The 72,089-nt window shown below is 47.0% G+C and overlaps 1 long non-coding RNA gene across 1 annotated transcript; it reads left to right on the top strand.

Moving 5' to 3' along the window:
* Positions 1-40,548: 40,548 nt before the first annotated feature.
* LOC141257976 (uncharacterized) lies at positions 40,549-45,055 on the top strand. The gene is made up of 3 exons (XR_012318155.1): positions 40,549-40,754; positions 42,368-42,504; positions 43,711-45,055. It is a non-coding gene; the product is annotated as an uncharacterized lncRNA (long non-coding RNA).
* The last annotated feature ends 27,034 nt before the right edge of the window (positions 45,056-72,089 follow it).

Below are 72,089 nucleotides of genomic sequence, written 5' to 3' on the forward strand. Positions count from 1 at the left end.
ATTTGCAACCTGGTGGAGTTTAGTATAGATGGACTAATAGAACTTTTTTACTTCACTAGGTGCAGTAAGAAATTTTGTATTCTATACACAGGTGGTGTAGCTTGCAACACAGATAGGCTACTCCACTGACTAACACACACTGCAAGAGGCCAAAAAGGATTTGCTTTGCTAGATTTAGCCAAATGCTGTGAAAAAAACTTTCACAGCAGTGGCACAGACCTGCCTGGCAAAAAGTGATAGGAATTTATGTAACCTAGCCCTCAAAAGGACTGCAATTACAATTAGTCTTTACTCCCAACCTATCTATTTAAGAGCACAGACCTGCCTGATAAAAGTTGTAAGAAATTTTGTAACCTAGTCCTTAAAAGGACTGCAATCACAACTATTCCCTACTCCCAAGCTATCTGTAGATTTGTGCGAAAATTGGCTTGAAATTAACACACAAAGTATAGCGCACACAGCAACAGCGGTGCCGTCTAACACGCAGCTGCAGCAGTGAGAAAATGGTGGCGATGGGGAAAATGACTGGGTCTTATAGGGCAAGGACATGTGACATACACTGCCAATGACACATGCCCTTGCTTGTGTGAAAAAAAGCAGTTCGCTCCGTGTATGCGCTGCTGATAGGCTGACAGATTGCACCTCCCCACTGTAAATGCGGGAAAGAGAAAAAAAAATGGAGATCTTCATTATTTCTGCAGAGATCCATCCCCTGCCCCACCCCCCGCCCTGCTGTACACTCAAACTGCGTATTAACATTACATTTCAGCATTACTGAGAAAAAATCCAGTTATGATTTTGGTGCACGAACAGTTATCGAACATAACCTCGAACAGCCGAATTTTTTTCAAATTGCTCGTGTTCGCCGAACGGCTCGAACACTGCCCAAAATAGCTCGAATTTGAGATTGGCGAACAGTTCGAGTCGAACACCGCTCATCTCTAATTGCTAACCAACCATGTCTGGCTGTTTGCTTTTTATGCACAACTGGCACAGTATAAATGGAGTGTAATATTTCCCTGCTGAATAAACTTTGCAGGATTAGTATCGCAGTAAAATTTGCCCACTTTGATGGACTTGTTACACTGCAGTAGCAATATAGCGATGCTATTGCTAACCAACCAAGGCTGGCTGTATGCCTTTGACGCTCAACTGGGGCAGTATAAAAGACGTATAATATTTCCCTGCTGAGAAAACTTGGCAGGATTAATATCGCAGGAAAATTTGCATACCTCAGATGGACTTGTTTCAGTGCTTGCACTACATAGAGATGCTTTTGCAACCAATCAAGGCTGGCTGTATGCTTTTGATGCACAACTGGCCCAGTATAAATGGCGCATAACATTTCCCTGTGGAAAAAACTTATAGGATTAGTATCGCAGGAAATTTTTCATACCTCAGGTGGATTTGTTTCACTGCTTGCGCTATATAGCAATGCTTTTGCCGCCAGCCAAGGCTGGCTGTATGCTTTTGGCACACATCTGACCCAGTATAAATGGCGTACAATATTTCCCTGCTGAAAACACTTTGTAGGGTTAGTATCATAGGAAAATTTGTCCACCTCAAATGGACTTGTTACACTGCAGTAGCAATATAGCAATGCTATTGCTAACCAACCAAGGCAGGCTGTATGCTTTTGAAACACAACTGGGGCAGTATAAATGGTGTTTATTTCCCTGCTGAATAAACTTTGCAGAATCAGTATGGCAGGAAAATTTGCACACCTCAGATGGACTTGTTACACTGCAGTAGCAATATAGCGATGTTATTGTAACCAACCAAGTCTGGCTGTATGCTTGTGACACACAACTGGCACAGTATAAATGGTGTATAATATTTTCCTGCTGAAAAAACTTAGCAGGATTAGTATAGCTGGAAAATTTGCCCACCTCAGATACACTGCAGTATCAATATAGCAATGCTATTGCCAGCTATCCAAGTCTGGTTGTATGTTTTGGATGCACAACCGGTGCAGTATAAATGGCGTGTAATATTTAACTGCTGAAAAATCTTCACATTACTAGGATTGCAGGAAAATTTGCCCACCTCAGATGGACTTGTTACATTGCAGTAGCAATATAGCGATGCTATTGCTAACCAACCAAGTCTTGTTGCATGCTTTTGACTCACAACTGGGGCAGGTTAAATGGTGTATAATATTTCCCTGGTGAAAAACTTTGCAGGACTAGTATCGCAAGAAAATTTGCACACCTCAGATGGACTTGTATCACTGGCTTGTGCTATATAGCGATGCTATTGCAATCAACCAAGTCTGGCTGTATGCTTTTGATGTACAACTGGCAAATTATAAATGGCATATTATATGTCCCTGCTGAAAAAACTTTGCAGGATTAGTATCGCTGGAAAATTTGCACACCTCAGATGGACTTGTTTCACTACTTGCACTATATATCGATGCTATTGCAATCAGCCAAGTCTAGCTGTATTCTTTTGACGCACAACTGGTGCAATATAAATGGAGTATAATATTTCTCTCATCAGAACAAATTTCAGTATTAAGAGCAAAAATATTATTATTATCCCTGAGAAGGGCAATTGGTAGGACTTGCAGCAAAAAGGACATGCAATTAACCCTTTTCCTGTCCTACGCTATCCCTTACGCACAATCTCTCTCTAAGTGCTGCTAACAGCAGTATTAATATTGATTATATTTAGCCCTAATAAGGTCTGTTGTTGCAGTTGAAATAAATATAAATGGTGTATAATTCCTGCCTATAAGCAACTAAAACTCTGTCCCTAGTCCAGCAACACCTCTCCCTGCTCTGCCTGTTTCTGTTGGTACACTGTGCCGAACATAATGTCCCAGGTCTTATATGTACTGGAAGACGCTATGCAGCCAGCCAATCAAAGTAATGGCACTACCAACATGGCTATGGCATAACAGTGATTGGCAAGCAATCATTGCATGTTTATCGGCTGCCTTACAAGCGTCAAACATGTGGGGCAGAGACTCGAGCTTGCGTTAGAGCAGGGTTCCCCAACTCCAGTCCTCAAGGCCCACCAACAGGTCATGTTTTCAGGATTTCCTTAGTATTGCACAGGTGATGGAATTATTGCCTGTGCAGGTGATGCAATTATCACCTGTGTAATACTAAGGAAATCCTGAAAACATGACCTGTTGGTGGGCCTTGAGGACTGGAGTTGGGGAACCCTGCGTTAGAGTATTCAAAAACACTCGCCGAGTAATGAACATCTTAAGCACCCTGATGCTCGAGCAGTGACGAGCACGCTTGCTCATCAATTGTAGCAAAGCAATATAGAAAACTTTTACATGTAAGCATATTAAGAAATGTATTATTTTAGTATTATGGAATTGAAAATTATATTTCAATGCAAAAAAACCTGCCTTCTCTCTTTTATAACTGGATATACACTGTCTGATCTTCATAAACAAGCTTTCCTATGAAATTATTTGGCAGCCTAAAATGGCTTCCAATCACCCAATGGGAAAGAGACGGATGCAGTGTAAAATTATTTTTTAGACACACTAGTTGCAAAAAGATGGCTACAGAGTAGAATTATTTTTTTGGTCCATAAATGGGAAAGAGGCGGCTGCAGATTACAGTAGAATTATTTTTTGGGCCCACAAATGGGAAAAAGATGGCTGCAGAGTGGAAACATTTTTGCCACACTACTCGTATAGACACAGCTGTAGAGTAAAATTATTTTTATAGCTCAAAAATGGGAAAAAGAGGGCTGCAGAGTATAATATTTTTTTTGGCCCACAAATGGGAAGAGACAACTGCAGAGTAAAAAAAAAATTTGGCCCACAAATGGGAAAAAAAAAATAGAAGTAGAAGTATTTTTTTGGCACACTAAAGAATAATATATTCATTTGTCAGGTGAAATTATTTTTAAAGAGGACCTTTCACCAAGTCAAAAGTGCTCTTATTTTTTCCCACTGCTCTCTGAGTATTCCAGTTATTTCTTTTACAATCTGCTATATGGTTCTAAAGTTATGGTCATTTGGTCATATGGTCATCACAGGGTAATTATGCAGAACATACTAATTGCACGTCCCCAGAGAATCCTGCAAGCCATGCTCCCTTAGTAAAGACTGCAAAAATTAGCACAAAATAAAAAGGCAGATTTTTTTAAAAAAATGCAATGTCTGAGGAGCAACAGGAATACAACAAGAGCAAAAACTAGCCACTCTTGCTCTGGTGATAGGATCCTTCCTTTAACCCCTTCACTATATTTAAGGTACAGCTACATCATATGTCACGTTCCTGCCCGCATTTTTTTCCGGCAGATGATGGCTGAATTATTATTTACATGGAACCTATCATGTGAAAAAATGCTATAAGCCTGAAAATATAGGGTTCACCTGCAGGTTAATAGCATTCTGAGACTGCCCGATGACTGCAACTAGAGCCTTGGTGCCTCGAGGAAATGAACTTTATTCTCTTTGGCAGCGTTCGGCATTCAATCATAGAGGTGGCGCCAGTGCGGGTGCAGTCACTGCTCTGTGTATAGTGAGTAGTGGCTGTAACCATGTCCCTGGCACTGACTGACAGCTCACTCAACATTGGGCCGGCTGTCAGTCAGTGACAGTTGCGTGGTCACAGTCACCGCTCTCTAAATACTAAGTGGTGACTGAAAATGTGCCGGCACGACCACTATGTCTGAACACTGTATGCTGCTGGGAGAAATAAAGTTAATTTCCTCCTTGCAGCAGGGCTCTAAGTGAGGATGCCGGACATTTTCAGAATGCTATTAACTTGCAGAGTACCCCAGATCTGCAGGTTAATATCATTTTTTCACATGACAGGATCCATTTAACATGCGCTGGCAGAGGGGTGGGTCATTCTACTAGCCCATCAGCGTGCTTGTGATGTGATCGTGGGGCGCTGATGGGTTGCCATGACAGCAGGTGGGTCTGCTGAAAACTTACATGCTAGTCATGAAGATTCTCCTGAGAAATTCAGCTTGTAATTGGTGTTCATAGGAGACTGTGATTTTCTCTATACATAACAGTGCTGTCGCACTGCCAGGTATTGTACAAGTAATTGGATTATCGTAGCTTTAAGTCCTCTAATGGGACTAACAAGTACAGTCAAAAGTTTTAAAAATAAGATAAAAGAAAAAAATTAAGTTTTTGCTCCCTTAAGAGTTTTCTCCCCTTGAAAAATAAAGCAATTAAAAAAATAAAAAATATACATATATGATACTATTGCAGTCGTAAAAGTCAAATTTATCAAAATATAAAATAAATTAATTTGATTGATAAATGGTGTAATGAGAAAAAAATCGAAACCCCAGAATTACGTTTTTTTTATCTGCAGGAACTTTTCAATAAAATGCAATGAGAGGCAATTAAAACATTGGTATAACATGGTAAAACATGGTATGAATGAAAACAGGAGCTCAGGGTGCAAAAAATAAGCCATCACAAAGCCCCATATCATGAAAATTGAAAGCGCTATGGGTCTCGGAAAGTGGCAACACAGCAAAATATATATATATTTTTTTACAAATTTCTAATTTTTTTTCACCACTTAAATAAAAAAAAACTATACATGTTTTATATCTGCGTCTTTGTACTGACCTGGGGAAACATTTTGCCAGGTTGTTTTTACCAGAGTGAAAATGGCAAATAAAAACCCCCAAAAACCATTGTAGAATTGCACTTTTTTTGAAATTTCAATTCACTTGGAATTTTTTCCCTTCTTCCCAATGCATCACATTATAAAATGAATGGTGTCATTGAAAAGTACAACTTGTTATGCAAAAAACAAGCCCTATACGTCTATGTGAAAAATAAAAAAGTTATGACTTTTAGGAAAAGGAGAGGAAAAAACGAAAACGAAAAATATCCAAGTCATGAAGGGATTAAGCCTGCTTATCCATGATGATGTGCTCCTGAAAACATTGGCAGTTGATTGACTGATCGTTCTATGTATATGTGATATAAACAGGCTATTATACGACCTCAAACAAGTAGCTGGTTGATGCAAGTATGAAGGTGTAAACCTATCCTTTCAGATTGAGTAGCTTCACAAGAGCATATTAACAATCGTTTAGAGTTTCATCCAGATTTCATCCAGTTTCAAAATGGGGTGATTTCTTTCTTTCTTACTTACTTACTTTTTCTTTTTGTGCATTCCGTCCAAAGTTCATTTTTTTTACAGCAGCTATTAATCATTTACAGTTTCTTATGTTAAAGAATTCCAGTGTATCCATAAAAATCGATGCTATACTGTGGCTCCGTATGGCATCCGATTTTCTTCTGCACCCACAGACTTGAATGGGTGAGTCTCATCCGACTTATGGAAGAAACTAGAGCATGCTGCAATTTCTTCACACGCAGATTCGGACAGCGGAAAAAATCTCTCATCTGTGCGGCCCCATTGAATAACATTGGTCCAAGTATTGTCCAGTTTCTCCACGGACAGCACTGAGACCGAAAATACCATCTTGTAAACAAGCCCTTTCTTTGGCAATCTTTATCCCTTAAAAAGTTTAACAGCTCCTATAATATGAACTACACAAAATACCCTTCGTATCAGTTCACAACCCAATCACTCAAAGACAATAAGCGATAAATTCTAGGACATTCTGTTCTTTTCAGAACTTCCCAGAAAAGTAACTTCCACATAAGAGGTCCCAGACATATTAATATTTTATATCTATTATCCTAGAATTTGCGTTTCCTAGGTAGATTCCTTTTTCCCTTCATTTCCATCTCCGAGCTTATGCTAATGCAGAAAACAGAAACAAAATGTAAATGCTACTGCAGCAACTTGAGCCTATTATCGTAAGCTGTGCAGGTTGGCGCATTTTCTACATTGCTAATCACTGAAGTGTTGTTTGTGTGCTCACCCTAAACTGTCAGGTGTCTCTGAAGTACCATTAAATAAAAACTTTGCATGCATAATTATTTTGTAGCTGGCCCAGTAGAGAATCAGTGACTAATGTGCTGTTAAGGACACATGTTGCAGATAGAAGCCCGACAGCTCAAGTACTGTCGACAGTAGGACACAATCTGTAAAGTACAAGAAAACTTAAAGGAAGTGCGAAAGCGAGAGGCCGTTAGAGTGAATAAAATATGCATGAGACACTTTGTGACCTTACACTTATGTCTAATTTGCCTTTATTCACGAAGCTTGAAATAATTTTTCTGACAAACTGAAAATTGCTTCTATTGAGGCTGCAATTACTTTTCAGGTGACAAAGTCATTTTCCAGGTAGACAGATATTGTAAAAAATTACTATACATTTTAATAGTTTTTGTTTTGAATTGAGGTTAAAAAAGACATTTTTTTCTATTAAATACATTATATAGACAAAAAAAAGTTTTGATACACCTACACATTTCACCTTCATGAGCTTTTATGACCTCCCCTTCTAAATACATAGACATTAAAGGGGTTTTCCACTACTAGGACAACCCCTTCTTAAACTAAGGCCGGTTTCACACGTCTGGATATTTCCGGTACTGGACGTTTGACATTTTTATTGCTTATTACAACATTTTTAGTTGAATTGAAGCAACCAAAAAAAAACCTTAATTTTGGCGTTCAACATTTTTCGTTTATGGTGTTTACTAGTGATGAGCAAGCACTAAAATGCTCAAGTACTCGTTGTTTGAGTTGAGCAAATTGGAATGCTCGAGTGCTTGGACCGAGTAACGAGCCCAATGTAAGTCTATGGGAAGCTTGAGCATTTTTCCGGTGGCTCCCACCGGCGGTCTGCAGAGGGCCTAAAAATTGCCCAAATTGATGGGAACAGTGCTCAAATGACATGGAATCAACACGGGGAAGACCCCTGGAAGCATTTCGGATGCCAAGATCACTGCTGTCAGCAATGTTGCCAGAGGTATTACACCACTTTCACAATAAAACATGCAAAAAGGAAACCAAAATGGATTTTCCTGGGAAAAATGTTAAGGAACATAATTTCCAGGGTAATGACTTGTATATAAGGCAAAATAAATAAATAAGAACAAAAATGCTCCCCCACACCTTGGGCTATGTTCACACTTAGCGTTTTTGATGCGTTTTTGCACTTTTGCATTTCTTTCAACCAAGACAATTGCATTCACTGGGAAATGTCATTTTAACATTTTACAACCTTATCTGGCCATGTGGTGTGTAACACATCATCAGACACATGCATTCAGTGCTCAAAAGACATGGGAACAGCATGGGGAAGATCAGTGGAAGCATCTCTGACTCCCAGGTCACTGCCTAAAAGTGTGCCCATCATAAGTGATCCTTGGCGCATGCGAAGATGCCTCCCACTATGCAGACTTGCAACCATCACGATCCACGTCCTTGTCCCAGTTCAGTTGTCCCTACACCATTCCTTGGAATACAAGCGTAAGCATGCAGCCAGCCACCCACCCACCCACAAGCTGCAACACTATACTGCCAAATTTTTGACAGCTGCTTGCACTTGAAATGTGGCCTTTTAAGCTCGTGGAGGTGGAAGCTGTCCACAACCTCATGGCTGCGGCCGGGTGTCCATAATCGGGCCCCTGCCGCGATTATTTCTCCCAGTGTCATCTCCGCTTTCCACAAGCAGGGGTCCCACAACATTACCAGTGCTCTCCCCAGTGCACTTAGGTGGGAAGTACCGTGTAACCACAAACACGTAGACAGGTGAATGTGGCCAGGGACGGTACGGTGCCAGTCCACATTAAAAATTCAGCCATAGAGTGTCCGGGAACCCACCAGAAAATCCTTGGGTGGGCCCTGACTTCTACATCAGGAGAGTTCATGATATCTACTCCAGCTGTCATTTCTCCCAGGAAGTCCTCTAATGCAGCTGGTCGCATAAGCAATGGCAGCCCGTCCAACATCAGCTTGCAATTGTCGGTGGTGCTTCGACACACAAACATCTTTCTTTGCGCCTTTAATTTCATGACGACAGAGTTGGGCAATGGCCTGATCTGCAATACGGTTTGAGAAATAACATACATAAGCACGTCCAATCCACATTAAAAAAGCAGCTATAAAGTGTCTGGGAACCTTCCCACACCCACACACTTTTCTTAGCCAGGGTTGCTTCTCTGCAGGGTTGGACGGGCCCACCAGAGAACTGGAGACTCCTCTGGTGGGCCCTGGCTTCTCCTTCAGTAGAGTTCATAGTGCCGAGGTGAGGCCATTATGATGATAGAGGCCACCATTTGCTTAGTTTTCTGTTAACTGGAATGCAAGCGCAAGTATGCAGCCAACTACCCACCCACCCACAGGCCGCAATAGTAAACTGCCAGATTACCTGGCAGCTGCTTGCACTTGAAATGTGGCCTTTTAGGGTCATGGAGGCGGAAGCTTTTCAAAACCTCATTGCGGCATCCATACTCGGCCCCCAGCCGCCACAATTTCTCCCGGAATCATCTCCGCCTTCCACAAGCAAGGGTCCCTGAACACATTAATGCTGGTACTTGTCTGTGGGAATCTGCATGCCTCCTACCAGCATGTAATATATCCAGTAAACTATGGTGCAATGCCATGGTATTAGCAATGCCCCCAGTACTAGTAGCGAAGCCATCCCCAATTTCGTTTTCTATTTGGTAGACTGAGTGGCTGCCCAAATACATTAGTTTCTCACAAAGGAGCTGAAGATAGAGTGGCGATAGGTGCAAGTTTCTCCAGCGTGTTAAATATCAGTGGGTAAACGGCAGCACATTGGCTCAGTGGTTAGCACTGAAGCCTTTCAGCGCTGGGATCCTGGGTTCAAATCCCAGCAAGGACAACATCTGCAAGGATTTTGTATGTTCTCCCATTGTTTGCGTAGGTTTCCACCTCAGTAAAAAAGGAGCCATAGAATGTCCGGGAACTTTCCCAAACACTTTTTTTTGCCAAGACTGCTTCTCGGCTGGGTTGGATGGTCCCACCAGAGAATCCTCGGGTGGGCCCTGGCTCCTATATCAGGAGAGTTCATGATAGCGCAAACTTTGCAGCAGCTATGGGGCTCTTGAGCGGAGGAGAAAGGTGAGCCCTCAGAATCAAATCCTCTGGTGGTCCCAATGTTTTTCAGTTTGAAACTGCTTCTCAGTGGGAGTTGTATTTCACCACAGCCATATTCTTTAGCTCAGTGAAAGGACTGGAATAGTATGAAACCGTATCTACTCCTGCTGTCATTTCTCTGTCACCAGGTTCTGCCCATTGTCACACACGACCATGCCTGGCTGTATGTTCGGTGGTGAGAGCCACAGATCAGGCTGCTGTATTACAGCTTTCAACAACTCTGCAGTGCTGGGCGGTTTGTCACCTAAGCATTAAGCACGTTATCTTCAACATAGCCTGTTGCCGCTTGGCCAAGGCAGTGCTGCAGTGCTTTAAGCTTGTGACTGATGTGGTCATTTCGGAGATGGAGGCCGAACTGGAGGATGAGGTGCAGAAGCTGAACAATGTGATTACATTGAGGTTACATCGGCGAGTTTGGTTTTCATACTAAACAAAGATCCTGCTGTGTTTTTCTTTTTTTATGTTATTTTTTAAGACATGCATTCACGGGGAAATGTAATATTAATATTTTACAACCTTATCTGGCCACATCACCAGACGCATCCTGTTTCATTTATGATAGAGGGACTCTGAAAGTCACAAATCCTATTTTTATAAGGTCATTAGGAGGCCCTTACTATTCTTAAAGGGTCAGCAGTTGGCCCTCGCTATTGTTAGAGAGCAATCAGCCGGCTATGCTTTGTTAATCCCATTATTAACCAGAGGGTCTCTTATACAGTTATTGCATATGAAGGGACTGCAACCTGTGCCAAAAATTTGGACGCAAATCAATACCCTTTTGAAGAGACACAGAGGAGGGTCTCAGTAAAAAAAATGTTCCCATTATAAAGTAGCAGGTTTCCTATAGTTGTTAAGCCCATGCTATGACTGCAAGGGCTGCCAAAATTTGGGAAAAACCCCACTAACAATTTAAAGACACATAGATCTGGGCCACAGTAACGACATGTTCCCATTAGAAAGGAGAGGGTCTGCTATACAGTTAAAGGTATGCAATGAATTTAACGGCTGCCAAAAATTTGGAGGAACTCCAATGCCCCTTGGAAGAGACGCAGAGGTCGGAGGGCCTCCTGAAAACACTGTTACCATTATTAAGAAGTGTGTCTCCCATATTGTTTGCCTATACAGTGAAGCAACGGCTGCCAAAAATTGGGAGGCACTGCATTATATCTGTTTAAAAGAGTCTGGTGTACGCCACATAACTATAACTGTGGTTTTGCAGTTCCACAGGTCAAATCTCTGTATTATCCTGCTTTTGGCATTTTTTGCCATAAAAAAAACAGTATTAGTGTCTCCCTGACTTGTCAGACACCAATATATCTCTTTAAATGAGTCTGGTGTAGGCCAGAAAAATATAACTGTGGTTTTGCAGTTCCACGGGTCAAATCTCTGTATTATCCTGCTTTTGGCATTTTTTGTCGTAAAAAAAACCTGTAATAATAGTGTCTCCCTGACTGGTCAGACACCAATATATCTGTTTAAAAGAGTCTGGTGTACGCCACATAACTATAACTGTGGTTTTGCAGTTCCACTGGTCAAATCTCTGTATTATCCTGCTTTTGGCATTTTTTGCCGTAAAAAAAACAGTAATAGTGTCTCTTTGACTGGTCAGACACCAATATATCTGTTTAAAAGAGTCTGGTGTAGGCCAGAAAAATATAACTGTGGTTTTGCAGTACCACCGGTCAAATCTCTGTATTATCCAGTTTTTGGCATTTTTTGCCGTAAAAAAAAACTGTAATAGTGTCTCCCTGACTGGTCAGACACCAATATATCTGTTTAAAAGAGTCTGGTGTACGCCACATAACTATAACTGTGATTTTGCAGTTCCATGGTTCAAATCTCTGTATTATCCACTTTTGGGCCTTTTTTACATAAAAAAAACTGTAATAGTGTCTCCCTGACTGTTCAGACACAAATATATCTGTTTAAAAGATTCTGGTGTAGGCCAAATAGAACTGTGGTTTTTCTCTTCCACGGTTCTAATCTCCTTTTTATTACCCTTTTTCCATTGATACTGCGAGTGTAAGCTATTTTACTTCATTTACAATGGGCAAGGCGCGTGGCAAGGGACGTGGAACTGGACGTTCTGGTGATGGTGCGTGTAGAGGACGGGGCCGTGGCCAAGGTGAAAATGTGCCACAACCAACAGCCACATCTTCTCGCTCCCACTTCTAGACCGAATTACTAGGGAAGCACACTACAACACCAGTATTGCGAACTGATCAGTGTAAACAGGTTATTAATTGGATAGCAGTTAATACTTCCAGTTACCTGGGCACCACCACCTCCGGTCTGTCTTCCACACGGTCAAGTTTTAGCAGTCGTGAGTCTCGACCACATACTCCTCCTCACCCTGATGCTCCTTCCTCCCACCATGCCGAGTGTCGTCAGTAGAGATGAGCGTTGTTCTACTCGAACTGTTCGCCAATCTCAAATTCGAGCTGTTTTGGGCGGTGTTCGAGCCGTTCGGCGAACACGAACAATTTGATAAAAATTCGGCTGTTCGAGGTTATGTTCGATAACTGTTCGTGCACCAAAATCATAACTGGATTTTTTCTCAGTAATGATGAAAATTAATGTTAATACGCAGTTTGAGTGTACAGCGGGGTGGGGGGAGGGGCAGGGGATGGATCTCTGCAGGAACAATGAAGATCTCCATTTTTTTTTCTCTTTCCCGCATTTGCAGTGGGGAGGTGCAATCTGTCAGCCTATCAGCAGCGCACACACGGAGCGAAGTGCTTTTTTTCACACAAGCAAGGGCATGTGTCATTGGCAGTGTATGTCACATGTCCTTGCCCTATAAGACCAAGCCATTTTCCCCGTCGCCACCATTTTCTCACTGCTGCAGCTGCGTGTTAGACGGCACCGCTGTTGCTGTGTGCGCTATACCTTGTTAATTTCAAGCCAATTTTCGCACAAATCTACAGATAGCTTGGGAGTAGGGAATAGTTGTGATTGCAGTCCATTTAAGGACTAGGTTACAGCATTTCCTACGACTTTTATCAGGGAGGTCTGTGCTCTTAAATAGATAGGTTGTGGGAGTAAAGACTAATTGTAATTGGAGTCCTTTTCAGGACTAGGTTACATCAGTTCCTATCAGTTTTTGCCAGGCAGGTCTGTGCCAGGGCTGTGCAAGTTTTTTTCACAGCATTTGGCTGAATCTAGCAAAGCTAATCCTTTTTGGCCTATTGCAGAGTGTGTTAGTCAGTGGAGTAGCCTATCTGTGCTGCAAGATATACCACCTGTGTATAGAATACCAATTTTTTTACTGCACCTAGTGAAGTAAAATCTTTTGGCCATAGCATCATTCTATTAGTCCATCTATACTGACCTCCATTAGGTTGCAAATTAAAACTAATTTTTATCTGCATCTACAGTACCTCTGAAAAAATATTTGGGCTTCTAGCTGTGTGTGGGACTTGTTGTATTAGTGCATCTATACTGACCTCCATCAGGTTGCAAACTGAATATATTTTTTTCTGCATCTACCTCTGAAAAAATATTTGGGCTTCTAGCTGTGTGTGGGTCTTGTTCTATTAATCCATCTATACTGACCTCCATCAGGTTGCAAACTGAATATAATTTTTTTCTGCATCTAGCTCTGAAAAAATATTTGGCCTTCTAGCAGTGTGTCGGACTTTCTCTATTAGTCCATCTATACTGACCTCCATCAGGTTGCAAATTAAAAATAATTTGTATCTGCATCTACAGTACCTCTGAAAAAATATTGGGCTTCTAGCTGTGTGTGGGACTTGTTGTATTAGTCCATCTATACTGACCTCCATCAGGTTGCAAATTAAAAATAATTTTTATCTGCATCTACAGTACCTCTGAAAAAATATTTGGGCTTCTAGCTGTGTGTGGGACTTGTTGTATTAGTCCATCTATACTGACCTCCATCAGGTTGCAAATTAAAAATAATTTTTATCTGCATCTACAGTACCTCTGAAAAAATATTTGGGCTTCTAGCTGTGTGTGGGACTTGTTGTATTAGTCCATCTATACTGACCTCCATCAGGTTGCAAATTAAAAATAATTTGTATCTGCATCTACAGTACCTCTGAAAAAATATTTGGGCTTCTAGCTGTGTGTGGGACTTGTTGTATTAGTCCATCTATACTGACCTCCATCAGGTTGCAAACTGAATATATTTTTTTCTGCATCTACCTCTGAAAAAATATTTGGGCTTCTAGCTGTGTGTGGGACTTGTTGTATTAGTCCATCTATACTGACCTCCATCAGGTTGCAAATTAAAAATAATTTGTATCTGCATCTACAGTACCTCTGAAAAAATATTTGGGCTTCTAGCTGTGTGTGGGACTTGTTGTATTAGTCCATCTATACTGACCTCCATCAGGTTGCAAATTAAAAATAATTTTTATCTGCATCTACAGTACCTCTGAAAAAATATTTGGGCTTCTAGCTGTGTGTGGGACTTGTTGTATTAGTCCATCTATACTGACCTCCATCAGGTTGCAAACTGAATATATTTTTTTCTGCATCTACCTCTGAAAAAATATTGGGCTTTTAGCTGTGTGTGGGTCTTGTTCTATTAATCCATCTATACTGACCTCCATCAGGTTGCAAACTGAATATAATTTTTTTCTGCATCTAGCTCTGAAAAAATATTTGGCCTTCTAGCAGTGTGTCGGACTTTCTCTATTAGTCCATCTATACTGACCTCCATCAGGTTGCAAATTAAAAATAATTTTTATCTGCATCTACAGTACCTCTGAAAAAATATTTGGGCTTCTAGCTGTGTGTGGGACTTGTTGTATTAGTCCATCTATACTGACCTCCATCAGGTTGCAAACTGAATATATTTTTTTCTGCATCTACCTCTGAAAAAATATTGGGCTTCTAGCTGTGTGTGGGTCTTGTTCTATTAATCCATCTATACAGACCTCCATCAGGTTGCAAACTGAATATAATTTTTTTCTGCATCTACCTCTGAAAAAATATTTGGCCTTGTAGCAGTGTGTCGGACTTTCTCTATTAGTCCATCTATACTGACCTCCATCAGGTTGCAAACTGAATATATTTTTTTCTGCATCTAACCCAGCCAAAAGTTTTGGCCTAGTACCACAGTTTGGCCACTCAGCTCTGCTCGGTTACCATCCATTGTTTTTTTGTGCAAACAACTCCAGAGTTGTGAATTAGTTAACCACCAAAATGAGTGGAAAAAGGCCTGCTCCTGGTGGAAAGGGGAATAGGCGTGTTGGGAAGGGGAAAAAAGGTCGTGTCCGTGGGGTAGGTGTTAAAGCAACAGTAACATCTGCAGAAGAAAGACCATCTTCCAGCCAAACTAAAATGTCTACTTCTTTTAGCGGGCAATGTGATAAGATCCCTTTCTTACGGCCACGCCAATCGCTACAAATTCCAGATGAGGCACAAAAACAGCAGGTGCTTCAACGGATATCAAGTGCTCCCTTAAGTGGGCTCTCCTCCACATCAACTTCAACATCACAAATACTCCAGTCCTCAAAGGTGTCACCCAAATCGCACTTGCTTCCTCACAGCTCCCAAATCTCCAGCTGCCCGTCTGAGTATGAGGTAGAACAGATGGTTGAGTCTGCAGAGCTGTTTACTCATACTATAGCCTGGGAATCAGAGGTCGACTCCAGCGCTTCTGTGAATCCAGACGAGGAAATGATCTGCACTGATGCCCAGAATCTTTATGAGTCGGATCCAGGACCAGACGCAGAAGGTTCTGACCATAATGTAGACCCTCATTCCCAAACTGTAACTCCTGTTGGTGGAGACAATGAGGAAGACGATGATAAGACTCAAATACCTGATTGGAGCGACAACTTTAGTTTTTTTGTCAGGGCAGGAACAGGTTGGCTCTGAGGACGACGGGTGTGATAACACACAGGGTGATGATGATGAGGTTGGAGATCCCACTTACTGTCAACCCACAGTCAGCCAAGAGAAGAGGTCAGCGGAGGAGGTGGAGGAAGATGCTAGTGACGACGAGGTCAGGTTGCGCCTTCCTGGACAGAGACGTAGTACTGGAAGCACGTCAACAACTGAATCCTCAAACACAACTCTGCCTCTCACCACAAGTCATGGTGGCTCTTCAGGTCGCATGGGTGCTAAGCCTTGCATAGCCTGGTCATTTTTTCAGATCGATAAAGATGACCCAACTCGTGTTATCTGTAACATTTGTCAGCAAAAGCTAAGTAGAGGCCAAAAAATACATAGTTTGAGTACTTCATGCATGAACCGGCACATGGACATGAAGCATAAGTTGCAGTGGGAAGCTCAGTGTGCTACAATGCGGCCTAGCCGGCCGGGCCAACCACCGTCTGCCATATCTTGTGCATCCGCGGCCTCTTCATCCTCTGTGACTGGGGGGACAGCAGTCACACCTGTTTTGGGGCGCAGACCTGCCACCTCTTTACCCGCAACAGCCAGCGTGATTGGCAGGTCATCATTTTCTTTGGAGGTGGTAACAGCAGCTGGTGTTGAGCGCTGTCCGACATCGATAGCACCACCTTTGGATCAAGGCAACCTAACATGTCCGCCTGCATCTTCCTCACAGACCGGCAGTTTGCCGGGGACACCCTTATCAACCCCGTCTAAGCACAATAGCCAGCCCTCGGTCCCTCAGATGTGGACAAGTAAAAGACCATTTCCTCCTAGCCATGAGAAAGCTAAGAGGTTGAATTTCACCATCTGCAAGCTCTTGGCTACAGAAATGCTGCCTTTCCGCCTGGTGGACACAGAGGATTTTCGAGACCTTATGTCCGTCGCAGTGCCCCAGTACCAGATGCCCAATCGGCACTACTTCTCAAAGAAAGGTGTGCCTGCGCTCCACCAGCATGTCGCACACAACATCACCGCTTCTTTGAGAAACTCTGTGTGTGACAGGGTGCATTTCACCACAGACACTTGGACGAGTAGGCATGGACAGGGGCGTTACATGTCGCTGACTGGGCACTGGGTAACTATGGTGACAGCAGGACAAGGGGCTGCTGTCCAAGTCTTGCCGTCCCCACGAGTTGTGCGTCAATCCTCTTTATGTCAAAGTTCCTCCACTGCTTCTGCCTCCTCAACCTCCTCTCGGTCTTCCACCTGCACCCAAAGCCTGTCTGGTCATGCCACAAGCTTTCTAACTGCGCAGAAGGGATCCTGCACACCTCCTTACTATGCTGGCAGTGGGGCTCAACGTCATCAGGCGGTTTTTACTTTGAAATGTCTGGGAAATGTGAGTCACACAGCTGAGGAGTTGTGGTCAGCTCTGGAGAACCAATTTCATGAATGGTTGTCTCCACTGGACCTGAAACCAGGGAAGGCCGTGTGCGACAATGCTGCAAACCTGGGTGCGACCCTTCGCCGGGGCAATGTCACACACGTGCCTTGTATGGCTCACGTGTTGAACCTGGTTGTCCAGCAATTTTTAGCCCACTATCCCAGACTAGATGGCCTTCTGCAGAGGGCACGGTCGCTGTGTGCTCACTTCCGCCATTCGCATCCCGCAGCTCAGCGACTTACATCTCTACAGAAGTCGTTGGGCCTGCCACTTCACCGGCTAAAATGCGATGTGCCTACCCGGTGGAATTCAACTCTGCACATGTTGCAGCGACTGTGGCAGCACCGACAAGCCCTGGTGCAATACGTTCTGACGTATAGCCTGGGCCAACGAGATTCAGAGGTGGGGCAAATCACGCTGGAGGAGTGTTCTCAGATCAGGGACCTATGCACCCTTCTGCACAGTTTTGAAATGGCGACGAAGATGTTTAGTGCTGACGATGCCATTATCAGCATGACTATTCCGGTGATTTACATGCTGGAGCACATGTTAAACAGAATTCGGAGTCAGGTGGTGGCACAAGAGGAGGTGGAGGAAGTAGAGGAGGAGGAGTTGTATGCGGAAGGGCTAACATCTGCAAGGTCCAGACGGTCGGCAGCACCAAGGCGGAAGGCATGTGAGGGTGGGGGAGATGGTTTTACCAGGGCGCATGGTAGCAGCCAAACTAGTGAGGAAGGTGCAGGAGCCCAGGAAGAAGTGGAGGACGAACTGATGGAAGACTCATCAGATGAGGGAGACCTTGATCACATTTCTGTTGTGCGAGGTTGGGGGGAGAGGACAGAGGAAGGAAGCATGATTGTTACCTCGCCACCAACACAACAGGGACTTGGTGCTCCTGGATGCGCAACACACATGAGTGCCTTCTTGCTGCACTACCTGCAACATGACCCTCGAATTGTGAGAATTAGAAATAATCCTGACTACTGGGTTGCCACACTGTTAGATCCCCGGTACAAAAGTAAATTTGCAGAAATTATTCCTGCCATAGAAAGGGATGCACGCATGCAGGAGTATCAGCAGAGACTGTTGCAGAATCTTACATGTGCTTTTCCACAAAATACCAGTGGTGCACATAGTGAATCTCACAGTTCCAACTTGCCAACCGTGGGACCGTCAAGTGTTCAGCACTCAAACCGTAACAGAACCACAGTATCTGGTGGTAACATCAATTTTGCGGAATCATTTCACCACTTTTTTAGCCCATCCTTTGCAAGGCCACAGGAGACAAGAAGTCTGACACATAGTCAACGCCTAGAGACGATGGTACAGTAGTATCTCCAAGTAAACATTGAAGCCACGACTGTGTCACTGGACCCTTGCTCTTTTTGGGCTTCCAATCTGGATAAATGGCCGGAGCTAGCCACTTACGCCTTGGAGATCTTGTCATGCCCCGCAGCCAGCGTTCTGTCTGAACGTGTGTTCAGCGCTGCTGGTGGTGTGCTGACAGATAAGCGCACGCGACTCTCCACTGATAATGTAGACAGACTCACGTTCATAAAGATGAACAAATCATGGATCCGAAACAACGTTTCTACCCCTGTGTCATCCTGGGGAGAGTAAAAGCTTGATGATTGTTTAAAATCACCCTACCAACCGTTTTAAGCTTTCAAATTACTAATCATGTTTATCTGTATCTTGACTGGAAAATAATTTGGGCTTTGTAGCAGTGTGCAGCACTGATCCTATTAGGCCATCTATAATAAGCTCCACCAGATTTAAAATTAAAAATAATTTTTAGCTGCATCTAGCCCGGAAAATAATTTTGGGGCTCCGAGATGCGCAAGACACATAAGTGCCTTCTTGCTGCACTAGATGCAGCATGACCCTCATATTGTCAGAATTCGAAGTAATCATGACTACTGGGTTGCCACACTCTTAGATCCCCCAAACTTTTCGATCAACCTTTTCATTTTAATAAAGACCAAAAAAATGGTCATTTTTGAAATTATAAGCATTAGCAGGTTGTTAGAAACTGAAATCAAACAGTTTTCAACTCAAAACTTTATTCTAGGTGATGTTACATTTTCACATAGGACCCCTTGTTCGAAAGGAGCTTCTGAACTCTCTCGTCCATTGAATTTGTCAGGTTTTGGATGGTTTCTGCTTCAATTGTTTTGCATGAGGACAGAATACCCTCCCAGAGCTGTTGCTTAGATGTGAACTGCCTCCCGCCATCATAGACACTCCTTTTAATGATGCTCCAAAGGTTCTGAATGGGGTAGAGGTCAGGGGAGCATGGGGGTCACACCATAAGTTTGTCCCCTTTTATGCCCATATCAGCCAGAGATGCAGATGTTTTATGTGCAGCATGAGATGGTGCATTATCATGCAGAAAAATGATCTTGCTGTGAAATACACGGTTCTTCTTCTTGAACCATGGCAGGAAGTGCTGTTTGAGAAAATCCACATACATTATGGAGTTCATCTTTAGCGCCTTCAGGGATCCTAAAGGGGCCGACAATCTCTCTCCCCATGATTCCAGCCCAAAACATTACTCCACCTCCTCCTTGTTGGCGCTGTAGCCTTGTTTGCGTGGGGTGTCCATCAACCAGCCATCCTCCACTCCATCCATCTGGACCATCGAGCGCTGCACGGCACTCATCCGTGAACAAAACAGTTTTGAAATCAGTCTTCATGTAATGTTTGGCCCACTGGAGCCGTTTCTGCTTGTGTGAAGTGGATAGAGGAGGTCGACAGGATGGCGTATGCACAGCTGCAAACCTCTGAAGGACCCTGCATCTTGTTGTTCGGGGGACGTTGGAGGCACAAGCAGCTTCAAAAACTTGTCTGCTGCTATGACAAGGCTTTTTTGCCGCTGCTCTTTCAACCTGACGTAATTGCCTGTAGGAAAGAGTCCTCAATTTGCCCTTATCAGCACGCACACGTGTGTACTGTGAATCAGCTACATACTTCTTGATTGCCAAGACACTTCATCCTGATCATCGCACAATGTTGATTGTAGTCATGCCTTGACCTAAACACTCCACAATTTGTTGCTTCTCAGCAGCCGACACATCCATTTTCTTTCCCATTTTGGCAGAAAATGTAGGCTGCTGAATAATGTGAGAGAGCCTTCTTAAGTAGTCTTGCCTTTCATTGGACACACCTGACAAACTAATTAGCACTGGTGTCTGCAATTGCTTACAGTGATATAAAGAGCCCTGACACACATCACCATCAATGAGTTTAACTGACAAACAAACAAATTCTTCCCTTATCACTCCTAAACACTTTTTGCATAATAATTTGGAACACAGTGTACATGTGCTTTTCCACAAAACACCAGTGGTTCACGTAGTGAATCTTACAGTTCTAACTTGCCAACCGTGGTCTGTATGGAGTTGTTCAATAAAGGGCCCAAAATTAAGATAACATAGATGGGAGAGGTCTCTATGAATAGGAATTCCTAAGTATTTGATACCCTGTGAGGGCCAGGCAAAGGGAAAGTTGGACTGGATGGAATCCTATATGGATTTGGGGAGGGAGACATCGAGGGCCTCAGACTTCGCTGCATTGATTTTAAAATTTGACCATGTAACAAAGTGATCTATTTCAGCCATAACAGCATGGATGGATATATGTGATTGAGTGATATATACTAGGACATCAACAGCAAATAGAGAGCACTTGTACTCGGTGCCTCCCACCTCAATCCACCTAATATTGGGGTTATGGCGAATTGATGAGAGCAGGTGCTCCGTCACTAGGATGTATAAGAGAGGGGACAGAGAACATCCCTGCCTTGTCCCATTGGTGATTGTGAAAGGTGATGAAAATGTTCTGACGCGCCCCCTGGGCCTTGGGACACCCGGAGCCGGACCCTTTTTGGTGGATGCTGGTGATTGTAGTCTCCGTGGCGGCAACCCGGTTCCGTGGCTCAGGGCGGTCAAACTAGTGGCGGAACTATTTATGTGGTTTTGATGTTTAAATGTCCGACTACGCCACCCGTGGATTGCGGTCAGAGTGAACCGCCGCTCCAGGGCAGACCGCTGAGGCTGGTGTTTTGGGTGCAGCAGAGCGTAGCATAACTCCCCACGGGAGGAGTATAGCCTCAGGGCAGTGTATGCGGAGGATGGGGGTGATGGTGCAGGGCAGCAGCAGTAATGACACAGAGTCAGTGATGCAGTCCAGGGCCTTTACTCACAGTTCTTATTATCCAGACCACGTCTGCAGGTAACGGCTGCCCACGTCGTACTGTGCTCACCAGGTGAGGGGCTCAGACAACTCCCAGATAACTTTGGAGCGCTTCACAGGACCCCCTTTGTGTGTCCTTTGTCTGGCCTTTCTTACCAACCCTTCTGTCCGGCTGCCTCGGGCCTCCTCTTGGTAAACTTGGCGCCAGTTTCCCTGACCCTATGTGGTGCCTTCCTAGCGGGTGTAGCGAGGGGCTGCGCCACATAAAATGTCACAGCCTCCTGTTTCTAGCTGAGGGTCGTTTCCTGCCTCCACTAGTTTCGGGGACCGGTCTCCCCCTTTGGCCTGACCCCTCCACGCAGGTGGATTCTGGCGTGCGGTGGCGACTCGCCCGTCCGCACCCCTGAGATCCCTTCGTTCCTCGTTCCTGGAGCCTTCTCCGCTCCTCTTCCTTCCTTCTCCCTCTTCCAGGCCTGGGCCTCTGTTACTAGGCCCGCCTCCGGAGCAGAGCTCATGCAGAGCCCCTGCTCCCTGCCACTTCTGCTCAGACTTCTCTGCACTGAACTAAGATGGTGCCCACCTTTTATACTCCCTTCTCAATGCACCCAGGAACTGCTTCCTCCCTGCTCCTGCACTACAGGGTTCCCCTTCCTCAGTGTTCCCTCCCCCCACTCCAGCCAGGGACAGGGACTGTCGTGCCCATCTCAGGGGCATATTGGTCGCCCTGCCCCACGGCAATGTGGTGTAATGCATGCAGGTGTCGGGTCCTGATCCACACTACATCCTTACCTGAGAGTGAGATATCACACCTCTGGGTGAGGTGCAATACCTCTGTAGCAACCGAGCCCTCAGGGTGCTACAGTTCCATTTATCTTCAGCCTAGGTGACGTATTGCAATACAGGGCCGTGATTTTGGCTATAAAAGGGTCCCCTAGACCCCTACCCCAAGCTTTTTAAGAGAATCATATATGGCGTGCCAGGAGACTCTATGGAATGCTTTCTCAGCATCCAACGAGAGTATCTAATTACAAATTTTTAACTGCATCTAGCCCAGGAAATACTTTGTGCCTAGTAGCAGGGTCTGCTAGTCAGCGGATTATCCCGCCTGTTAAGCAAGCTACACCACCTGTAGTTTGGACACTTCATTTTTTCAAAGGAAATGCTTCGGGACCACGGGATACTCAGTGAAGAGCATCAGGAGGCACCCCAAGGCATAGGGGCTGGGACTGGCAGTAGGATGCCTTGCGGTGGACAGCCGAGCTCGATCCTTATAAAAGCTTTTTAACTGCAGCAGCTTTAGTGGACGCTACTGGAGCTGGAATTACGCGGCTGCTGGCATGAGACTTGCCCTCCAATAGATCCTTGTAAATGGATTTAAAGTGTATTCATTCAAATTAGAGAGACAATTTAAATTAAAAAGCTTAGAGCTGCCTCCACCACAGGGGGGCTCGCTCGACCCACCAGCGGACAGGCACCAGTATTGGGAGAGGGGGGCTGGCCATCAGGGTTCACCGCGGCTCTGGCACAAACCCGGCGACACGGAGGTGGCACGGGCAGGAGCGGACTGGCCGTGTCGGCTTCTCACTTTTTGGATTTTAGAAGGGCATGACATGCCTATATCTGTGTCTCCCCCTCCTTTTACTCCTCCACCTCTTTTATTTTCGCATGACTATATGTACTTGTCACTTTTCCATGTGTTAGTTATGTCTTCTGAGCAGTTTGTCAGCTTTTGGACACCTTTGAAGGTGTTTTCTATGTGTTTCTATGTGTTTTTGTTTGCCTGCCATTGGTTTTAACGGTGTTCGAAGGTGTTCGTCGAACAGTTCGACGAACAGTTCGGCGAACACACGGGTGTTCGACGAACCGAACCGAACTCGAACACTACGGGGGTGGCTCAACACTAGTCGTCAGTCAGCAACTGATCCCACAGTTGGACACTCTGAAGAGCTGTTCAATGGTCCATTTCCTTATTTGGGCCCCTCGCCTGCTCCGCTTGAAGTGGTGGAAGAGGAGTTCCCATGTAGCAATGCCCAAATATTTGAACAGCCACGGCCAGAGGAAGTCGACGCTGGCACTTTGTCACAAGAGGTGGACGATGATGAGACACAATTGCCATGAAGTGAGCAGGAGGTTTATGGTGCGCAAGTGGAAAAGGAGGAGGTGGTGGATGATCTAGTAACATACCCAATATGGCAGGAGGACACGCAGAGCAAGGCCAGTAGCACACAGGGGGAGGGAGTCAGGGTACCTCAACAGGCAGGAAGAAGCAGTGTGATGGCCACACACAGAAGGGGGGCAACAGTTCCCCGTAACACGAACACGAGGGACGTTGCCAGTACAACCGGTAGGTCTTCCAGAGTCTGGAATTTTTTTAAAGACTCTGCTGATAACCCCAAAAAGGACCATTTGCACCACCTGCCATGCTAGCATCATCAGAAGTGACAAAACTACCAGCCTGACCACCACCAGCATGATCAGGCACATGGCAGCAAAGCACCCTACTTTGTGGAGCGAATCCCAGGGTCCACGACCAGTGTCAGCGGGAGTCACCACTGCTTCTTCCGCTGTTGTGCATGTAATAGAACCCCCTGTTCTGCGTGCAAGGCAATACCCTGTCCATACTGCATGCAAAGTTGCCCCCTCCTCTCAGTCTTCACTTGTTATGGCAGTTTCTCAAGAAACAGCATCCACGTCCACGTCCCACCGCAGCGTTCAATTGTGCATATCCCAGAGCTTTGAACGAAAGCGCAAATTCGCAGCCAACGGCCCACAGGCCACAGTCCTAAATTCTCACATTTCACGACTGCTTGCGTTGGAAATTCTGCCTTTTAAGCTGGTGGAGACGGAATCCTTCCGCAACCTTATGGCGGTGGCCATCCCTCGGCACTCGGTCCCCAGCCGACACTATTTTGCCCGGTGTGCCATCCCTGCACTACACAAGCACGTGTCCCAAAACATCTGCCGTGCCCTCAACAACGCAGTTGGGAGAGTCCACCTGACAATGGACACTTGGACAAGTGCTTGTGGCCAAGGATGGTACATCTCCCTGACGGCACACTGGGTAAACATAGTGGAAGCCGGGACCCAGTCGGACCTTGGGATGGAACACATCCTCCCCACACCGAGGACTGCTGGCCCTATGTCAGTCAGAGTTGCCCCCACAGTGTACAGCTCCTGCGCATCCTCCTCCTCCTCCTCCTCATGTTCAGCCTCCATCTCAGATATCACCACATTAGTTACAAGCTGGAAGCACTGCAGTACTGCCTCCGCCAAGCGGCAACAGGCTGTGCTGAAACTCATAAGCTTAGGTGATAAACCTCACACTGCTTGTGAGTTGTGGACAGCTGTGAAAGAGCAGGCAGATCTGTGGCTGAGACCGCTGAACCTACATCCAGGCATGGTCGTGTGTGACAATGGCCATAACCTGGTGGCGGCTCTGAGGCGAGGCGAGGCGAGATCACACATGTACCATGCCTGGCTCATGTGCTTAACCTCGTGGTTCAGCGGTTTCTTAAATCGCACCCCGAGTTCTCAGATCTGCTGGTCAAAGTACGCCGCCTGTCAGCTCATTTTCGCAAGTCAGCTACAGCTTCCGCCGCCCTTGCTGTGTTGCAGCAGCATTTGCAGCTTCCGGGACACCGACTGGTGTGTGATGTCCCCACACGTTGGAACTCTACCCTCCACATGTTGCAAAGGTTTTGTGAGCAGAAGAGAGCATTTGTGGAGTACCAGCAGCAACAATGCCGTCGATATTCAGGTCAGACTCCACACATAAGATCTCAGGAGTGGACCTGGGTGTCTGACATATGTACCATCCTGACAAACTTTGAGGAGTCCACCAAGATGGTGAGTGGCGATTACGCCATCATTAACGTCAGCATCCCACTTGTCTGTCTTTTGCAACGCTCTCTGCAGAGAATTAAAGAGGAGGCATTGCAGCCAGAGTATGATGAGATGGATCAAGAAGCCATAACGGGCGATTACACACAGCCCAGCCTCATCTCATCCCAACGTGCATTGGGGGACAATGAGGGAGAGGAGGAGGACGAGCAGGAGGAGGAAGAACAGGAGCTGCTATCATGCGCTGTAGACGGTAGTACCTGTACAACTGTCATACCGTCGGTTCAGCGTGGGTGGCCTGAGGACAGGGAGGAGGAGGAGGAGAGCATGGTCAGTCGTCATCTTGGTGAGGACACGGAAGTCTTGACCGTTACCAGTCTGGCACGCATGGCTGACTTTATGTTACGCTGCCTTAACCATGACCCTCGCGTTGTCAAAATGTTGGGTGACAGTCATTACAGGTTGGTGACACTTTTAGACCCCTGCTACAAGGAGAACTTTCACTCTCTTATTCCTGAGGTGGAGAGGTCTACAAAAATTTGACAGTACCAGAAGGCCCTTGCTGAAGAACTGTTAAAAAAATTCCCATCTGAATATGCTAGCAGCAGAGGTCACAGTTCGTTGACCAACCAAGGCGTGCAGGCGAGAGAGACGCAACTCCAATCCAGCAGAGGCAGGGGAACACTGTCAACATTCTGGTACAGTTTTCTGAGGCCCACCCAGCTTACAGGCCCTGAGGCGCGGGGTACTCTCACAAGGAGTGGAAAGTTTCAAAAGATGATGAGGGAGTACCTTGCCGACCGTACCAGCATCCTGCGTGATTCCTCTGTGCCTTTTAATTATTGGGTATCCAAGTTGGACACTTGGAATGAACTCGCTCTGTACTCCTTGGAGGTCCTGGCATGCCCTGCTGCTAGCGTGTTATCGGAGCGTGTCTTTAGTGCCGCTGGGGGAATTATAACTGATAAGCGCACTCGCCTGTCAACTGACAATGCTGACAAGCTGACACTTATCAAAATGAACAAGGGCTGGATTGGGCCAGACTTCTCATCACCACCAAATGACAGCAGAGTAACATTAAGTCAAATCCACTGTGTTATTTCGGGAGGTGCATTCCCATGCACCGCTTCACGCCCACAAATGGGTATACCCTTCCTCAATTCGGCTTTTTTTTGCTCTTATCCTTATCCTCAGCTTCCCCCACCACTATACCACCAGGGTGACCGTGGTCCGTGTTGCCAGCATTGCAAGTTCCTCCATCCTAATTTTTGGCAGCTTTTACTTGGAAGGCATAGGCAAAGACTATGGGAGACCCACTCCCCAATAATGGGAATAATGTTTTGAATATGCTGTACTGCATGGCTCTTGTAAGGGGCATTAAAACCGTCTTGTTAAACCACTCTGACCTCCACGTTTCGTCCAAGGGGCATTTAAACCGTCTTGTTAAGCTACTGCAACCTCCACGTCTCTTCCAAGGGGCATTAAAACCGTCTTGTTAAGCTACTGCGACCTCCACGCCTCTTCCAAGGGGCATTTAAACCGTCTTGTTAAGCTAATGCGACCTCCACCACTTTTCCAAGGGGCATTTAAACCGTCTTGTTAATCTACTGCAACCTCCACGTCTCTTCCAAGAGGCATTAATACCGTCTTGTTAAGCTAATGCGACCTCCACCACTTTTCCAAGGGGCATTAAATACCGTCTTGTTAAGCTACTGCGACCTCCACCACTTTTTCAAGGGGCATTGATATTGTCTTTTTATTCCACTGCAATTTCCATCATTCTTCCAACGGGCATTGCATTTCCTCCTAATTTTAGTCAGCTTTTGCTTTTCAATGCATAGGGGAACACTAAGGGAGACTCACTCCCCAATAATGGGTAGAAGGTTTTTAGTATTCTGTAATCCACGTCTGTTTCAAGGGACATTTCAATTCCTCATAATTTTTGGAAAGCCTTCCATTCACTGCTTAGGCTAACAGTGCACAGGAGACCCAGTTGCTTTAAATGGAAAAAACGGTTTAGTTAAGGCCCTTTGACCTCCATGTCACTTCCAAGGGGCATTGGAGTGCCTCGATATTTTTAGTAGGCATTTCACTCACTGTATGCCCTATAACTGTGTAGCCGAACCGCTCCTTTTGGTACAGAAACATATCCTACAAGACATGTGTGGTTGACTGGCCTGATATTGATATGAATCTTCCCTGTTCCTCCTGCTCTTTCTCCTTTGCCACCACCTCATCCATCATTCATCACCTGAAGCTTTGTTTTAACGGGAGTCATAGAACTTGGATAGCAGCAGAAAAACATCCAGCAATCCTCGGAGGAGGTAGGATATGTTCCAAAACGCTGACCACCTCAGGCCTAGCCGCTACTACATACATGCGCTTGCATTCCAAGAAAGCAAAGTCGATGCTAACTTTTTCATCATCATCATGCTCCTCACCTTGGCACTTTCAAACCCCCTGATGGAGAAGCCAGGGCCCACCGGAGGAGTCTGGTTCTCTGGTGGGCTCATCCAATGCTGCCCTAAAGAAGGCCGGGCTAAGAAAAGTGTGGGTGGGATGTTCCAAGGAGAAATAGGGGCGACTGGGGACCGTGTGTGGGCACGCGGCCGCCAGGCAGCTGCGGACCGAGAACGGACACCCGGCCGCCCCCTGGCGCCTCGGGACCAAGCGTGGACACCCGGCCGCCGGGCGGCTGGGGACTGAGTATGGATACCTCGCTGCCGAAGCAGCCATGAGGTAGTGGCCAGCTTCGGCCTCCTCCAAACTAAAAGGCCCCATTTCAAGTGCAAGCAAGCTAGCAGTATGGTATTGCAGCCTGGGGGTGGGTGGGTGGCAGGTTGCACACCCGGCCTCCCCCTGACGGCTGGGGACCGAGCGTGGACACTCGGCCACCGGGCGGCTGGGGACTCAGTATGGATACCCGGCCACCGACGCAGCCATGACATGGTGGCCGGCATCTGCCTCCACGTGCCTAAAAGGCCCAATTTCAAGTGCAAGCAAGCTAGCAGTATGGTATTGCAGCCTGGGGGTGGGTGGGTGGCAGGTTGCACACTTACGCTTGCATTCCAAGAAAACAAAGCAGATGCTAACTTCTATCATCATCATCATGCTCCTCACCTTGGCACTCTCAACTCCCCTGATGGAGATGCCAGGGTCCCCCGGAGGAGTCTGGTTCTCTGGTGGGCTCGTCCAATGCTGCCCTAAAGCAGGCCAGGCTAAAAAAAGTGTGGGGGAAGTTTCAAGGAGAAATAGGAGCGGCTGGGGACCGTTTATGGACACCCGGTTGGCCCCAGGCGGCAGGGGACTGTGTGTGGACACCCGGCCGCGGGGCGGCTGGGGACCGAGTATGGACACCCGGCCGCCCCCTGGCGGCTGGGGACCGAGCGTGCACACCCGGCCGCCAGGCGGCTGGGGACTGACTATGAATACCTTGCTGCCGATGCAGCCAGGAGGTAGTCGCCAGCTTTGGCCTCCTCCAAACTAAAAGGCCCCATTTCAAGTGCAAGCTAGCAGTATGGTATTGCAGCCTGGGGGTGGGTGGGTGGCAGGTTGCACACTTACGCTTGCATTCCAAGAAAACAATGCAGACAATAACTTCTATGATCATCATCATGCTCCTCACCTTGGCACTCTCAACTCCCCTGATGGAGAAGCCAGGGCCCACCGGAGGAGTCTGGTTCTCTGGTGGGCTCATCCAATGCTGCCCTAAAGCAGGTGAGGCTAAGAAAAGTGTGGGGGAAGTTCCAAGGGGCAACTGGGGACCGTTTATGGACACCCGGCCGCCTCCAGGCGGCTGGGACCGTGTGTGGGCACCCGGGCCCCGGGGCGGCTCGGGAGTCGGGACTGAGTATGGATATCAGGCCGCTGATGCAGCCATGACGTGGTAGCCAGATTCCGCCTCCACATACCTAAAATGAACAATTTCAAGTGCAAGCAAGCAAGCAGTATGGTATTGCAGCCTGGGGGTGGGTGGGTGGCAGGCTGCATACTTGCGCTTGAATTGCAAGGAATGGGGGTGGTACAATTGAACACTGTCCTGGGACAAGGACTTTCACCGGGATAGTTGCAAGTCTGCATCTTCTGATGCGGCAAGGATCACTTCTGATGGGCACACTTTTAGGCAGTGATGTGGGTGTCAGAGATGCTTCCAGGGGTCTTCCCCATGCTGTTCCCATGTCTTTTCATCACTGTATGTATGTGTCACACAGCACATGGCCAGATAAGGCTGTAAAATGTTAAGATGGCATTTCCCGGTGAATGCATTTGTCATGGTTGAAAGCAATACAAAAGTGCAATAACGCATAAAAAATGCTACTTGTGAACATAGCCAAAGGTGTGAGGAGTATTTTTGTTTTTGGTTATTTATTTTACCTTATACACAAGTCTTTACCCTGGAAAGGAAGTTCCTTAACATATTTCACAGGAAAACACTTTCAGTTTAGTTTTTGAACGTTTTCTTGTGACCCCGTAAAAGTGGCTTAATACCTCTGACCACGTTGTTGACAGCAGTGACCTGGGGGTCAGAAATGCTTCCTGGGGCGATGCTCATGCTGCCCCCATGTCTTTTGAACACTGTCACTATAGTTTTGGGAACTTTTTAGGCTTTCTACAGACTGCCGGGGGTGCCGCCGCAAAAATGCTCTGGTCTCCCATAGACTAACATTGGGCTCGTTGCTCGGGTCGAGCACTCGAGTATCACGGCGAGCTCGGCCCGAGCTTCGAGCACCTGAGCATTTTAGTGCTCGCTCAACACTGTTAATAATCATGGGCAGAGCTCCACTCCACCCAGGATTGTTAGAAGCAGGTCCTGTCTGTAACACACAGCTGTGACCTCCCAGGTATGGGATGAGCTCACCCAGTGAGCCTGCTCCATATACCCGATAACGACTTGCACCGTACATGTACAGTGGATGTCGTGTAGGGGTTAAAAGTGTTGTCCACCACTTTCTAACATGAATGGTAAATTGGTGTGATTAGGAAGTGTGGTTAAGGACGTATCTAGAATTTTACTGCAGCGCTTGTAGAGTGCCACATATTCTGGCCCCCTTTTTCTTTTTTTGAAAGATGGGAGGTATGTTACAGATTCAGGTCGATGTCTGAGGTTACAGCAGGTTACTGGGATAGGTAACAGTTATCTTCACTGTCTCAGACTCAGTTGTTACATGTTACAACTACTATCAATGTGTAATGTCATAGCACTACTTAGTGTTACAGGCCACAGTGGCTTTCACTGACTGAAGTCATGGTAAGGTCACCATATGCATTTTCAAGAAAGGAATACTGACCAGATACTGATAATGGGGCCGTGGCCTAAGGCTATGTGCCCACGATGCAGAAATGAAGCAGAAAATTTCCGCCTCATTTCTGCATCTCCTTGCCCGGAAAAACGCGTGCGGAATTTGACACGCGTTTTTCGCTCGTTTTAAAGCGTTTGCACATACGTAATTGCCTTGCGTTTTCTAATGCATTGTAGAAGGCAATTCCGCATGCGCAAACACACAAATAATGGACATGCTGCGGAATTTTTCGCACATCAAAAACGCTGTGGAAAATTCCGCAGCATTTGCATTGAAATTGCGGAATTTCATTGGGGACCATGGAGGAAGGATTACCAAGCGTTTGCGCAGCAAAAATTCCGCGTCATAAACTCTTGAAAAACGCATCGTGGGCACGAACCCTAACTGTGGAAATTGCATTGGTATAGAACACATTTCAAATAAGCCTCATTCAGACATCTGTGTTTCATTTAAGCATGTTCTATCCATTTTCACTGATAGAAAACATACCCCTTATAGTATATGGTGCTGTTCGCATGTTGGTGTTTTTTTGCAGACCAAGAGTCATAAATGTTTTTAATCTATATGGCAGATCAAAATTGCAAATGCAAGTCTAAAAAAATGGATAACACATGGATGCAATCCTTTTGTCATCTGTGTACTGTTCATTTTTTACTGTTTAATGTATATGTGGCGCCCCTGAGGGTTCGACCGCCACAGGGATGCTGCACTTCTCTAGTGGAGTGTGGTATTCCTCCAGCAAAGGAAGAAGTGCCCATTGATATCGGGTACTGTGTGCCTTACACCTTGAACTGTCGTTTACACTTAAAATGGCACCCGCCCAAGAAGAACAGGCGCCATAATGCTGTGAAAAGACTGTCTTTGAACGCCCCCCATCGTGGGCTGGGCTTCCACTTGGCGCCAAAAATGTGGACTGACCCTTCCATCAGAGACTGTCCGCGGGGTAATGCCCGCCAAACTGGATGGGCTGAACGAAGGCGGGACTGTCAGCATTCTGGCCAGGAACTGCCCCGAAAGAGGAGGAAGAAGAAAAGAAACAAGGTACGGCCATTGCAGTCAGAGCTTGGCAATCAACAGAGGCAGACATTGACGCCTCTGGGGAGCAAGTCCACTCATCTACTGAACCCGGTTCAGGCCCTTCACCCGGCAAAGAGCAAGGCGGCAGCGTGTTGACCTCGGGAGATTTTGCATTTCTCCGGCAGGAAGCTCCGTGACTCTTAAGAAGGCAAAGAGAGGCCCAGGAGGCGGTGACGGCTGCGTGGCGGGAGGAGATGCTGCTGCGTATCCGGGACCTCCGCCAAGGAGTTGAGGTTCCAGGACAAGGCGACGCGGTGACAGAGGTCGAGGGCGGCCCAGCGGCGGGTGAGTGTGCAACCCCTGCCCCGGCTGCAGAGCCTACCGTGACTATCCTGGACCTCATGACGGAGTATCTAATTCCCCACGCGGTCACCTGGGAGCAAGCGTTTGCTCCAGAGCAGCAATCGGCAGCCATGAGTGGGGACCTGCGATGCAGCCCAAACCCTGACTCGGAGGTGCCTGAAACTGCAGCGGAATCTACCAGCTCTAACCCGGACTGGTCCGCGTCTGTAGAGGACCCGCAGCAACCTGTCTTGACCCCGCTACCCGCACCAGCAGTAACCTGGCCCGAGGCTGAGGAGTAGGCCAGGGAAAACCAGGGGGGGCGACTTAATGGGCTTTCCCCGGGAGACCCGGGCTGAAGCGTGGAGGAGGAGCCAGTGGTGCAGCAATCAAATCTTCCAGCTCGCACGGGAGCAGCGTCAGCGGAAGCAGCGCTGTGAGCGCCTCGAGGTACGGGCCAAAGCTGCTAAATCTCGGGCGCGTCAGGAGGAGCTACCCGTCCCAGTCCCCGAATGGAAGGCCGAGTCATCCGTTTTCACCATGAGGCGGGGTGGGGGTTCATCCAATGTCCCCAGTACCAGGACGATGTGTTCGTCAGCCGTCGGGACGTTGAGCCGCGCCTCAAGAAGGGACACCCTGGCCGGAACCTCTTCCTGGGCGATACAGTGACTTTCTCTCGCCACCAGGGGGTGCGAGGGTGGTACGTCCAGGATGTCCACAAAGTGTCCGGGAGCGACGCCACCTCGCGCTCCGCCTCAGGGGACCGGCTAGCCTCCGTCGGGAGGAATGAGCCCTTTCCAAGGAGAGAACCCGAGATTTAAAACAGCCCCCGGCTGTTTCTGTTTTTGTTTACAAGTTTAATATGTTGACTTTTTCTATTATTGCTTAATTTCTTACCCGGTTTCTAGAGACATGTGTCCCTGCGGACTGGCAGCAGACAGACTCTTTACATTGTACATAGTTTGCATCTCTTTAAGTGCTCCATATTGGTTTTATACAAAACCGCGGATATTTTCTACCTCAAGACCTCAGAAGAAAAACCTGTCAGGGTGGCTCTCTGGGAGGTCCAACTCGGGATCTTCATGCCCTGCAGACACCCCAGGGCCCACGTTGAGGGTTTAAGACAGGTCCCTCGCACTTCTGAACTGACTCTGAGTCCTTGCACTTTTATCTGTCTGTTTGCACTAATGTCTCTGGAAAAATGCTAGCACTTTTATAATTTTATACTTTTTTAATTTTGTACTTTTATACTGTATACCCTGTTATGCAACATTTAAGGATATGTGCCTCCCATAAAGGGAAGATAGTTTTTGTTATTATAAAAAGAAAATTTCCTGGGTGTTACTTCTTTTTTCAGCCCGTGGATGTGCTGTGCTTTACCAGGGGAGAATGTGGCGCCCCTGAGGGTTCGACCGCCACAGGGATGCTGCACTTCTCTAGTGGAGTGTGGTATTCCTCCTCTGAGGTAAGGACAGTGTGATAGTCGGGACCTAACCTTTTGCATCCAACACCACACTTCTCCACCAGAGGGAGCAAGTAGGCACTAGGTGCTGCTCCCCTGGTTACAGGGAGACTGGGGAACACAAAGTGGTAGGAACCAGTTAGTGGGTGAGGGTGGAGAACTTACACATTAGTTGCACTTTAGATTTCATATTTAATTCAAAGCCATCTTTGATCTTGGCCCTTCGTGCTTGTGCTGGTCCTAGTCAGTCAAGTTCTGGTGGTCGTACTGTGCTGTCAACTACTGTGTGTAATGTGACCTCCCTCCGGGAGCGCAGATCCTGTGTGGGCCTGCGCCGGCAAGGGACACAGCCCTCGTACCCTGGCCTTGGGACGAGAGGTAGGTTGCAGACAAGGAATGTCTCAACCCGGCCGAGGACCAGGCTCAAGAAGGCCCAAAGCTTAAGAGTGTTGCTCCGTAGCAAATGGATCCCAGGCAGGATGCAGATGGAGCGGTGTACGCCACCTGTCCTCGCCATGCTGATATATTCAGAGGGACTCCAGCTGCAAGAGGGGTACCGGCCCCGGACACCCGACCTTGCTACTCTACGTCCTGGACGGGAAAGCGCGGTTAGGCCCAGAGGATCCCACCGGGTATCGGACGGAGCGGAGCTGCCACCCGTACCCTTGCTCTGAGAGGAGCTCAGAGGGAGACCCGGCCTATTTGCACTCACACGGACAGGAAGGGAATTGGTCTGTAGTTCAGGAACACTCTGGTGTAAGGTCCCGACTGAATGCTGGACTTACTCGGAGGTTGTCGGACCCCCGTCCCTGGTGACCGCAGGACTCCGCGGGGAGCAGGGAGTCGCCTTCCTTTGCCATCTAAGTGAGTAAAGCCTTGGAAGTTCACCCCTATGGCCTCCGGACTGTTATTCCTGCGCCGCACCGCACGACACGGCCTCCGTTCTTCCTCTACTACTGCATCCCTTTTCTCCTGTCCCTCTGCCCCGAGGCCTTGCTCCGCCTGTGGGGAGCAGTGAGAACTTAGGCCGCCATGACACCAGGCCTCGGCGGACTGCAGCGGCGCTGGTGACCCTTCACCAGGCACCACAGGTGGCGTAGTCGTTAATCAGCCACTCAACCCGGACAAGCCCATACCATCTCTTTCTAATGTGATGGCCCTGAGCACAGGTTGGGCCCAGGCCACGGCTGCATCCCACCTCTCCATCACGGGGCCCGACACCGAGTCCCCCAACACCCAGGGTAAAACACGGGCTTTACGAGTAGAGGCGTCACATATAGAAAGAAGATTTGAATATTTTTCTTTTCATACAAGAAAAACAGAAGCCACACTGATGATAAAAACGGACACAAAGATTGAAAACTACCAGCATATGGAGCATGTACATTTAATAATTACTGAAGATACACCTGAACTATAAATACCGACCAACACAAAGATAGGTGCATGTAGTCTCTAAAAATTCATAAATTTTAAATTGAAAAAAATTGAAGCCCCTTGATGAACCAAAGGGTGAAACATGTGTTTTGGCATAAATATCACACACCACTTTAATCTGCAAAAGATATGTAAGTTATTTCATCTTTACTATCATTTAAAATAGTTAGCAGTACTATTAGCCCAAATAAGGTAGCACTTTTTTTGCCCTATGCAGATACTTATAAGATAGTCAGTGAAAGTGAAGACACTTGGGTGAGGTATACATCTCTTGTTAAGCTATATAGGATTGTAAGAAATAAATATGTTGATGTATCATGTGGTCCTCCATTGCATCTCTGTTTTTAAATGGTAATTTTCAATAAAATGTATGAATTCTTAGAGACTACACACCTATCTTTGCTTTGGGCGGTATTTACAAAGATTGAAAAGTGGATGAAAATTGGATTCAATAAAATGATGAAAAATAGTCTGTTTTCTAGTGATGAGCGCGCATGCTCGCTACTGCTCGGTGCTCGTCCGAGCATCTGACTGCTCGAGATGCTCGGCGCTCGCGGAGTATTTCCGGGCTTGATCGGCGGGAGCTCGGGTCCCCTCCCTGCATGTTTGGCGCTCTTTAGAGGGATTGCCTGCCACTCATTGTAATGCCGCAGCCATGGTGGTTGTGGCATTACAGTGATTGCATGGCCACACAGCGTCATCAGGTCTATATCAGACCTGGCGCCGCTGTGCTTGTCACAGTCACTCCGGAATCAGGCAGAGTAGGGAGAGGTGCTGCTGCGTCAGGGAGAGATTTGCTTGTGTATTAGGTAGTGTAGGGAGAAAAACCATACATTACACATATCGATCTTAACAAACAGTCCTTTTGAGGACTAACTAATCCATCTGCAGTGTTATAAGGCAGGCAGTGTATATAGGCAGCAGGCAGGGTATATAGCAGACTGCAGTGCATATTGCACAAGAGGCTCCATTCCAATTCTGCCTTCTGCTGCTGTTAGATATTTCTATACAAACGCCCAGGTCTCAGGAACCAGGAATACTTTTTTTGGATCAAAATCCTCACTATTTGCTTAAAAAGCAATCCAGAGAACAACGTTTTTCTGCGCCATTTGCTTGTTGGCAGTGCAGAATACAGCCAGGTCCTTTCCATGTTACAGCGCTAGAAATCCAGCTATTGAAAACTGTGTTTTCTCCGTCACACGTATCACATATACGTTGTCAGAAAATACTGCCATTTCTGGCTTCAATTAAAAATTTCTTTCAGTGTGTCAGTGAAGCAATTCACACCAGTTTGCAGTTCAAACTACTTGCCTACAGGCCAGGTATTTAAAACTCTGTTTTCTCCGTTACACGGATCACATATACGTTGTCAGAAAATACTGCCATTTCTGTTCTCCATTAAAAATTTCTTTCAGTGTGTCAGTGAAGCAATTCACACCAGTTTTCTGTTCAAACTACTTACCTACAGGCAAGGTATTTAAAACTCTGTTTTCTCCGTCACATGGATAACATATAACTTCGCTCCAAACTCAGCCATTTGTAGTGAGAATGGAAGATACTGTCCTCCTTTTAAAATGGGCAAGGCACGTGGCAAGGGACGGGGAACTGAACGTGATGGTGATGGTGCATGCAGAGTCTGAGGACAAGGCCGTGGGCAAGCTGAAATTGTGCCACAACAAACACCCACATCTTCTCGCCCGACCTTCCTGTCCCAATTCCTAGGAGATATAGTAACTGACCCAACCTGGCAAGAGGACATGCTGAGCGAGGACAGCAGCACACAGGGGGAGGGAGGCAGAGCACCCCAACAGGCAGGAAGAAGCAGTGTGGTGGCCGCAGACAGAAGGCAGGCAACCGTTTCCCGTAACACCAACATGAAGGAAGTTGCCAGTACAACTGTTAGGTCTTCCCGAGTCTGGTTATTTTTTAAAGACTCTGCCGATATCCCCAAAAAGGCCATTTGCACCAACTGCCAGGCCAGCATCAGCAGGGGTGGCAAAACGACCAGCCTGACCACCACCAGCATGATCAGGCCCATGGCAGCAAAGCACCCGACTTTGTGGGCCAAACCCCAGGGTCCAGGAACAGTGTCTGCAGGTGGCACCATTGCTTCTTCCGCTGTTGTGCATGCAAGCCAATCTCCTGTCCATGGTGCATGCAAAGATGCCTCCTGCCCTCCACCTGTCTTTGCGTACTCTCAAGTAACAACATCAGGAAGCACGTCCATGTCCTTGTCCCAGTGCAGCGTTCAGTAGTCCATACCCCAGTCCTTGGAATGCAAGCGCAAATATTCAGCCAACGCCCCACAGGCCTCACTACTAAATTCTCACATTTCACGACTGCTTGCGCTCGAAATGTTGCCTTTTAGGTTTGTGGAGACGGAAGAATTCCACAACCTGATGGCGGTGGCCGTCCCTTGGTACTTGGTCCCCAGCCGCCACTATTTCTTCCGGTGTGCCGTTCCCGCATTACACAAGCACGTGTCCCAAAACATTAGCCGTGCCCTCAACAACCCAGTTACCTGGAAAGTCCTCCTAACCACAGACACGTGGACAAGTGCTTGTGGGCAGGGGTGGTACATCTCGCTGACGGCTCACAGAGTTAACATAGTGGCTGCCGGGACCCAGTCGGACCTTGGGACAGAACACGTCCTCCCGACGCCAACAATTGTGGACCCTAGGTCAATCAGGGTTGCCTCCATGGTCTACAGCTCCTGCAACTCATCCTCCTCAGCCTCCTCCTCCTCTTCAGCCTCCATCTATGAAATGACCACATCAGTCACAAGCTGGAAGCACTGCAGCACTGCCTCGGCCAAGCTGCAATAGGCTGTGCTGAAGCTAATATGCTTAGGTGGCAAACCGCACAATGCTGAAGAGTTGTGGACGGCTCTGAAAGAGCAAGCAGATCTGTGGCTCACACCGCTGAACCTACAGTCAGGCATGGTCGTGTGTGACAATGGCCGGAACCTGGTGGCGGCTCTGAGGCGAGGCGAGCTCACAAACGTACCATGCCTGGCCCATGTGCTTAACCTCGTGGTTCAGCGGTTTCTCCAATCCTACCCAGAGCTGCCGGATCTGCTTGTTAAAGTACGCTGCCTGTGTGCCCATTTTAGAAAGTCAGCTACAGCTTCCGCCGCGCTTGCCATGTTTCAGCAGCATTTGCAGCTTTCGGCTCACAGACTAGTGTGTGATGCCCCACTAGTGATGAGCGAGCACTAAAATGGTCGTATCGAGCAAATTGGAATACTTGGGTGCTCGACCCAAGCAGCGAGCCCAATGTAAGTCTATGGGAAACTCGAGCATGTACCAGGCGGCACCGCCCGGCGGTCTGCAGAGGGCCTAAAAATTGCCCAAATCGATGGGAACAGGGCTCAAATGACATGGGAACAGCATGGGGAATACCCCTGGAAGCATCTCTGACTCCCAGATCACTGCTGTCAACAACCTTGTCAGAGTATTACACCACTTTTACGGACTCACATTAAAACATACAAAAACTAAACCAAAATGGATTTTCCTGGGAAATATGTTAAGGAACAGCATGGGGATGACCACTCGAAGCATCTCTGACTCCCAGGTCACTGCCTAAAAGTGTGCCCATCATAAGTGATCCTTGGCGCATGTGAAGATGCCCCCGCCATGCATCTGTCATTGTAGTCTTGAAGCAATCACCATCCATGTCCTTGTCCCAGTGCAGAGTTCAGTTGTCCCTACCACATTCCTTGGAATGCAAGTGCAAGTATGCAGCCAGCCACCCACCCACATGCTGCATTAGTATACTGCCAAATTTTTGGCAGCTGCTTGCACTTGAATTGTGGCCTTTTAGGCTCGTCGAAGCGGAAGCTTTTCATAACCTCATGCCGGCCGCGGCTGGGGGTCCATACTCGGTCCCCAGCCGAAACTGTTTCTCCCGGTGTCGTCTCCGCCTTCCACAAGCACGAGTCCCACAACATTACCCATGCCCTCCCCAGTGCACTTACTGGGAAGTACCGACTAACCAGAAACACGTGGACAGGTGAATGTGGCCAGGGACAGTATGGAGCCAGTCCACAGCTTTTTTTTTCTGAGTTGTATTTCACTACAGCCATATTCTTTAGCTTGGTGAAAGGACTGGCATAGAGGGAAACCGTATCTACTCTGGGTGTCATTTCTCCCAGGAAGTCCTCTAAAGCAGCTTTTGCAGAAGCAATGGCAGCCCGTCCAATATCAACTCGCACTTCTAGGTGGTGCTTTGACACACAAACATCTTTCTTTGCGCTTTTAATTTCATGGCTACAGAGTTGGGCAATGGCTTAATCTGCAATCCGGTTTGAGAAATAACATACATAAGCATGTCCGATCCACATTAAGAAAACCGCCATAGAGTGTCTGTAGTATGAACATGAAAAATGGCTATTTTATATTTCAAATCCATATTGAAATATAAACCAGACATGTCAGCATTTCTAGGTGTCTTACCTTAGTACACTAGGGGTCATTAGTCCAGACATACTACAGCATTAGGTTAAGTTTGCTAAGTCTGAGGTTTAATCTTTATTACTGAAGGGAATTAGGCTGTGTGCCCACGTAGCATTTTTCAAGCGTATATGCTGCGGAATTTCCGCAGCGTAAACGCTTGAAAAACGCATGTATATCCGCACCCCATGGTCCCCAATGGCATTCCGCAATGTCAATGCCCATGCTGCGGATTTTTCCGCAGCGTATATGCTACGGTCAAAAATCCGCAGCATGTTCATTAATTTTGCGGAAGCGCAGCGGAATCAATGTGCGGATGGTACCCAAGTCTGGATGAGAGGAGACTCTCATCCAGACCTGGGTACCAAAGAACCTGTAAAAAAAAGAATAAAATAAAGTTTATACTTATCTTCTGATGTTTTCCCTCCGTCGCGCTGTTGTCTGAAGGACCTGCCACGTCATTGAGTCATGTGACCCACCACATGACTCAATGACGTCACCGCAGGTCCTGCACACAACAGCGTGAGCCGCTCAAGACTCCGGACGGGGCAGAGAATGCATCAGAAGGTGAGTATAAACTTTATTTTTTTATTTTTTACCATTCTGAACAAGTTGTCAAGCACTTTTCCAAGTGATGCTTGGAGAAGTGCTTGATAACCCGCATGCGGAAATGCATGCAAAGACGCCTCACAAACGCTTCTACCTGGCGGGAAAACCGCATGTAATATCCGCATGCGATTTTCCCGCCAGGGAGAAGCGTAAAAAATATGCTTCAGGTCCGCAACGTGGGCACATAGCCTTAGCCTTTTGTATACTCTGTGTTTGTCATCTGATGTAGAACCAGAGACAGACAATTGAACAAAATTGTAAAGAAAAACTACAGACATATGGCTTAAGATGGAGAAGCTTATTGTAGTACCAAAAATATAAGTGGTTATCTGAAACCCATTATGATGTATCCAACCATTAATCAATATTCTGATTATATATTCTGTGTTAAGGTGTACTTTATCTGTGAATGTATCTCACTGATACATAGCTTCTTAACACAATATACTGTCTGGGAAGAAAACCTTGTTCTGATTTGTAACCCGGTGTAGGATTTACTCTTATCATATGTAAACATTATGACCGAAGTAGAATGGTCCGTGAACAGGTCTTGTCCGGTATTGCTTATCTGTGAAAGCTGGCCGCTGTCACAGGATTGGAATGTTGGACAACAACCTATGAGCTTTCATGCTTACGTAATATTAGGTTGGGTAAGCGTTTTTCTAAAGTATAAAGCTGTTGAAGAATTCAGTTATGGCAGAAGCATTGTGGACCTTTGAAGAGGACGCTCTTCAAAGTGTAGGACCTAGGACGCATTCTCTGCCCATCGCTGAGCGCTTCTCCAGCTGAAGTTTCCGGACAGATGATGTATATGCTACTAGGGAAATCTTTTTCTTCTTCTATCCAATAGTAAGTTTGTAACCTTTATAAGTATTTAACCTTAGCAACCTTTAATCTACAAAAGTGTACGCAATATCATAATATCATACTATTCCTTTGATTCTGTATTTTATCTTTCAAATTATCTATTATAAATAAAATTGCGTTATATTACAAGTGGTTGCCTTCTTTAAAGCCGTATCCGAACCTTATTGCTTAAAACTTGGCAATACATAATTTGGCGTTGTTGGCAGGATACGCAGAAGGCTCATAAGTTCTTTTTATTGGAAAGTAGAAGGGACTCTGTGTGATAGTGTGATGTTGCGTAAAACATGCCTCTCTTTAAGAAAAAAGAGGTTGTAAGTGTTTCTGTAGAAATTCCAGGGTGGGAGCAGTCTCTTTACCATATTTTGGCCAAAGAGTGGTCGCAATGTGTTGGATTAAGAGAATCATGGGACAAATGTTTGAATGATGCTGAACCTGATGATGTGGTTGCATGCTTGCAAAAAGTGAGAGTGGAAAAAAAGCAGGAATTGGGTGCTGTGAGCAGGAGAGGATGGATTTTGTTACATGCATGTAGAAAACAGCTTGAGGAAACAATACGTATATTAACAAAAGTTCAGGAATTGGAAAGACAGTTGTGTAAGGCCCAGAATGCATTGGTTATAGCACAGTGTCAGAATAGGCTGCTAATGGATAAATGTGATGGGTATCAACATGTCGCAGAAAAAGCAGCGGTATGTGTAGCGCAGTATAAATACAGAAGGAGACGAGGGAAGGTTAATAAATAGAAAGTAGCTTTGGCCATAGCCAAATCAGGAATAGAGTGTAGCCCTGATCAATGGGATAGTGTCCATAGGGATAAAATAGATGGGATTGGTACTCACGAGATGTGGAAATTGTATCAAAAGAGAGGACTTAATAAAAAGTCAGAGGTTTCACATAATAGAAAGGTTACAGCAAAAGATTCTGAATCCTCACAGCAGGGGCCGGGCGGGACACGGGGAGAGAGAGGGCCCACTCCCTCCTCGTCGCCAGCAAAGCCCACAGCACCGGGGTTTGAGTATCTTCATGCTGAATTTAAATCCTTGATACAGGAATTCAAAGCCCAACAGAAGGGGGCATCATTTTCTCCTAATAAGATGTCTTCATCTGAAATGGAGGATCGATGGAGGGAGACAGATAAAAGTGATTGACATGCTGGCCACGCCCCACAAATGTTGGTAGATACAGGGGCGAGGGCCAGTTTGATTAATGGAAATCCAAAACAATTCAGTGAGTGCAAGATTATAACTACAGAATTAGGAGGAAAGCAAATTGAGGCAATTCAGGACAGAGCAAAACCAGGAGTTAGTGGAATCTCCACATTGCATGAGAAGGTAAGCAAAGTCGCTTTGGGACTTCAGGAGCAGGAGATACCCTTTGAACAATTGATTCCTGAGCAGAGGAAACAAGCATGGTTTACAGAAGGGTCAGCTAGTTACCAAGGTAACAACCGTGTGTGGAGCGCAGTGGAGTATCAGACTACAAGTATACTGTACATAGCAAAGAAGTATGGGGAAAAGAGTTGTGGCAAGATATCTGGGCAATTGTACAAATAATTAAAGTGACTGTGTTTCATGTTGATGCTATTTGTGCTTCAGATCCCCTGGAAAGATTCTTCAACTCAGTAGGAGACGAACAGTCCAAAATATCAGTCACTGAATCCAGTAAAGACTGACACCACTGAGGAGCTGCTCGGACTGACTCAATAGGCACAGACCAGAGGGGTGTCCATCAGGTTAGATGTAATCAAGGAAACAATTATGAAATGTCCAGTATGCCAACATTCACAACAAAGATCTGTCCCCCATGTTGATAGGGGTCAAATAGCCTGAGGTAAACTACCTGGACAAATTTGGCAGGTAGATTACATCAGCCCCCTTCCACAAGATGGAGGGTGTGTGTATGTATGCACGGCCATGGATACATACTCAGAGTATATGATGGCTTGTCCGTGTAAAACAGCCAATGCTCACAGTACCATTAAAACCATGGAAACCATAATATTATATTACGGTATTCCATTGCAAATTCAGAGTGACAATGGTAGTCACTTCAAGAACAGTAAGGTTGCAGAGTTCTGCTCAGAACATAATATTGAGTGGATCTTTCATATCCCATATTATCCTCAAGCCACAGGATTGGTAGAGCGGATGAATGGGTTATTGAAAGAACAGTTGAAGAAATTGGGAAACGGAAACTACAAAGGGTGGAGAAAACATTTAAGTGAAGCCCTTAACATTCTTAATAACAGACCAGTTGGAGAACAGGAAACACCATTAATGAGAATGATTACCCCCAATTTACAGATCATGCCTTTAAAAGCTACTACCACAGGACAGACAGTTCTCTATTGGGAACTAGAGCCAGGGGCTCTGGGACCTTATAGGGCTACCCCACAGGCAGCAGGACTAGATTTACACTCTCATGAGGAAATTAGATTAGAAATAGGGGTGGTAAAGGCAATCAGTACTGCTATAGGATTACAAATGCCTCCTGAGCATTTTGGTTTTATAGCTCCAAGATCAGGTTTGGCCCTGAGAGGAATTCAAGTGATGGGAGGAGTGATAGATCAGGATTATCAAGGTGAAATCAAGGTACTCATGTTGAATAGTGGGGATTGTGACTTGTTGATCCAAAAAGGAGACAGAATAGCTCAATTATTAATTTTGTCTATCCAGAAAATGAAAATAATCAAGGGAACAGCTCCTACAATAATAACAGTTGGAGGAGACAGAGGTTTTGGCTCCACTCATTTTCTGAATGATGGTGCAAAAATCTGGGTCAAGCAACCTGGAGATAAAGGTCCTCCAGAACCTGCAGAGGTGATCGCCCTAGGGGCAGACAATGTCTTAATAGTCATGAATCCAGGGCAAGAGGAGTGGGAACATTTTCCTGCAGACAGGTGTTATCTCAGAGACTAATGTATATATTTTCATTTTAGAATCAAAATTGGAGATGGTGGATGATTGACGTTACAGACATGGTCCTTTTGGACTCTGTCACTACCCAATTGTTATACAGATAGGAAAGAGAAACGCCGGATAAGGAGAATGAGGCATTATGGAAAATTAAGCAGAATTTATGGAGTTACTTGGCGCAAGTGACAAACATGAGACATTTTTGAATGGCAAAGACTGCTACTGCTACGAATGTGTTGGAAACTTGTATGGTAGCTATACCAACCCCCTTACGACTGTGGACCAAATTGATAGGGGGATTTATCCAAGATGAGGAGATTGAAGAAGGAGATGTGCTTCAGAATTATACATACAACCCGTATTACGCTTGTATAAACTGTACTGGAGAAGATTTTATTACTGAAGATATGATCACTATAAAGACTCAAAACATTGCATCTGTTGAAGTTTTTGTTTTTTTTTGGGGGGGGGATATGGTGTTGGATATAAATAATATATGGTTTCAGATAACCAAGGGTGGATTGTAGTATGAACATGAAAAATGGCTATTTTATATTTCAAATCCATATTGAAATATAAACCAGACATGTCAGCATTTGTAGGTGTCTTACCTTAGTAGACTAGGGGTCATTAGTCCAGACACACTACAGCATTAGGTTAAGTTTGCTAAGTCTGAGGTTTAATCTTTATTACTCATGGGAATTAGCCTTTTGTATACTCTGTGTTTGTCATCTGATGTAGAACCAGAGACAGACAATTGCACAAAATTGTATATAAAACTACAGACATATGGCTTAAGATGGAGAAGCTTATTGTAGTACCAAAAATATAAGTGGTTATCTGAAACCCATTATGATGTATCCAACCATTAATCAATATTCTGATTATATATTCTGTGTTAAGGTATACTTTATCTGTGAATGTATCTCACTGATACATAGCTTCTTAACACAATATACTGTCTGGGAAGAAAACCTTGTTCTGATTTGTAACCCGGTGTAGGATTTACTCTTATCATATGTAAACATTACGACAGAAGTAGAATGGTCCGGGAACAGGTCTTGTCCGGTATTGCTTATCTGTGAAAGCTGGCTGCTGTCACAGGATTGGAATGTTGGACAACAACCTATGAACTTTCATGCTTACGTAATATTAGGTTGGGTAAGCGTTTTTCTAAAGTATAAAGCTGTTGAAGAATTCAGTTATGGCAGAAGCATTGTGGACCTTTGAAGAGGACGCTCTTCAAAGTGTAGGACCTAGGACGCATTCTCTGCCCATCGCTGAGCGCTTCTCCAGCTGAAGTTTCCGGACAGATGATGTATATGCTACTAGGGAAATCTTTTTCTTCTTCTATCCAATAGTAAGTATGTGCCCTTTATAAGTATTTAACCTTAGTAACCTTTAATCTACAAAAGTGTACGCAATATCATAATATCATACTATTCCTTTGATTCTGTATTTTATCTTTCAAATTATCTATTATAAATAAAATTGCGTTATATTACAAGTGGTTGCCTTCTTTAAAGCCGTATCCGAACCTTATTGCTAAAGACTTGGCAATACAGTGTCCGGGAACCTTACACCACACTTTCTTAGCCAGGGCTGCTTCTTGGCAGGGTTCGACGGACCCACCAGAAAACGGGAGACTCCTCCGGTGGGCCCTGGCTTCTCTTTCAGGAGAGTTCATAGAGCCGAGGTGAGGCCATGATGATGATAGAGGCCACCATCTGCTTAGTTTTCTGTTACTTGTAATGCAAGCGTATGTATGCAGCCAGCCAGCCACCCATCCACAGGCTGCAATACTAAACTGCCAGATTTCTGGGCAGCTGCTTGCACTTGAAATTGGGCCTTTTAGGCTCATGGAGGCGGAAGCTTTTCACAGCCTCATGCCGGCGGCGGCCAGGTGTCAATACTCGGTCCCCAGCCGCCACAATTTCTCCCGGTATCGTCTCCACTTCCACAAGCACGGGTCCCACAACATTACCCATGCCCTCTCCAGTGAACTGACTGGGAAGGACCACCTACCCACAAACACGTGGTCAAGTGAATGTGGCCAGGGACGGTACGGAGCCAGTCCACAGCTTTTTTTGCTGAGTTGTATTTCACCACAGCCATATTCTTTAGTTTGGTGAAAGGACTTGGGAAACTATATCTAACCAGCTGTCATTTCTCCAAGGAAGTCCTCTAAAGCTGTTTTCACTTGAAATGAGGCCTTTAAGGCTCGTGGAAGCGGAAGCTTTTCATAACCTCATGCCGGCGGCGGCCAGGTGTACATACTCGGTCCCCAACCGCCACTGTTTCTCCCAGTGTCGTCTCCACCTTCCACAAGCACAGGTCCCCATTACCCGTGCCCTCCCAGTGCACTTACTTGGAAGGACTGCCTAGCCACAAACACGTGGACAGGTGAATGTGGCCATTGACGGTACGGAGCCAGTCCACAGCTTTTTTTGCAGAGTTGTTTTTCACCACAGCCATATTCTTTAGCTCGGTGAAAGGACTTGGGAAACCATATCTACCCAGCTGTCATTCCTCCCAGGAAGTCCTCTAATGCTGTTTTGACTTGAAATGTGGCCTTTAAGGCTCGTGGAGGCGGAAGCTTTTCATAACCTCATGCCAGCGGTGGCCAGGTGTCCATACTCTGTCCCCAGCCGCCACTGTTTCTCTCGGTGTCGTCTCCGCCTTCAACAAGCACGGGTCCCACAACATTACCCGTGCCTTCTCCAGTACACGTACTGGGAAGGACCGCCTAACCACAAACACGTGGACAGGTGAATGTGGCCAGGGACGGTATGGAGCCAGTCCACAGATTTTTTTGCTGATTTCTATTTCACCACAGCCATATTCTTTAGCTCGGTGAAAGGACTTGGGAAACCATATCTGCCCAGCTGTCATTTCTCCCAGGAAGTCCTCTAAAGCTGTTTTCACTTGAAATGTGGCCTTTTAGGCTCGTGGAGGCGGACGTTTTCATAACCTCATGCCGGCAGCGGCCGGGTGTCCATACTCGGTCCCCAGCCGCCACTGTTTCTCTCGGTTTCGTCTCCGCCTTCCACAAGCACGGGTCCCACAACATTACCCATGCCTTCCCCAGTGCACTTACTGGGAAGGACCGCCTAACCACAAACACGTGGACAGGTGAATGTGGCCAGGGACAGTACAGAGCCTGTCCACAGCTTTTTTTTCCGAGTTCTATTTCACCACAGCCATATTCTTTTGCTCAGTGAAAGGACTTGGGAAACCATACCTACCCAGCTGTCATTTCTCCCAGGAAGTCCTCTAAAGCTGTTTTCACTTGAAATGTTGCCTTTTAGGCTCATGGAGGTGGAAACTTTTCATAACCTCATGCCGTCGGCGGCCGAGTGTCCATACTCTGTCCCCAGCTGCCACTGTTTCTCTCGGTGTCGTCTCTGCCTTCCACAAGCACGGGTCCCACAACATTACCCGTGCCTTCCCCAGTGCACTTACTGGGAAGGACCGCCTAACCTCAAACACGTGGACAGGTGAATGTGGCCAGGGACGGTACACAGCCAGTCCACAGCTTTTTTTGCCGAGTTCTATTTCACCATAGCCATATTCTTTTGCTCGGTGAAAGGACTTGGGAAACCATATCTACCCAGCTGTCATTTCTCTCAGGAAGTCCTCTAAAGCTGTTTTCACTTGAAATGAGGCCTTTTAGGCTCGTGGAGGCGGAAGTTTTTCCTAACCTCATGCCGGCGGCAGCCAGGTGTCCATACTCGGTCCCCAGCCGCCACTGTTTCTCTCGGTGTCGTCTCCGCCTTCCTCAAGCACGGGTCCCACAACATTACCCGTGCCTTCCCCAATGCACTTACTGGGAAGGACCGCCTAACCACAAACACGTGGACAGGTGAATGTGGCCAGGGACAGTCCAGAGCCAGTCCACAGCTTTTTTTGGAGAGTTCTATTTCACCACAGCCATATTCTATTGCTCGGTGAAAGGACTTGGGAAACCACACTTACCCAGCTGTCATTTCTCCCAGGAAGTCCTCTAAAGCTGTTTTCACTTGAAATGTTGCCTTTTAGGCTCGTGGAGGTGGAAGCTTTTCATAACCGCATGCCGGCGGCGGCCGAGTGTCCATGCTCTGTCCCCAGCCGCCACTGTTTCTCTCGGTGTCGTCTCTGCCTTCCACAAGCACGGGTCCCACAACATTACCCGTGCCTTCCCCAGTGCACTTACTGGGAAGGACCGCCTAACCTCAAACACGTGGACAGGTGAATGTGGCCAGGGACGGTACACAGCCAGTCCGCAGCTTTTTTTGCCGAGTTCTATTTCACCACAGCCATATTCTTTTGCTCGGTGAAAGGACTTGGGAAACCATATCTACCCAGCTGTCATTTCTCCCAGGAAGTCCTCTAAAGCTGTTTTCACTTGAAATGAGGCCTTTTAGGCTCGTGGAGGCGGAAGCTTTTCATAACCTCATGCCGGCGGCGACCGGGTGTCCATACTCGGTCCCCAGCTGCCACTGTTTCTCCCAGTGTCGTCTCCGCCTTCCACAAGCACTGGTCCCACGTTACCCGAGCCCTCCCCAGTGCAATTACATGGAAGGACCGCCTAACCACAAACACGTGGACAGGTGAATGTGGCCATTGACGGTACGGAGCCAGTCCACAGCTTTTTTAGCTGAGTTGTGTTTCACCACAGCCATGTTCTTTAGCTTGGTGAAAGGACTTGGGTAACCATATCTACCCAGCTGTCATTTCTCCCAGGAAGTCCTGTAAAGCTGTTTTCACTTGAAATGTGGCCTTTTAGGCTCGTGGAGGTGGAAGCTTTTCATAACCTCATGCCGGCGGTGCCCGGGTGTCCATATTCTGTCCCCAGCCGCTACTCTTTTCTCGGTGTCGTCTCCGCCTTCCACAAGAACGGGTCCCACAACATTACCCATGCCCTCCCCAGTGCACTTACTGGGAAGGACCGCCTAACCAAAAACACGTGGACAGGTTAATGTGGCCAGGTATGGTATGGAGCCAGTCCACAGCTTTTTTTGCTGAGTTGTATTTCACCACAGCCTTATTCTTTAGCTCGATGAAAGGACTTGGGAAATCATATCTACCCAGCTGTCATTTCTCCCAGGAAGTCCTCTAAAGCTGTTTTCACGCGAAATGTGGCCTTTTCATAACCTCATGCCAGCGGCGGCAGGTTAGGTGGACTTTCCCGATAACTGCGTTGTTGAGGGCATGGCTAATGTTTTGGGACACGTGTTTGTGTAATGTGGGGATGGCACACCGGGAGAAATAGTGGAGGCTTGGGACCGAGTACCGTGGGACGGCTGCCGCCATAAAGTTGCAGAATGCTTCCGTCTCCACGAGCCTAAAAGGCAATATTTCGAGAGCAAGCAGTCATGAAATGTGAGAATTTAATAGTGTGGCCTGTGGGGCGTTGGCTGCATATTTGCGCTTGCGTTACAAGGACTGGGGTATGGACAACTGAACGCTGCGCTGGGACAAGGACTTAGATGTGCTTCCTGATGCTGCTACTTGAGAGTGTGCAACGACAGATGCAGGGCAGGAGGCATCTGCGCATGCACCATGGACAGGGGATTGGCTTGCATGCACAACAGCGGAAGAAGCAATGGTGCCACCTGCAGACACTGTTCCTGGACCCTGGGATCCGGCCCCCAAAGTCAGGTGCTTTGCTGCCATGTGTCTGATCATGCTGGTGGTGGTCAGGCTGGTCGTTTTGCCACCCCTGCTGATGCTGGCCTGGCAGGTGGTGCAAATGGCCTTTTTGGGGTTATCCGCAGAGTCTTTTTAAAACAACCAGACTCGGGAAGACCTAATAGTTGTACTGGCAACTTCCTTCGTTTTGGTGTTACAGGGAATGGTTGCATGCCTCCTGTCTGCGGCCACCACACTGCCTGATGGGGTGCTCTGCCTCCCTCCCCCTGTGTGCTGCTGTCCTCGCTCTGCATGTCGTCCTGCCAGGTTGGGTCAGTTACTATACCATCCACCACCTTATCTTCCAATTCCGCACCCTGGTCCTCCTCCTGACTTCCTGGCAATTGTGTCTCATCATCGTCCACCTTGTGTGACACTTTCTCACCGTCGCCTTCATTTGACCGTGGCTGCTCAAATATTTGGGCATTGCTACACGCGATCTCCTCTTGCCCTGCTTCAAGTGGACCAGGCGAAAGCCCCGAACCTATAAATGGAAAAGTGAACAGCTCTTTAGAGTGTCCAAGTGTGGGATCAGTTGTCTCTGGCCACTCGGCATGGTGGGAGAAATGGAGGATCAGGGTGAGGAATATGTGGTCCAGACTCACGCCTGCTGAGACTTGACCGTGTGGAAGACAGGGTGGTGGTGGTGGTGGCTAAGTGACTGGAAGCATTATCCGCTATACAACCAACAACCTTTTGACACTGCTCTGGTTTCAATAATTGTTTGCTGCGGTCCCCTAGGAATTGGGACAGGAAGGTCAGACGAGAAGATGTGGGTGTTTGTTGTGGCACAATTTCAGCTTGCCCACGGCCTTGTCCTCAGCCTCTGCATGCACCTTTAACATCTCGTCCAGTTCCCCATCCCTTGTCACGTGCCTTGCCCATTTTAATTGGAGGACAGTATCTTCCACGCTCACTACAAATGACTGAGTTTGGAGCGAACTTATATGTGATCCGTGTGACGGAGAAAACAGAGTTTTAAATACCTGGCCCAAAGGTAAGTAGTTTGAACAGCAAACTGTAGGGAGTTGCTTCACTGACACACTGAAAGAAATTTTTAATGGAGGCCAGAAATGGCAGTATTTTCTGACAATGTATATGTGATCCGTGTGACGGAGAAAACAGAGTTTCAAATACCTGGCCTGTAGGTAAGTAGTTTGAACAGCAAACTGGTGTGAATTGCTTCACTGACACACTAAAGGGAAATTTTTAATGGAGGCCAGAAATGGTAGTATTTTCTGACACCGTATATGTGATCCATTTGACGGAGAAAACACAGATTTAAATAGCTGGATTTCTATCGCTGTAATATGGAAAGGACCTGGCTGTATTCTGCAGTGCCAACAAGCAAATGGCGCAGAAAAACGTTGTTCTCTGGATTGTATTTTAAGCAAATAATGAGGATTAAGATCCAAAAAACAGTATTCTTGGCCCCTGAGACCTGGGCCTTTGTATAGAAATATCTAACAGCAGCAGAAGGCTGAATTGGAATGGAGCCTCTTGTGCTATATGCACTGCAGTCTGCTATATACCCTGCCTGCCTTCCTATATACACAGCCTGCCTGATATCACTGCAGATGGATTAGTTCGTGCTCAAAGGACTGTTTGTTAAGATGGATATGTGTAATGTATGGTTTTTCTCCCTACACTACCTAATACACAAGCAAATCTCTCCCTGATGCAGCAGCACCTCTCCCTACTCTGCCTGATTCCGGAGTGGCTGTGACGAGCACAGCGGCGCTAGGTCTGATATAGACCTGATGACGCTGTGCAGCCAGCCAATCACTGTAATGCCACAATCAACATGGCTACGGCATTACAGTGAGTGGCATGCAATCTCTGCATGTTGATTGGTGCTCTAAAGAGCACCAAACATGCAGGGAGGGGACCCGAGCTCCCGTAAAGCAACCCCGGAAATACTCGGTGAGCGCTGAGCATCTCGAGCAGTGAGATGCTCGGGCGAGCACCGAGTAGTAGAGAGCATGCTCGCTCATCACTATTTGTGAGCAGAAGAGGGCAGTTGTTGACTACTAGCATCAACAAGGTCATCGGTATTCAGTTCAGACTGCACACATAAGACCTCAGGAGTGGACATGGATGTCAGACATATGTACCATCCTCCAAAACTTTGAGGACTCCACCAAGATGGTGAGCGGCGATGACGACATAATTAGCATCACCATCCCGCTTCTCTGTCTTCTGAAACTCTCTCTACTCACAATCAAAGAGGATGCATTGCAGGCGGAGCATGATGAGATGGAGCAAGGAAAAATACAGGATGATTACACACAGCTAAGCCTCATCTCATCCCAACGTGGATTGGGTGACAATGAGGAAGAGGAGGAAGGTCAGGAGCTAATTTCATGCACTATAGATGGTACTACCTGCACAGCTGTCATAAAGTCTGTTCAGCGTGGATGGCCAGAGGACAGAGAGGAGGAGGAGGAGGAGAGCAAGGTCAGTCATCCTCTTGGTGAGGACATGGAAATCTTGCCTGCTAGTAGTCTGGCACACATGGCTGAGTTTACGTTACGCTGCCATTTCCATGATCCTCGCGTTCTCAAAATTTTGGGTGACAGTCATTACTGGTTGGTGACACTTCTAGACCCACGCTACAAGGAGAACTTTATATCTCTTATTTCTGAGGTGGACAGGTCTACAAAAATGGGTCTGTACCAGAAGGCCCTTGTTGCGGAACTATTAAAAAAATTCCCATCTGAAAACGCTGGCGACAGAGGGCACACTTCATTGGACAACCAAGGAGTACAAGGCGAGAGAGACACAACTTCAATCCAGCAGAGGCATGGGAACACTGTCAAAATTCTGGGAGAGTTTTTCAGCCCCTCCCATCGCACAGGCCCTGAGGCGCGGGATACTCTCACAAGGAGTGCAAAGTTTGGGAAGATTCTTAGGGAGTACCTTGCCGACCGTACGAACATCCTCTGTGATTCCTCTGTGCCTTATAATTATTGGGTTTCCAAGCTGGATACGTGGAATGAACGGGCTCTCTATGCCTTGGAGATCCTGGCCTGCCCTGCGGCCAGCGTTTTATCAGAGCGGGTTTTTAGTGCCACTGGTGGAATTATAACTGATAAGTGCATCCGCCTGTCAACTGAAAATGCTGACAGGCTGACTCTTATTAAAATGAACAAGGGCTGGATTGGGCCAGACTTCTCAACACCACCGAATGATAGCAGCGTAACATAAACTCAAATCCAGTGTCTTTTCTGGGGAGGTGTATTCCCATGCGCCTTTTCACACCCACACATGGGTATACACTTCCTGATTTTGGCTATTTGCTCTTGTCCTCCTCCTCCTCCTCATCCTCCACCACCATTTCACCAGTGTGACCGTGGTCCGTGATGCAACACCCGCATAATTTTTTTAAAGGGTGTTTATGATGCCCATAAAAAAAGAAAAATTATACAGTACGTTCATGTATACCCCCCAGGGGTAAATGTTTGTCAGGCCATACACTTAGTGCATGGGCATTATAAGTATAGGAGGCTCGCTCCTTTCTAATGGGAATATTTTTTTATGAGGCCCTCCTCCACGTCTCTTCCAAGGGGCATTGAAGTGCCTCCAAATTTTTGGCAACCCTTGCATTCACTGCATAGGTCAACACTATGGGAGACTCTCTCCTTTCTAAAGGGAATTTGTCGTTACTGTGGCCCTGCTCTATGTCTCTTTAAATTGTTCGTAGGGTTTTTCCTAAATTTGGTCAGCCGTTAGACTCACAGCATAACCTATAACTGTATAGCAGACTCTCCTTTCTAATTGGAATTTGTCTTTACTGTGGCCCTGCTCTATGTCTCTTTAAATTGTTAGTGAGGTTTTTCCTAAATTTGTCAGTCATTGGACTAACTGCATACCCTATAACTGTATAGCAGACGCTCTACTTTCTAATGGGAATTTGTCTTTACTGTGGCCCTGCTCTATATCTGTTTAAATTGTTAGTGTTTTTTTTTCCTAAATTTGGTCAGCCGTTGGACTCACTGCATACCCTATAACTGTATAGCGGACCCTCTCCTTTCTATTGGGAACATGTCGTACTTGTTACTGTGGCCCTGCTCTATGTGTCTTTAATTTCTTAGTGGGGTTTTTCCTAAATTTGGTCAGCCGTTGGACTCACTGCATACCCTATAACTGTATAGCAGACTCTCTCTTTTCTAATGGGAATTTGTTGTTTCTTTAGCACTGCTCTTTGTGTCTTTAATAGTGTTGAGCCACCCCCGTAGTGTTCGGGTTCGGTTCGGTTCGTCGAACACAGGGATTTTCCAGATACTGTTCGTCGAACTGTTCGTTGAACACCTTAGAACACCGTCGAACACCGTTAAAACCAATGGCAGGCAAACAAAAACACATACAAACACATAGAAAACACCTTCAAAGGTGTCCAAAAGCTGATAAACTGCTCAGAAATCGCTCTTTTTTAAAAAGCCGGCCGGCAATTCAGCAGCGGCATACAGCGGTACCCGACAATTTAGGCAAGAAGGAATAGAGCATCACACATAGATTAGATAGATAGAAACATGTCAGTCACATATATATGAAGTACAGTGACAGTGTTGGTTACTGTACTTGTCATTTAGTGTAAAGGATTTATTTAAAAAAAAATATTAGTGCTTTCATGCACCGTCTCTTTAAAAAAGCCGGCCGGCAATTCAGCAGCGGTACCCGACAATTTATAAGAGAAAGAATAGAGCATCACACATAGATTAGTTAGATAGAAACATGTCAGTCACATATATAAGAAGTACAGTGACAGTGTTGGTTACTGTACTTGTCATTTAGTGTTAAAATAAAGGATTTATTAAAAAAAATATTGGCGTGAGGTTCCCCGTAATTTTAGTCTCTAGCGGAGGTTAAACAGACAGCTGGGGCAGATGTTTGAAGTCTGGGAAGGGGGTAATACCCATGGAGCTTCCAAGGCTACTAATATCAGCCCCCAGCTGAATACCTAGCCTTTACTAGCTATTAAAATGGGGGACCCCCCAAAAAAAATGACGTGGGGTCCCCCCTATTTTAACAGCCAGCAAAGGCTAGGCAGACAGCTGGGGGCTGATATTGATAGCCCAGGAAGGGTGCCATGAAAATTGGCCCCCTCCCAGGCTAGAAACACCAGCCGTCAGCCATCCCAGAAATGGCGCATCCATAGGATGCACCACTTCTGGCACTTAGCCTCGCTCTTCCCACTGCCTTGTAGCGGTGGTAGTTGGGTAATAGGGCTGGGGTTGATGTCAGCTTATAATGCCAGCTGACATCAAGCTCAAGTTAGTAATGGAGAGGCGTCTATAAGACACCCCCATTACTAACCACATAGTCAAAGTTAAAAAAAACACAAACACCCAAAATAAAGTCCTTTAATTGAAATAAACACACAATTCTTTATTGTTCTAAATTAAACCATACTTACCATCACGCCCATTCCAGCTGAAGCTAACGATCTCCTGCAATAAAAGAAAAATAATAAAGCAACATCATCCTTACCTTTCGATGGTTCCCAGGATGGCTCCAGCTCTGCTACATCGAAATGACAGGCTGGACCGCAGCAGAAAGCTGCCATCCAGCTTGCCATGCCGCAGAGACTGAGAAGCACAGGCATGCTTGCGCTCCTCGGTGTCAGGCTGTGACGGCATCCAGATGAGCCGAGGTCATGTCCAATGAACTCAGCTCACCTCATGCACGTCACTGACAGCGTGGGAAAATTCTCCTGCACTCAGCGCTTCAGCGTGAGAATTCTCCCACGCTGTCAGTGACGTGCATGAGGTGAGCTCATGTTCAATGAACTCAGCTCACCTCATGCACGTCACTGACAGCGTGGGAAAATTCTCCTGCACTCAGCGCTTCAGCGTGAGAATTTTCCCACGCTGTCAGTGACGTGCATGAGGTGAGCTCATGTCCAATGAACTCAGCTCACCTCATGTACGTCACTGACAGCGTGGGAGAATTCTCACGCTGAAGCGCTAAGTGCAGGAGAATTTTCCCACGCTGTCAGTGACGTGCATGAGGTGAGCCGAGTTCATTGGACATGAACTCGGCTCATCTGGTTGCCGTCACAGCGAGACACTGAGGAGCGCAAGCATGTCTGCGCTTCTCAGTGTCTGCAGGATGACAAGCTGGATGGCAGCTTTCTGCTGCGGTCCAGCCTGTCATCTCGATGTAGCAGAGCTGAAGCTGTCGTGGGAACCATGGAAAGGTAAGGATGATTTTGCTTTATTATTTTTCTTTTATTGCAGGAGATTGTTGGCTTCAGCTGGAATGGGCGTGATGGTAAGTATGGTTTAATTTAGAACAGTAAAGAATTGTGTGTTTATTTCAATTAAAGGACTTTATTCTGGGTGTTGTGTTTTTTTTTAAATACTTTACTAGAAATTCATGGCGGTCATGTCTAATATTGGCGTGACCCCATGAATTTCGGGCTTAGGGCCAGCTGATAATACCAAGCTGGCCCTAACCCCTTTTTTACCCAGTGAGCCACCGCACCAGGGCCCTGGATGAGTTGGGTACAGCGCCAGAAGATGGCGCTTCAATGAACGCGCCATTTTCCGGGGTGGCTGCGTACTGCAATTTGCAGAGTGGGGGGCCCAGAAAGCTTTGGTCTCCCTGCGCTGCAGATTCCAGCCCCCAGCTGCCTAGTTGTACCTGGCTGGACACAAAAATAGGGCGAAGCCCCACGTATTTTTTTTTTAAATTATTTCATGAAATTCATGAAATAATTAAGAAAAAAAGGCCTTCCCTATATTGTTGTGTCCGGCCAGGTACAAATAGGCAGCTGGTGGTTGGGGGCAGCCCGTTCCTGCCTGCTGTACCTGGCTGGACACAAATATAGTGCGAAGCCCCACGTCAATTTTTTAGGCTCCAACCTCCGCTAGAGCCTAAAATTACGGGGAACCCCACGCCAATTTTTTTTTAAATAAATCCTTTATTTTAACACTAAATGACAAGTACAGTAATCAACACTGTCACTGTACTTTTTATATATGTGACTGACATGTTTCTATGTATCTAATCTATGTGTGATACTCTATTCTTTCTGTTAAAAATTGTCGGGTACCGGTGTATGCCGCTGCTGAATTGCCGGCTTTTCATGTTTCACTGAGAGCACTGTTCCCATCGATTTGGGCAATCACTGTAATGCCACAACCACCATGGCTGTGGCATTACAGTGAGTGGCAGACAATCCCTGCATGATTGGTGCTCTAAATAGTGCCAGACATGCAGGACACCCTTTTGGTGCACGAACAGTTATCGAACATAACCTCGAACAGCCGAATTTTTTGCAAATCGTTCGGGTTCGTCGAACAACTCGAACACCGCCCAAAACAGCTCGAATTTGAGATTGGCGAACAGTTCTAGTCGAACACCGCTCATCTCTAGTCTTTAATTTCTTAGTGGGGTTTTTCCTAAATTTGGTCAGCCGTTGGACTCACTGCATACTCTATAACTGTATAGCAGACTCTCTCCTTTCTAATGGGAACATGTCATACTCATTACTGTGGCCCTGCTCTATGTGTATTTTTGAGTCCCTCCATCAATGAAACAGGATGTGTCTGATGATGTGTCACGCACCACATTGCCAGATAAGGTTGTAAAATGTTGAAATGACATTTCCCGGTGAATGCATTTGCCTTAAAAAATAATGTTAAAAAAACCCAAACAGTAGGATCTTTCTTTAGTATAAAAAGAGTCGCCAATGTAAACTCAATGTAATCACATTGTTCAGCTCCTGCACTACCTCCTCCATCTCCGAAATGACCACATCAGTCACAAGCTGAAAGCACTGCAGCACTGCCTTGGCCAAGTGGCAACAGGCTGTGCTGAAGATAACATGCTTAATGCTTAGGTGACAAACCACCCAGCGCTGCAGAGTTGTTTAAAGCTGTAACACAGCAGCTTGATCTGAGGCTCTCACTGCTGAACATACAGCCAGGCATGGTCGTGTGTGACAAAGGGCGGAACCTGGTGATGGAGAAATGACAGGCGGAGTAGATACGGTTTCCCTCTATGCCAGTCCTTTCACTGAGCTAAAGAACATGGCTGTGGTGAAATACAACTCCCACTGAGAAGCTATTTCAGATTGAAAAACATTGTGCCCACCAGAGTATTTGATTCTGAGGGCTAACCTTTCTCCCCCGCTCAGGAGCCCCATAGCAGCTGCAAAGTTAGCGCTATCATGAACTCTCCTGATGTAGAAGCCAGGGCACAACAGAGAATTCTCTGGTGGAACCGTCCAACCCTGCTGAGAAGCAGTCCTGGCTAAGAAAAGTGTGTGGGAAAGTTCCCAGACACACTATGGCTGCTTTTTTAATGAGATGGAAACCCACGCAAACATGGGGAGAACATACAAAGTCCTTGCAGATGGTTTCCTTGCTGGCATTTGAACCCAGAATCCGAGTGCTGCAAGGCTTCAGTGCTAACCACTGATCCAGAGTGCTGCCGGTCACCCTCTAATATCTAAAAGGCTGGAGAAACTTGTACCTACTGCCACTCTATCTTCAGCTCTTTTGTGAGAAAATAATGTATTTGGGCAGCCACTCAGTCTACCAAATAAAATTCCTGAGAAGGAAATTGGGGATGGCTTCGCTACTGTTACTGGGGGCAGTGCTAATACCATGGCGTCGTACCATAGTTTACTGGAAATATTTCAGGCTGGTAGGAGGCAAGCAAATTACCACAGAAAAGGACCAGCAGTAATGTTTAGGGACCCGCGCTTGTAGAAGGTGGAGACAACTCCGGGAGAAATAATGACGGCTGGGGACCGAGTATGGACACGAGACATGAGGCATGAGGTTGTGAAAAGCTTCCGTCTCCACGATCTTAAAAGGCCACATTTCAAGTGCAAGGAGCTGTCCAGAAATCTGGCAGTTTAGTATTGCAGCCTGTGTGTGGGTGGCTGGCTGCATACTTCAGCTTGCATTCCAAGCAACAAAAAACTAAGCAGATGGTGGCCTTTATCATCATCATGGCCTCACCACGGCACTATGAACTCTCCTGAAGGAGAAGCCAGGGCCCGTCGGAGGAGTCTCCGGTTTTCTGGTGGGTCCGTCCAACCCTGCCAAGAAGCAGCCCTGGCTAAGAAAAGTGTAGGGGAAAGTTCCCGGACACTCTATGGCTGTTTTTTTTACTGTAGATCGGACGTGCTTATGCATGTTATTTCTCAAACCAGATTGCAGATCAGGCCATTGCCCAACTCTGTAGCCATGAAATTAAATGAGCAAAGAAAGATGTTTGTGTGTCAAAGCACCACCGAGAAGTGTGAGTTGATGTTGGACGGGCTGCCATTGCTTCTGCAAAAGCTGCTTTAGAGGACTTCCTGGGAGAAATGACAACAAGAGTAGATACGGTTTCCCTCTTTGCTATTCCTTTTACCAAGCTAAAGAATATGGCTGTGGTTAAACACAACTCAGCAAAAAAAGCTGACGACTGGCTCCGTACCGTCCCTGGCCACATTCACCTGTCCACGTGTTTGTGGTTAGGCGGTCCTTCCCAGTAAGTGCTCTGAGGAGGGCACGGGTAATGTTGTGGGACCCGTGCTTGTGGAAGACGGAGACGACACCGGGAGAAACAGTGGCGCCTGGGGACCGAATATGGACACCCGGCCGCCGCCGGCATGAGGTTATGAAAAGAATCCGCCTCCATGAGCTTACAAGGACACATTTCAAGTGAAAGCAGCTTTAGAGGACTTCCAGGGAGAAATGACAGCTGGGTAGATATGGTTTCCCAAGCCCTTTCACCAAACTAAAGAACATGGCAGTGGTGAAATACAACTCAGCTAAAAAAGCTGTGGACTGGCTCCGTACCGTCCCTGGCCACATTCACCTGTCCACATGTTTGTGGTTAGGCGGTCCTTCCCACTAAGTGCACTAGGAAGGGCACGGGTAATATTGTGGGACCCGTGCTTGTGGAAGGCGGAGATGACACCGGGAGAAACAGTGGCGGCTGTGGACCGAGTATGTACACCCGGCCGCCGCCGGCATGAGGTTATGAAAAGCTTCCGCCTCCACGAGCCTAAAAGGCCACATTTCAAGTGAAAGCAGCTTTAAAGGACTTACTGGGAGAAATGACAGCTGGGTAGATATGTTTTCCCAAGTCATTTCACCAAACTAAAGAATATGGCTGTGGTGAAATAGAACTCAGCAAAAAAAGCCGTGGACTGGCTCCGTACCGTCCCTGGCCACATTCACCTGTCCACGTGTTTGTGGTTAGGCGGTCCTTCCCTGAAAGTGCATTGGGGAAGGCACGGGTAATGTTATGGGACCCGTGCTTGTGGAAGTTGGAGACGACACCGAGAGAAACAGTGGCGGCTGGGGACAGAGTATGGACACCCGGCCGCCGCCATGAGGTTATGAAAAGCTTCCGCCTCCACGAGCCTTAAAGGCCACATTTCAAGTGAAAACAGCTTTAGAGGTCTTCCTGGGAGAAATGACAGCTGGGTAGATATGGTTTCCAAAGTCCTTTCACCAAGCTAAAGAACATGGCTGTGGTGAAATACAACTCAGCTAAAAAAGCTGTGGACTGGCTCCGTACCGTCCCTGGCCTCATTCACCTGTCCACATGTTTGTGGTTAGGCGGTCCTTCCTGTAAGTGCACTAGGAAGGGCACGGGTAATATTGTGGGACCCGTGCTTGTGGAAGGCGGAGACGACACCGGGAGAAACAGTGGCGGCTGTGGACCAAGTATGGACACCCGGCCGCCGCCGGCATGAGGTTATGAAAAGCTTCCGCCTCCACGAGCCTAAAAGGCCATATTTCAAGTGAAAGCAGCTTTAGAGGACTTACTGGGAGAAATGACAGCTGGGTAGATATGTTTTCCCAAGTCCTTTGACCAAACTAAAGAATATGGCTGTGGTGAAATAGAACTCAGCAAAAAAAGCCGTGGACTGGCTCCGTACCGTCCCTGGCCACATTCACCTGTCCACGTGTTTGTGGCTAGGCGGTCCTTCCCAGTAAATGCACTGGGGAAGGCACGGGTAATGTTGTGGGACCAGTGCTTGTGGAAGGTGGAGACGACACCGAGAGAAACAGTGGCGGCTGGGGACAGAGTATGGACACCCGGCCGCCGCCGGCATGAGGTTATGAAAAGCTTCCGCCTCCACGAGCCTTGAAGGCCACATTTCAAGTGAAAACAGCTTTAGTTGACTTCCTGGGAGAAATGACAGCTGGGTAGATATGTTTTCCCAAGTCCTTTTACCAAACTAAAGAATATGGCTGTGGTGAAATAGAACTCGGCAAAAAAAGCTGTGGACTGGCTCCGTACCGTCCCAGGCCAAATTCACCTGTCCACGTGATTGTGCTTAGGCGGTCCTTCCCAGTAAGTAGACTGGGGAGGGCACGGGTAATGTTGTGGGACCCGTGCTTGTGGAAGGCGGAGACGAGGCTGGGACAAATCGTGACGGCTGGGGATCGAGTATGGATACCCGGTTGCCGCCGCCATAAGATTGTGGACAGTTTCCACCTTCACGATTCTAAAAAGCCACATTTCAAGTGCTAGCAGCTGTATAGCATTGCAGCCTGTGGGTTGGTGGGTGGCTGGCTGCATACTTGCGCTTGCATTCCAAGGAATGGGGTAGAGACAACTGAACACTGCACTGGGACAAGGACGACAGGTGCATGGCTGGAGGCATCTTCGCAAGTGCCAAGGATCACTTATGATGGGCACACTTTTAGGCAGTGACCTGGGAGTCAGAGATGCTTCCAGAGGTCTTCCCCATGCTGTTCCCATGTCTTTTCAGCACTGTATGCATGTGTCTGATGATGTGTCACACACCACATGGCCAGAAAAGGTTGTAAAATGTTAAAATGATATTTCCTGGTGAATGCATTTGTCTTGGTTGAAAGCAACGCAAAAGTGCAAAAACGCATCAAAAACGCTGCGTGTGAACATAGCCCAAGGTGTGGAGGAGTATTTTTGCTTTTGGTTATTTATTTTGCCTTATATACAAGTCATTACCCTGGAAAAGATGTTCCTTAACATATTTACCACTAAAATCATTTTTGGTTTCATTTTTGTATGTTTTATTGTGAGTCCGTAAAAGTAGCGTAATACTCTGACAATGTTGTTGATAGCAGTGATCTGGGAGTCAGAGATGCTTCCGTTTGGTCTTCACTAGAGATGAGCGGTGTTCGACTCGAACTGTTCGCCAATCTCAAATTCGAGCTGTTTTGGGCGGTGTTCGAGCGGTTCGGCGAACACGAACGATTTGAAAAAAATCCGTCTGTTCGCGGTTATGTTCAATAACTGTTCGTGCACCAAAATCATAACTGGATTTTTTCTCTGTAATGCAGGAAATTAATGTTAATACGCAGTTTGAGTGTACAGCGGGGCGGGGGGAGGGGCAGGGGATGGATCTCTGCATAAATAATGAAGATCTCCATTTTTTTTTCTCTATCCCACATTTACAGTGGGGAGGTGCAATCTGTCAGCCTATCAGCAGTGCACACACGGAGCGAACTGCTTTTTTTCACACAAGCAAGGGCATGTGTCATTGGCATTGTATGTCACATGTCCTTGCCCTATAAGACCCAGCCATTTTCCACGTAGCCACCATTTTCTCACTGCTGCAGCTGCGTGTTAGACGGCACCGCTGTTGCTGTGTGCGCTATACTTTGAGTGTTAATTTCAAGCCAATTTTCGCACAAATATACAGATAGCTTGGGAGTAGGGAATAGTTGTGATTGCAGTCCTTTTGAGGACTAGGTTACATCATTTTCTATGACTTTTATCAGGCAGGTCTGTGCTCTTAAATAGATAGGTTGGGAGTAAAGTCTAATTGTAATTGCAGTCCTTTTGAGGGCTAGGTTACATCAGTTCCTATCACTTTTTGCAGGCAGGTCTGTGCCAGTGCTGTGCAAGTTTTTTTCACAGCATTTGGCTAAATCTAGCAAAGCAAATCCTTTTTGGCCTCTTGCAGTGTCTGTTAGTCAGTGGAGTAGCCTATCTGTGCTGTAAGCTACACCACCTGTGTATAGAATACAATTTTTTTTACTGCACCTAGTGAAGTAAAACCTTTTGAGCATGGCATCATTCTATTCGTCCATCTATACTAACTTCCACCAGGTTGCAAATTCAAAATATTTTTTATCTGCATCTAGCTCTGAAAAAATATTTGGGCTTGTAGCAGTGTGTGGGACTTGTTCTATTAGTCCATCTATACTAATCTCCAGCAGGTTGCAAATTCAAAATAATATTTATCTGCATCTAGCTCTGAAAAAATATTTGGGCTAGTAGCAGTGTGTGGTACTCATTGTATTAGGCCATCTATACCAAGCTCCACCAGCTTTGAAATTAATAATTATTTTTAGCTGCATCTTGCCTGTAAAATAATTTTGGGCATATTAGCAGTGTGTGGTACTCATTGTATTAGGCCATCTATACCAAGCTCCACCAGCTTTGAAATTAATAATAATTTTTAGCTGCATCTTGCCTTTAAAATAATTTTGGGCATATTAGCAGTGTGTGGTACTCATTGCATTAGGCCATCTATACCCAGCTCCACCAGCTTTGAAATTAATAATAATTTTTTGCTGCATCTTGCCTGTAAAATAATTTTGGGCATAGCAGTAGTGTGTGGTACTCATTGTATTAGGCCATCTATACCAAACTCCACCAGCTTTGAAATTAATAATAATTTTTAGCTGCATCTTGCCTGTAAAATTATTTTGGGCACATTAGCAGTGTGTGGTACTCATTGTATTAGGTCATCTATACCAAGCTCCACCAGCTTTGAAATTAATAATCATTTTTAGCTGCATCTTGCCTGGAAAATAATTTTGGACGTAGTAGTAGTGTGTGGTACTCATTGTATTAGGCCATCTATACCAAGCTCCACCAGCTTTGAAATTAATAATAATTTTTAGCTGCATCTAGCCCGGAAAATAATTTTGGGCTTATTAGCAGTGTGTGTTACTCATTGTATTAGGCCATCTATACCAAGCTCCACCAGCTTTGAAATTAATAATAATTTTTAGCTGCATCTTGCCTGTAAATTAATTTTGGGCATATTAGCAGTGTGTGGTACTCATTGCATTAGGCCATCTATACCAAGCTTCACCAGCTTTCAAATTACTAATAATTTTTAGCTGCATCTTGCCTGGAAAATAATTTTGGGCATATTAGCAGTGTGTGGTACTCATTGCATTAGGCCATCTATACCAAGCTCCACCAGTTTTGAAATTAATAATAATTTTTAGCTGCATCTTGCCTGGAAAATAATTTTGGGCATAGTAGTAGTGTGTGATACTCATTGTATTAGGCCATCTATACCAAGCTCCACCAGCTTTGAAATTAATAATAAATTTTAGCTGCATCTAGCCCGGAAAATAATTTTGGGCTTAGTAGCAGTGTGTGGTACTCATTGCATTAGACGATTTATACCAAGCTTCACCAGCTTTCAAATTACTAATAATTTTTAGCTGCATCTTGCCTGGAAAATAATTTTGGGCATAGTAGCAGTGGTGTCTGACCGGAGTAGCATTTCACTTCCAACTACTGAATTGGGGAGATGTGGCAAAGAGATTTATCATCAGACAATCCATAAAAGGATGGAAAAGGGGTCAGCCAAGTCAGGAGTGTAGACGTCCCGTCCCGTGTCACTAAAGCTGATTTCTCACATCATATCCCTAACACCATTAACATGACACTCACAATTTGAAGCAACACTACTGTCTACTGCATTTGCGATCGCCTTCTTCGGGGCGCTATGCATAAGGGAATTAGTCCCTCAATCCAAAATTACCACCAGTGGAGGCTTATTACACCAGGACGTGGTCATAGCCAATAATGGAATACGTCTACGCATGCACCAATCGAAAACGGTTCCAGCGGGCAGGGGCACTTGGGTACTTCTACAACCCTCAAACGGTACACTGAGTCGGGTAACAATAGTAAAAACATATATAACCATCAGATCACAAAGTAATTTCTTCCTATCACACATTGATGGAACGCCATTATCAAGATACCAGTTCCAAGTTATATTTAATAAATTCATAACATCGTCAGGGAACCACCCCAAAGATTATGGGACACACTCATTCCGCAAAGGCGCGGCCACGGAAGCAGCAAGAGCAGGACTGTCAGAAGCGGAAGTTCAGAGGATAGGGAGATGGCGATCCACGTGTTTGGCGAGCTACATAAGACCAGACTTGTTATTCTAACGTGGTTTGTTTCTTTTACTCTTTTACAGGTGACGCTAAGCCAACAGTGTGGGTGATAGGCCACCCGTATATATATTGGGCAGAAAAAAGTGCGAAAGTCCGCCCAGGCGGGAGGAAATTATAGTTTCATAACACATATTTCAACTGGAGAGGTATTAGAGGCCTGCTATGGCCACAGGTACTAATGGAGGTAATCAAGATAGGGAGAAAGGCAAGAGGTCCGGTCATCTTAGTTATACAGGCCGGAGGAAACGACGTAGGTCATCACAAGAGCGCATAACTAATGGCAATAATGAAACTAGACACTGAGCGCTTCAGAGAATTTTTCACAAAACTAAGTATAGTATGGTCAGAGATTGTGCCGTTAGCGGAATGGCAAGGTGCGCAAGACATCACGGCCATCGAACAAACAAGGCGGGTAATAAATATTCGGATGGCAAAATTTAGAAGAGACAGAGGCGGTGTAGTGATACAACACCGACAACTGGAAGGAGATAAAGCCGGCCTCATACGGCCCGACGGTGTTCACTTAATGGATATTTGACTGGACATATTCCTGTCAGGACTCCAGGACGGAGTGGAACAAGCGTTAAGAGAGATGGATGGGGGTCAGAGTCCTGCATACGAGTACGCAGGATCCTCCGTGGCCTGGAAATAGAAAGGACATGTTGGAGAGTTACACTTGTTGGCCAACTTGCAGTTGTGGAGACCCAGGGCATGCTGCAACAAGCTGAATTATTTTAGAAATAAAATGCCTTTCTAATGGAATGAGTATAAAGATTTAATAAAGCTGTGACTGATCCTCACCCATCCAGTTGTAAGAGTTACATTATTGTATTGTCAAGGAAAGGGAGGCAGTATGGGGGCTGAGCGTCTGGGTTTGGTTGGGGGTCCCCACAGTCAGCCTAGGCTAGATGCATTTAAAAATTCTTATTAGATACACAGGCGGTGCAGCTTGCTTCGCAGCTGGGCTACTACGCCCAAAGTATTGCCTAGGCTAGATGCAGTTAAAAATTCTACGCTGACTAGCAGACACTGAAGCTTTGGAGCAGACATGTTAGTAAACAGCTCTTCAGACTCAACCATCTGTGTTACCCCAAGCCATAGTTTCTTACAGTTAAATGGGGGGGGAGCGACCCAACCCACCTGGAATTGACGATGCCAACGTTACGTAAAACACAGCAAGGGGACTCCAAAAAGAGTCTCCATTTTTTCCAAAAATTGTGGCAAAGACACCACTTAAGTGGCATCAATTGCCCCAGAGTTGCTTAAAACGGTTGGTGAGGTGATTTTACCAAATCCTCAAGCTTTTAGTCTCCCCAGGATGTCACAGGGGTAGAAAAGTCCTTGCAGATCCATGATTTGTTCATCTTTATGAACGTGAGTCTGTCTACATCCTCAGTGGACAGCTGCGTGCGCTTATCTGTCAGCAGGCCACCAGCAGCGCTGAACACACGTTCAGAGAGAACGCTGGCTGCAGGGCATGACAAAATCTCCAAGGCGTGAGTGGCGAGCTCCGGCCATTTTTCCAGATTGGAAGCCCAAAATGAGCAAGGGTCCAGTGATACAGTCATAGCTTCGATGTTCACTTGGAGATACTCCTGTACCATCCTCTCTAGGCGTTGACTATGTGTCAGACTTCTTGTCTCCTGTGGCCTTGCAAAGGATGGTCTAAAAAAGTGGTGAAAGGATTCCTCAAAATTGCTGTTTCCAGCAGATACTGTGTTACTGTTACGGTTTGAGTGATGAAGACTCGACAGTCCCACGGTTTGCAAGTTAGAACTGTGAGATTCACTACGTGCACCACTGGTGTTTTGTGGAAAAGCACACAAAAGATTCTGCAACAGCCTCTGCTGATACTCCTGCATGCGTGAATCCCTTTCTATGGCAGGAATTATTTCGGCAAATTTACTTTTATACCGGTGATCTAACAGTGTGGCAACCCAGTAGTCGGGATTACTTTGAATTCTGACAATCCAAGGGTCATGTTGCAGGTAGTGCAGCAAGAAGGCACTCATGTGTCTTGCGCATCTTGGAGGACCAAGTCCTTGTTGTGTTGGTAGCGAGGTAAGAATCTCTGCCCTCTCCCCCCAACCTCGCACAACAGAAATGTGATCAAGGTCTCCCTCATCTGATGAGTCTTCCATGCCCATCGCCAGTTCGTCCTCCACTTTTTCCTCGGCTCCTGCACCTTCGTTAACAGTTTGGCTGCTACCATGCGCCCTGGTTAATCCCTGTCCCCCACCCACCCATGCCTGCTGCCTTGGTGCTGCCGACCGTCTGGACCTTGGAGATGTTATCCCTTCCGCATGCGACTCCTCCTCTACTTCCTCCACCTCCTCTTGTCCCACCACCTGACTCTGAATTCTGTTTAATGTGTGCTCCAGCATGTAAATCACCAGAATAGTCATGCTGATAATGGCATCGTCGTCAGCACTAAACGTCTTCGTCGCCATTTCAAAACTGTGCAGAAGGGTGTGTGGCGCCCCTGAGGGTTTAGTGGCCACAGAGGTACTGCATCTCACCCAGAGGTGTGGTATCTCACCCTCAGGTAAGGAAGGAGTATGGCTCGGGACCCTAACACCTGCATTCAACACATACCCGCAGTGGGGGTAGGGCGAGATTGCTCCTAAGGGAGAGCACAGTCCCAGGTCCCTAGCTGGTGGGATGGTCCTATGTAGTGGATGTGGGTGGAGAAAGCAGCTTAGGGGAGCACATGACAGGGAGAGTACAAATAGGAAGCCATCTTAGAAAGAGCAAGCCAGTCAGAGGAGAAGTGACAGGAGCCGAGGCTCTGCATGAGCTCTGCTCCGGAGGCGGGCCTAGCCTGGGAGGCCCAGGACTGAAGGAGAGAAGAGAGGAGTGGGAGCAGGAAGGCTCCAGGAACCGAAGGGACTCTAGGGGTACGGGCCGTGCAGAAGGCCACCCGTACGCCCACTGTTACCAGGAGGAAGAGGGGTCAGGCCAGATAAGGGGAACCGGTCCCTCAACTAGCGGAGAAACAGCATGGCTCAACTAGAAACCGGAGGCTGCAGAATTTCATGTACTGCAGGCCAAAGTCCACACCAGTCTCACTAAGAAGGTAGCCACATAGGACCCAGGGGACGGAACACACGTTGCCCGCCAAGGCCTGAGGATACCGGATAGAAGTGTCACTGGGTGTGAGGTGCAGGGAGAAGGCCAGAGAAAGGACACACAGAAGGGGGTCCTGCTAAGTACTCCAGAGCTATCTGGGGCTGGACTGAGCCCCTCACTGAGTATGCACAGCACGACGGGGGAGATTGCTCTGGTACCTGTAATCTGGACTGCAACAACTGTGAGTAAAGTTCTTGGGACTGCATCACACGGACTCTGTGTTCATTACTGACTCCCTGCACTACAACCACCATCATCCACCCACACTGCCCTGAAGCTACACTCTTCCTGTGGGGAGTAATAATACCATTGCTGCAAAACCACCAGCTTCAGAGGACTGTTCCGCAGCGGCGGCCCCTTTGGCCGCACTCCACAGGTGGCATAGTCGGACATTATAAAACCCATATATACAAATTACCCTTGGATTGACCGCCCTGGGTCACGGACAGGGTCGCCGCCACAGTAACTACAACCCCCAGCGTCTACCGGCCCGGCTCCGGGTACCCCACGGCCCAGGGGGCACGTCAACTTCATAGGTCCCTGATCTGAGACCACTCCTGCAGCGTGATTTGCCCCACCTCTGGATCTCGTTGGCCCAGGCTATACGTCAGAACATATTGCACCAGGGCTTGTCGGAGCTGCCACAGTCGCTGCAACATGTGCAGAGTTGAATTCCACTGTGTCGGCACATCGCATTTCAGCCGGTGAACTGGCAGGCCCAACGACTTCTGTAGAGATGTAAGTCGTTGAGCTGCGGGATGCGAATGGCGGAAGTGAGCACACAGCGACCGTGCCCTCTGCAGAAGGCCATCTAGTCCGGGATAGTGGGCTAAAAATTGCTGGACAACCAGGTTCAACACGTGAGCCATACAAGGCACGTGTGTGACATTGCCCCGGCGTAGGGCCGCACCCAGGTTTGCAGCATTGTCACACACGGCCTTCCCTGGTTGCAGGTCCAGTGGAGACAACCATTCATGAAACTGGGTCTCCAGAGCTGACCACAACTTCTCAGCTGTGTGTCTCACATTTCCCAGACATTTCAAAGTAAACACCGCCTGATGCCGTTGAGCCCTGCTGCCAGCATAGTAAGGAGGTGTGCAGGATTCCTTCTGCGCAGTTAGAAAGCTGGTGGCATTACCAGACAGGCTTTGGGTGCAGGTGGAGGACCGAGAGGAGGTTGAGGAGGCAGAAGCAGTGGAAGAACTTCTAGATAAAGAGGATTGACGTACAACTCGTGGGGACGGCAAGACTGGGACAGCAGCCCCTTGTCCTGCTGTCACCATAGTTACCCAGTGCCCAGTCAGCGACATGTAATGCCCCTGTCCATGCCTACTCGCCCAAGTGTCTGTGGTGAAATGCACCCTGTCACACACAGAGTTTCTCAAAGAAGCGGTGATGTTGTGTGCGACATGCTGATGTAGCTCAGGCACACCTTTCTTTGAGAAGTAGTGCCGACTGGGCATCTGGTACTGGGGCACTGCGATGGACATAAGGTCTCGAAAATCCTCTGTGTCCACCAGGCGGAAAGGCAGCATTTCTGTAGCCAAGAACTTGCAGATGGTGAAATTCAACCTCTTAGCTTTGTCATGGCTAGGAGGAAATGGTCTTTTACTTGTCCACATCTGAGGGACCGAGGGCTGGCTGTTGTGCTTAGACGGGGTTGAGTAGGGTGTCCCCGGCAAACTTGCCGGTCTGTGAGGAAGATGCAGTTGGAAAAGTTATGTTGCCTTGATCCAAAGGTGGTGCTCTCGATGTCTGAGAGAGCTCAACACCAGCTGGTGTTTCCACTTCCAAATGAAATGATGACCTGCCAATCACACTGGCTATTGCGGGTAAAGAGGTGGCAGGTCTGCATCCAAAAACATGTGTGACTGCTATCCCCCCAGTCACAGAGGATGAAGAGGCCGCGGATGCACAAGATGGGGCAGACGGTGGTTGGCCCGGCCCGCTTGGCCGCATTGTAGCACAGTGAGCTTCCCACTGCAACTTATGCTTCATATCCATGTGACGGTTCATGCATGAAATACTCAAACTATGGATTTTTTGGCCTCTACTTAGCTTTTGGTGACAAATATTACAGATAACACGAGTTGGGTCATCCTTATCGAGCTGAAAAAATGCCCAGGCTATGCAAGGCTTAGAGCCCATGTGACCCGAAGAGCAACTACGACTTGTGGTCAGAGGCAGAGTTGTGGTTGAGGATGCAGTTGTTGACGTTCTTCCAGTACTCCGTCTCTGTCCAGGAAGGTGCAACCTAACCTCGTCGTCAATAGCATCTGTGACGCCCAGCTGCACTTGGTATCACAGATCCTATAAGAGTGCATTGATGGAATCCTCCACAAGAGGCCCCCATAAACATTCACACATCTCCACCTTCCACCTCAGACCAGCAGAGGGAGCCCGTTAGGGATATAAATAGGGAAGGTGGAGCTAGGCAGTTCAGTTCCTCTGAAGAGTTCCTGCAGTAGAGAAGCCTAAGAGAGGTCAGTCTGCAGTGGAGCTCAGTCTAGTCTGGAGAACTCAGTTAATAGTTCAGCAGTGGAGCACGAGGCTCCTGTTAGCTAGATTCAGGGAGCCCAGTTAGAGCTTAAGGTGTGCTGGCGCCATAAGGTCGGTGAAGCACGGCAATCAGCCGTTAGTGTGTATAGCCTAGTGAGGGCCGGAGTACACCAAAGGCGAGTGGAGAATTAGTACATAGGGGGCAGAGGAGCTTAACCAGCTCACCCCGAAGCATTTACCGGACACCAGATCTAAGCTTATTGGGATCTCTATGACCCAGTAAGGCATAACCGGAATCCCTGGAGAACTTCAAGTCCCAGGATCGCTAAGGTGCTGATACATAACAGAGCCAGGAGACGCTTAGGCCCCGCATACTGGAAGCGTGAACTCCAAGACAAGGCCCTACCACAAGGTCAGCCAGCGCAGGACAGAGACAAAGTTAGGCCTAGCTCCAGGCAGGTCAGAAACTTACTACGCAGAGGCAAGAAACAGGAGGCCCTACACCCGCTCATTGGGGAGGATCCTGATATGCACTCTTCACCCTACAGTGCTCCGGGATGTGCCTGAATTTCCACCAGTAAAAGGTACTGAAGTGACTACCGTGTCCATTCCCGTTCTTGCTCTGACCCAGCTGGGTCTCGCCTGTCCTGCATTCCCCCTGCATACGCTTTTCTGATGCCTAGCTCCACCTGTGGGAAGCTATACCATCGAGCTGCCTTATCACCGGCCTCAGTGGACTGCTGCAGTGCTGGTGCTTCTCACCTGATACCACAGGTGGCATCACGAACTCTTATAAAATTACCAATTATCCACCCTTTTAAAGAGTGACACCAGGGTACGGGCCCAGGAGCCGACCACCGCAACATCCCAAAGGCCAGGCAAAGGCCCAGGTACCGAGTCATCTCCATCCCCTGGGCTAGTCACATCCTCCTCCACCTCCTCTGCTGACCTCATTGACTGGCTGACTGTGGGTTGACAGTAATTGGGATCTCCAACCTTGTCATCATCACCCTGTGCGTTCTCACACCCGTCGTCCTCAGAGCCAACCTAATCCTGCCCTTACCGAAAACTCAAGTTGTCGCTCCAATCAGGTATTTGAGTCTCATCATCTTCTTCATCATTGTCTCCACCAACAGGAGTTACAGTTTGGGAATGAGGGTCTACATTATGCTCAGAACCTTCTTCATCTGGTCCTGGATCCAACTCATAAAGATTCTGGGCATCAGTGCAGATCATTTCCTCATCTGGATTAACAGAAGCTGTGGAGCAGACCTCCGTTTCCCAGGCTATAGTATGAGTAAACAGCTGTGCAGACTCAACCATCTGTGTTACCCCATACTCAGACGGGCAGCTGGAGACTTGGGAGATGTGAGGAAGCAAGTGCGATTGGGGAGACACCTCTGAGGACTGGAGTATTTGTGATGTTGAAGTTGAGGTGGAGGAGAGCCCACTTGAAGGAGCACTTGATATCCGTTGAAGCACCTGCTGTTTTTGTGCCTCATCTGGAATTTGTAGCGATTGGCGTGTCCGTAAGAAAGGGATCGTATCGCATTGTCCACGAAAAAAAGTAGACATCTTAGTTTGGCTGGAAGATGGTCTTTCTTCTGCAGATGTTACTCCCCCCCCACCGCGGGGGGGCTCGACCCACCAGCGGACTGGCACCAGTATTGGGAGAGGGGGGCTGGCCGTCAGGGTCCACCGCGGCTCTGGCACAAACCCGGCGACACGGAGGTCGCACGGGCAGGAACGGACTGGCCGTGTCGGCTTCGCACTCCAGCGTAGTCCCTCTGCCCGCTCGCGCCCGTAACCTCAAAGGGATGCGCAAGCGGCTTTTCTTCCCAGGGCTGTTCCCCACCCAGCAGGAACATGGGGGAGCTCAGGTCGGCCTTCCACTGTACTCCCTTACCTCCCTCGCCCTCTTTCCTTCTTCCGTTCTCCAT

The sequence above is a fragment of the Phyllobates terribilis genome, unplaced genomic scaffold (genome assembly GCF_046119375.1).
Source record: "Phyllobates terribilis strain yellow unplaced genomic scaffold, ASM4611937v1 Scaffold_3__8_contigs__length_932513732, whole genome shotgun sequence".
NCBI lineage: Eukaryota > Metazoa > Chordata > Amphibia > Anura > Dendrobatidae > Phyllobates > Phyllobates terribilis.